The following is a 71,586-nucleotide window of genomic DNA, read 5'->3' as shown; positions in this document are numbered from 1 at the left end:
GAAGCGACGTAGCTGTCGGATGTTCCAAGCATTGCTGTAGACCTCGCCTTGACTGTTGGCCAGCTTGTACGTCCCGGGCTTCAGAACCTTGGCGATAACCAACGACCCTTCCTAGGGAGGCGTGAGCTTGTGCCGCCCTCGGGCGTCTTGTCGTAGTCGAAGCACCAAGTCGCCCACCTGGAGGTCTCGGGACCGAACCCCTCGGGCGTGGTAGCGTCGCAGGGACTGCAGATACCGCGCCGAGTGTAGTAAGGCCATGTCCCGAGCCTCTTCCAGCTGGTCCAGTGAGTCTTCTCGGTTGGTCTGGTTGCGTCGGTCGTCGTAGGCCCTCGTCCTTAGGGAACCGTATTCTAAGTCTGTGGGCAAGATGGCCTCGGCCCCATAGACTAGAAAGAACGGTGTGAAGCCCGTGGCTCGGCTCGGCATTGTCCTCAGACTCCAGACCACCAAGGGGAGTTCCTTCATCCATCGCTTGCCGAACTTGTTGAGGTCATTGTAGATCCATGGCTTGAGTCCTTGCAGAATCATGCCGTTAGCACACTCTACTTGCCCATTCGTCATGGGGTGAGCCATGGCGGCCCAGTCCACCCGGATGTGGTGATCCTCACGGAAGTCCAGGAACTTTCTGCCGGTGAACTGGGTGCCGATGTCGGTGATGATGGAGTTCGGGACCCCGAAGAGATGGATGATGTTGGTGAAGAACGCCACCGCCTGTTCGGACCTGATGCTGTTTAGGGGTCGGACCTCGATCCACTTGGAGAATTTGTCGATGGCGACCAGCAGGTGCGTGTAGCCCCCGGGTGCCTTCTGCAAGGGACCGACGAGGTCCAGACCCCACACAGCAAACGGTTAGGTGATGGGTATTGTTTGGCAGGTGCGGACAATTCTAGTGGCGTCGGCCACCGCGGTCGGCCAGTAGAAACCTTGTCGGAAAGCGTTTCCAACAAGGGTTCGAGGCGCTGCATGATGACCGCAAGCCCCAGAGTGTATTTCTTGTAAGAGCTCCTGGCCTTCGGCGATGGATATGCATCGCTGGAGGATGCCTGAGGGGCTACGGTGGTAGAGCTCCTTCCCGTCACCCAGCAAGACGAATGACTTGGCGCGCCACGCCAGTCGCCGAGCTTCGGCTCTGTCGAGGGGTAGCTCTCCTCGGTGGAGATATTGCAGGTACGGGGTCTGCCAGTTTCGATTAGGCGTGACCCCATTCCGCTCTTCCTCGATGCGCAGAGCCTCACCCTCAGGGGCTGAGGGTGCCTCGGGCTGGGCCGAGGGCACCTCGGGAAGGGCCGAGACCTTCTTGGGCTCAGGCGTGTCGTCGGTCTTTACTGAGGGTTGATGTAGGTCTCGGGAGAAGACATCCGGGGGAACTGTTGTCCGCCCCGAGGCTATCTTAGCCAGCTCGTCCACAGTCTCGTTGTACCGCCGGGCGACGTGGTTGACCTCGAGCCCGTAGAACTTGTCTTCCAGGCGTCGAACCTCGTCGTAGTAGGCTTCCATCTTCGGGTCGCGGCAGTGGGAGTTCTTCATGACTTGGTCGATGACAAGCTACGAGTCACCGCGAGCGTCGAGGCGTCGGACCCCTAGCTCGATGGCGATGCGCAACCCGTTGACTAGAGCCTCATACTCAGCCACGTTGTTGGACGCCGGGAAATGGAGGCGCAGCACGTAGCGAAGGTGCTTCCCGAGGGGCGAGATGAAGAGCAGGCCCGCGCCTGCCACTGTTTTCATCAGCGACCCATCGAAAAACATGGTCCAGAGTTCCGGTTGGATTGGAGCTGCCGGGAGCTGGGTGTCGACCCATTCAGCCACAAAGTCCGCCAAGACTTGGGACTTGATGGCCTTCCGAGGGGCGAACGAGATTGTCTCGCCCATGATTTCCACCGCCCACTTCGCAATCCTACCCGAGGCCTCTCGACACTGGATGATCTCCCCCAGAGGGTAGGATGACACCACAGTCACCAGATGAGACTTGAAGTAGTGTCGCAACTTCCGTCGTGTCAGAATCACCGCGTACAGCAGCTTCTGAATTTGTGGGTAGCGGATCTTGGTCTCAGTCAGTACCTCACTGATGAAGTAGACCAGTGTAGTCTACACACATCCGCCATTTCCCTCCTTTCTTTTTCACAAGCACAGGGTTGGCAAGCCATTCGGGATGGAATACCTCTTTGATGAACCCTGCGGCCATCAGCTTGTGGATCTCCTCGCCTATGGCTCTGCGCTTTTCTTCGTCGAATCGGCGCAGAGGCTGCTTCACGGGTCGGGCTCCAGCCCGGATATCCAGCGAGTGCTCGGCGACATCCCTCGGTATGCCAGGCATGTCCGAGGGACACCAAGCAAAGACTTCGGCGTTCGCGCGGAGAAAGTCGACGAGCACTGCTTCCTATTTGGGGTCGAGCTCGGAGCCGATCCGTACCTGCTTGGAGGCATCGTTGTTGGGGTCGAGAGGGACGGATTTGACCGTCTCAGCTGGCTCGAAGTTGCCGGCGTGGCGCTTCGCATCTGGCGCCTCCTTGGAGAGGCTCTCCAGGTCAGCGATAAGGGCCTCAGATTCGGCGAGGGCCTCGGCGTACTCCACGCACTCCACGTCGCATTCGTACGCGTGTCGGTACGTGGGGCCGACGGTGATGACCCCGTTGGGGCCCGACATTTTGAGCTTGAGGTAGGTGTAGTTGGGGACGACCATGAACTTGGTGTAGCATAGCCTCCCCAGTACTGCGTGGTAGGTTCCTCGGAACCCGACCACCTCGAACGTGAGGGTTTCCCTTCGGAAGTTGGAGGGAGTCCCGAAGCAGACGGGCAGATCGAGTTGTTCGAGGGGTTGGACGCGTTTCGGGATGATCCCGTGAAAAGGCGTCGCGCCTGTCCGGATCGAGGACAGATTGATCTGCAGGAGCCCGAGGGTCTCGGCGTAGATGATGTTGAGGCTGCTGCCTCCGTCCATGAGGACCTTGGTGAGCCTGACGTTGCCGATGACGGGGTCGACAATGAGCGGATATTTCCCCGGGCTCGGCACGCGGTCGGGGTGGTCGCCCTGGTCGAAGGTGATGGGCTTGTCGGACCAGTCTACGTAGACTGGCGCCGCCACCTTTACCGAGCAGACCTCCCGACGCTCTTGCTTGCGGTGCCGAGCCGAGGCGTTCGCCGTTGGCCCACCGTAGATCATGAAGCAATCGTGGACCTCAGGGAACTCCTCTGCCTTGTCATCCTCCTTCTTGTCGTTGTTGTGGGCCCTGCCACCCTCCGCAGGTGGCCCAGCCTTGTGAAAGTGGCGCCGAAGCATGACGCACTCCTCAAGGGTGTGCTTGACGGGCCCTTGATGATAGGGGCACTGCTCCTTGAGCATCTTATCGAAGAGATTGGCACCTCCGGGAAGTTTCCGAGGGTTCTTGTACTCAGCAGCAGCGAGCGACAAGGTCCGCGTCGATGGCGTCGCGTTTCGCTTGCGACTTCTTCTTGTTCTTCTTCTTGGTGCCGCGCTGAGTGGACGCCTCGGGGACGTCTTCCGGCTGGCGGCCTTGGGGCTGCTTGTCCTTCCGGAAGATGGCCTCAACCGCCTCCTGGCCAGAGGCGAACTTGGTGGCGATGTCCATCAGCTCGCTCGTCTTGGTGGGGGTCTTGCGACCCAGCTTGCTCACCAGGTCGCGGCAGATGGTGCTGGCGAGGAACGCGCCGATGACGTCCGAGTCGGTGACGTTGGGCAGCTCGGTGCGCTGCTTCGAGAATTGTAACACCCCTGGTGTTTATATTCCGCTCGACAACGAGTATGGATTTAAGCATGTAATATCAGTGGATAAAACAGATGCTAAATTTTAATCATCTTCGTCTATCGCGATTTTAATATCACATCTGTTTCTGTCTATTTAGACTCCTAAAATTTTCGCTATTTCGGAACGTAATTGTTCTGAAAGCTTGCGAGCCTGTGCCCAATTAAAATCGCATATATTTCGTCTGTCGCGAGGTTGACATCATTTTTTTATATATTCGGGCTCTTCCTAAATTTTCGTGATGCTCGGAACATAGTTGTCCCGAAAATCGGTGCGTCCGGTGATTATTTAGAATTCATCGCTCACGCGAATACGAATTCGGAAGCCCGACCCACTCGGATGATTTTATCCCGAACAGATTAAGAAGAACTCGACGACTAAATTTTTAGTGCAAAATAATTTAATCCCCTTTTTGTTATCTGTAACATCGCGTCTACGGATTTCAATTGAATTGTTCTCTAGTCGAGTGTTCGAGTAGCGAACGAAATTCGTCTAAATTCAACTAAATCGAACGTCGACTAAAATATCGGATCTAAATCTCCAAATATAAATAACGGATGCAAATTCATCTGATTCCAAAATTCGTAGTTATCTTTATACTATTAAAAAAGAAATAAATAGAAGAATAAATTAAAAAAAGGAAAAACATCTTTTTTGGTCTTATCCCCACCGCATCCTAATCTCTACCTCTGCATTCCTGCGTTGATTTTTTTTCCAAATCCCGTCGCTTGATATTTCTGAGACCGGAACGCGCAGAGGCCTGTCTTCTACCTTCGTCGCTATCCTCTGCGCCGCTCATCGGAGATTTTTTCTGCTCGCGCTGGCCAGGATATTTCCTGAAGTCACGACCTTATCTTCCCCAGCCAAGCTTCTTTCTCCTCTCACTGCCGCGCAGCTTCTCCTGCGCCGCTCGGCCCTGCCATCTCCATGGCTGCGTCCTATTCGGTCGCCCTGTTTGCAGCTCGCCGGCGCCCAAGCCCTCTGCTCGCTCTCCATCGCGACCTTCCCAGCCTCCTCTGCCGAGCCCAGCTGAAGCTCCCTACGCGCGGTCTTCTCCAATCGAGCTGCGTCCCGTCCGCTCGGTCCTGCTCTTCTCCAACCGCGCCCCTGATCTGGAGTCTAGCCGAGCTCTCCACTGCCCAGCTCCATCTCACGGCGCTCTGTCCTGCTCGCTCATGGCCGAAGCCACCTGGTCCCAGGTCCGGTCGGCCGGCTCAGTTTTTCCCAGTGCCGCGCGTCGCGCTTCCCCTTCCAGCCGACCGAAGCTCCCAGCTCCAGGCATGGCGCGTCCGCTCCCTAGAGCTTGCTGCAGCAGCTTCTCTCTCTCCTGGAGTTTCTCTGCGTTCAGCCCAGCCGCGCCCCTGTCCATCTCGTCGCGGCTGCTGTTTTAGTGTTTTTCCTGCGTGCCGTGCTCTCTTCCATGGATGCCGCGGCTGCTGCTCTGGAGTTCTCCCTGCACGCGCTCAGCTTCAATTCAGTTGCCGTGCCCACCGTCGGTTTGTGTGTGCTCGCGCTGAACACGGTAAAACGTTGCGTGAGCTTGTGTCCGAGCCCGCCCGACCGTGACCTTGCTTTGCTTCTCGCGTCGCTACTCGCCAAGTCCTTCTCCAATCCGCGCCATAAAATTCACTCGGACACGATCTCGTCGTCGTTCCGCGCGTCAGCATAAAATCCTAAGAATCGAATGAAGACGAAGCTAGCAGCGCGATATTCCCTAAGCGCTCGACAAATTGCCTGTATCGAAAATCGCTACCGATCTCGCGGATTCGAGTTAGCTGTTGAAACGGTAAGCTGATGAATAGTTTAGAATAATTCGAAAGTTAAATAAATTAATGTGTTAGTGGGATGCTCATTAGGTGCTCGATAATTTGCGTGAGTCGCGAAACTCTCGTCGACTTCGCAGTTCTTGCGATTATCGAGCCAGATTCAGCTATGGCGAATTATTTCGCTATTCCGGTCACTTAGCTGAACTAGTGGACCGAGTAGAATTTTGGTAGGCATGTGTGATGATAAAATATTTTAATCACTTATAAAGATGCAGTATAATTTATAAGGCAAGAGATTAGTTCAGAATTTAATTAATTAACTGATAAGTTGTGATTAGGCTAATTGTATTTCTTGTGTATAGTTTGTTGTTCGTGATGTTTGCGTTAGGTTCGAGAAGCGTAATTATTGCGCTCAGTCGTACGTTAATAACTAGTGTTTTCGGATAAAATAGTGCAACGTCTCGCCGCTAGGTGTTTAATTCGCTATCGCGTAGTACTATTTAGGTTTGAAATATTCCGGTCTATATGCATTCATGTGCATAATGCATTTCATTCAGGTACGTGAATTAACCACGAGTGTAACACCCTAATCCGTCAATTAAAAATAACTTAGTTTATATTATTACTTTCTAGTAGAAACGGAAAAAAATTTATGTTTTCAAATAATGAAATAATGATTTTCCTGATTAGATAAAATTTTGTTAAGTGTTTGATGCATTCATGTCGACGCACACATTTTGTTTGACTGATTTGTAGAACCAATCTTTAGGTTCAAATTTTGTGATACAAAAACTCCATTTTGTGAAATAATGATTTGTTAGAAATAATATTGAAAAATATGTATTTTGATATGATTAATAAATTTAATTTGTAGGTATTTGCAAATTTCTTTTGATTTGATTTCATTCCCTTATATAAAGTTTTTTAAATAATAGAAATTGCCTAAAGATTATTTAATATGAACTTTATTTATTGTAATAATATTATTATATTTATTATACTTTTGGAATATTTAAGACATAAAAGTTGTTTAAGCTATTCTAAGTAAATAAAAGAAAATGAATTTCGAAATTAAGAAAAAGAAAACAAATCAACTCAAGGCACTCACGCACACACCTAAGCCTATCAGACGCTCGCTCCATGGCAGCTTCATGCTCTCTCTTTTCCCATCTCCACCCCTTTCTCTATGTCATGTGGGGCCCACCCGTCAAACATTTCTCTTCCCCAGCCAATGTATCCTTCTCTGTTCGCTGGACGCAAGCGGTCTACGCCGTGCGTTTCGCAGCTGCTGCCGGCTCGGCTCCAGACGCCCTCTCGTCTCCATACCCGTTCGCCTGCATGTGGAGAACGTCGATGCTGCGACTTGTCCCCTTCCTATTTCCTCTCCATTAATCACACCAGTTCCTTCTCCTTGCGTTTATGGCTGTCGTTTCTCGCGTCACATCGTAACTACTCATCAATGGCGCTCATCTGAGCTTCAATGGCATTTTAGCGTGACACTAACTCCCGCTCTGTCCACAGTGCACCACCACCAGTCCGCCTGCGCTGCTTGCTCTCGTTGGCTACCGCACCAAATGCCCCCTCGCCTTCCAGAATTGATGGAACGCCCACCCGTGCGCTTGAGCCTGCTCGTTTCCCCTTCCCTGGTGGAGGACCATCACGTCGTTTTTTTTCTCCCCTTGCAGCAGCCGTTACTTCGCCGCCATTAATGGTGCCACCGTTCTTTGCTCCTGGCACCGTCCCATATTCCCCTGCTCGCCTATAAATAGTGCCAGCAAACTCTCCTCTGTCCTTCCATTGGTTGCTCGCCCTGCGCACTTCTCCTTGCTCTGCTGCTTGCGTGCTTAGCTCCCTGCGGCCGACGTCGTTGGCACACAGCGCACGGAGTTTCTTCCCCTCGTCGAGTCTCTGCACTGACACTCGCCACGCACCATCTTCGATTCGTCCCCGGAGTCCCCTTCCCTCGTGCCCTCGACCAATGTCAGCACCAGCACCGTGACGACCACGCCATCGAAACTCGTTTGCCCCGCGTTCTTCTACGCTCTGGCGTGCTCTGCTCCTCGATTGTCAGCGAACTCAAGGTTGAAGACAACCCAAACCCGTTAATTTATTGTCTTAATCATGTTTTCAATTTGTCTTAATCATGTTTTAAATTAATTTATAGATTTTGTGAATTATTGTTGTAATATTGAGACGATGCGATTCACGTGTATGATTTTAGAGATTCGATGTATACGTGTAGCCAAAATTGAACCCCGCGATAATATTTTAAAAATGTGTATGATTTTATAATTCTACAAATGAACACAGTCACTATTCACTAACTCAGTGATTTTCATACTAGAAATGTTTATAATTAATTTCGCTTTAGTGTGTGGAGCGATAATTGGTTAGTATTGATATAAGTATAACTTTAGTGATATAAGAAATTGAAATAGGAATTAAGCCACGTATTTCCGGTTGAATGAAAATATAGATTTTTACTATTCATAATAAATATATTCATAAGTATAGCACTTAATTACTTAGAATAGTAAAATACTCATTTATGTCATAATAACCATGAATAGGTTATTAAAAGTCCTATTTAGTAATTTACAATTAATTCTAGTATATTAATGTTAGAAAAAATTATAAATAAACAATTTTTAGATATACGTATAAATTTTATTTAGAAAAGAAAGGAGAATCGAAAGAGTAGAATTTATAATAATGTTAAAATGACTTAACTAGGCGCTTATACTTTTCTAATAAAGAAATTGATAGTTATGTTGTTAAACATAGGTTTCTTACTAATGAGATAGATAATTTGTTTCTAATTTAAAAATGACCTTTTTAATAGATATCATATTTAACAAGGTTTGTTATAGATATTTAAGAATAGCCGTGTTAAATAGAAACTTAAAAGAATATGTAGACCATATGTTTCTTATTAAAAATAGAAGATACATGTATGTCCAATTAATAGATTATTTATATTTTCTTAATAACAAGGGTCATTACTTTTATAAACTAAAATGATAGTTTATACATAACTTCCTTCTAATGAATTAGATCATTTATTCCTACAATAGAAGTAAAGATAATTAATAGGTTAATTATCCTTTATCATAATTTATTAATCAAACCGATAGTCAATTTGGTCTTAACTAGATTTATGGCATGATTAATGATTTCATAGAATTTACTGCACATTATATATGAATCACGTAGCTTTTTCTAAAGGATAAAATAAAGTAATAAGAGTTTAAGATCTTTTATAACTTAAAATGTTACTTTATATATTGACTTCGAATATAATAATATAGGCTATGGGTTTTCTAATAAAATAAAAGATAGTTATTTGTTTATTATCTTTTGCATGAAAATCCACTTAAGGCCCATAACCTAACTCGTCTTAAATAAGTGATTAATAATATGATCTTTTCACATAAAACCTATTTAGACTTATATCTTAATTTATCATAAGTGAAGGTTTAACAATGAATTATAATATGTTCCACAATGTTTACAAATAAATAACGTGTTTCGTAGCGCATTAACCTTAGATATAGAACATATATCTTTTATAAATGGTTAAAAAGGTTTAATAATGTTATAATGTGTTTTATCTTATGAACTCTTAATCTTAGACATATCACGTATGACGTTTTATAAAAGATTAATTTGGTGAACCTAATACTTGTATATTTTAATTAAGATATTTTTAAGCTCATGCTTTGTTTTATAAAGTATAGATCACACATTTTTGAAAAGAATACCTTTTTTATTATAACCCTTGCGTGTAATGTTTTTGAAAAGCGAACGCTCTTTTCGTTAGGCTTTCTTTTAGCTTTACGTATGGTGAATGTTGTATGTTATTGAATGGTGTTTGTTCTTCTTGTTTGTTTGTGTGATATTCAGTGGTTGATCCAGTAGTTAAGAATCAAGATCTATTCCTATTCGTGGAAGAACCTCAAGTTTTCAATAAGCAAGGCAAGTGGACTTCTCCCTCTGCATACTCTGTTTGATCCCAAATAATACATTTAATAAAGTTTATTCTTTTGGATATATATGCATAATTTGACGGGTTACCTATTTAGATAACCTTTCCAACCTTATTCCTTGATCAAACCTGGGAATTATAATTTAATCAAGTAGCTATGCTATTGCTACAACTTAACTTTATGCAGTCACTCCCGCTTATGATATTAATGTTCCAAATGGTAAGTTTACTCTATTGTTGTTAACCCGATGGTTAAACAAGATTATTGCATATTAATTGGAACATGGAGTGACCACCCGGGAAAACAGTGCTACCATGAGAACTATCATGGCTCTGGTCTTGGCTAAATAACTAGGGAAGTCTTATGTTGGGTGCTAGTCGTGGTCGACAGGAACGGGGGCATCTGGCAAGCTCTTATAGTTCCGGCTCAGGCAGATTGGATACGGGCATAGTTCCCAAAGCTTTACCATGTAGTCTGGACTATGAGTTGGTTACGGTAGGTGTGCCTTATGCAGTTTGACCATTTCCAGCATTTGCGTAATGAGGACTCTAGGGAGAAGCCTCGTAGTGAGACCCTGGCCATTCACCTCGGAAGTGAATACGGGTCTAGCTAACCCGGGCAAGAAGGGAATCACGACTCATGGGTAAAGATGCGCCACCTCTGCAGAGTGTAAAACTGATATATCAGCCGTGCTCACGGTTATGAGCAGCCTGGACTCCTCACATGATAATTGAACTTGAAGATGGAAACAAATCGAGATCCGATGATCTGCCAATGGTTTGCTTAAGTGGTTTCACTTAAGTGTTTTTGAAATACTCTTGTACCTTTGCTTAGTGGGAATACTTGGGATTCACACTTATTAGTAAGACATATGTTGTTAATAAAATGTTGACCAACTAAAATGCTTACTGCTCAACCTCAGCCTCACCTTGTTAGACTTGCATTAGTTTTTCCCCCACTTGCTGAGCCCCGACCATAAGTGAGCTCACCCTTGCTTAATTTTGATCAGAAGTTTGCAGATGAAGTTATGATGCTGAGCTCCATGGATGCTAGTCTAGTGATACCCCCGGTCATCTTCCTGTGGATGGATGTCCTTGCTCGCTGTACTTTGATGAATAAAGGTTAAGACATTATGTCTATTCGAAGTATAATATGTTAATATAATCGTTATTTATGCTTTTATGCATTGTTCTTTTGATATATTACACTTGTGACGTCAACATATGTGTGGAAATAGATCCTGGCACACATATGCTATGCACCCGGCTCTGCCCTTGGGAAACGGGTGTGACAGAAGTGGTATCAGAACAATGTGACCGTAGGTCGTTAGATTAGTTAGAAATGGAAAGCCCAGTCAGTCTTTCAAAGCTTGATATATTTTCCTCCATAAAAACTTACTTTATATCAAAACTCGTCTCTTTTATCTTCAACCCTTCTTGTCTGATTTTTGGTCTATCAAAAGGTTCTAATGAGAAGCACTACAAGATGATCAAGTCAAGATTGCGGAACTTGAAGCAAAGTTTGCCAGAAGAAACCTTTTCGAAGCTATCAATGATGCCCTATTCTCTGTCTTATCCCCACTCCGCAAGAAGTTTTGTTATGGATCCCCTGGATCTATTATTTGACTTCTTTGCTAGGTTGATAGGATAGTTCTTTAGTATTAAGATTTTCGACTAGATCGGTAATGGCGATATTATATTATAAGTGGTTTTCTAATCCCTAATATTGCTATATAACCCTTGACTTCTTATACTTTTGTTTTCTTGCCATTGTATTGTCATCCTTGGACAATATCTACCTTGATATAATAAACTTTTGCCTCTCTACTTTTCTCCTTGATAATGCTTTCTCCCTATTGAATTCTTATACTTTTGTTTTCTTGTCATTGTATTGTCATCCTTGGACAATATCTACCTCGAGATATTGAACCCTTTGTCTCTCTACTTGATAATGCCCTTGTATTTTGTATCCTTAAAAAAAGGAAAAAAAACTTTCTCATATCCTTGGTTGTATAATTTATCCTCGCTTCACCAGTTAGTGGTTATCTTATTTCATTATTGGTCATTAACAATAATGTTTTGGTCTTGTCTAACTCCTTAATAATTCTTACCTGACTCTTTGACTTTATAATATCTTTCTTATTCCAAACCTTGTCTCACCTTTTGTTTTGGTTGAATGAGTAGAATTGGATTGTGTTGTGCTGGTATGCTTGAATTCATTGTCCTTTGTGTTCATGTTTGATTTGATTCTTTAAAATGATTGTTGGTGTATTGTGTGACTTTTGTCCACAATGGCATCAGTTAGCTAGGTAAAACCATAGATAGATGGGTTTTCTCTGCTCTCTATAATCTGTCTTTGCTCAACCCTCTCGTCCCTTCCATTCTTTCATACCCATACAGATGTCAGACCTTGGAATGTCAACTACAAGTAATGTTACTAAATGCAAAGAATGCAGTGTGTTGGCAAGTCAAAACAACACTATAAATAAAACAGCTGATGAACAGACAATCAAGACCCAAAATGATGCACAACCAAACCACCAGACAAGTAACCTTGGAACATGTTGTTGCTGTGAGTACTATGGAATTCCTTGTCGCCAGATAAGTACAAACGAAAGTGAAACTACAAAACAGAAGAACCAGATTTTATTTTCTGGCATAAACAGACAAATGTCTCTCCAAGAACAACTAATAGCAGATTTTCTCATACCTAATGCACTGTCAGTTGATGAATTGCAAAGTATTCCAAAAAGGAAACATCACAAGGATGCCCAGCCCCAAGAAGAAACACAGGAGTGTTACATTGATGGATGGACTATTACTTGCACACAGTTTCAGCCTTGTGGTCGCATCAGATCCAAGAAACAAAAAGGGAAACATGGAAAAAAGTCAAGAAATAACTTCAAGAAAAGCTTGCTATCAATGTGGACGTGAAGATCATTACCTTCGTAATTGTCCTGAGAAGAGTTCACTACCGAACACCCTTGGGATAAAGCTATCTCAGTCTTGAAATATGAACAAAATTGCACAGAAACTTCTATCAACATCGTGAAGAACAACAAAAATAAGAAAATGTTTAGATACATGATTAGCCCACCTCAACCACAAACAAAAGTCCCAAAACACATGGATACCCAAACAGAAGAATCAAGCCAGACTCAGCTATATGAGATATAGACACGCAATCATCCCTCATCACCTGTTGGTCAAGCAAAGTTGACTCGCAAAGAATTCAAAGCAAGAGGTGCTTGTTTCTACTGCAAGAATGAAGAACATATTATTCGCGAATGCCCCAAGAACGTCTAGACCGACTAGAGAAGAAAGCTGCCAAGCATGACCTAAGCAATAATCCAGAAGACCCACCATTTTATAAGTATGACGATGAAGATCGCTTGATTGGTAGTCATTGCGGAGTGAAGAAACAATAAGTTCTTTACAATTAGAAGAGTTAAAGTGTGAATGAAGAACCTACGAATAACCATATATCACCTTTGTTTTCTTGCTAGCCTTCCCTAATCTCGATGACGAGATTCTTTTTAAGAGGGGTAGATTTTGTAACACCATAATCCGTCAATTGAAAATAACTTAGTTTATATTATTAATTTCTAGTAGAAATGGAAAAAATTTAAGTTTTCAAATAATGAAATGATGATTTTCCTGATTAGATAAAATTTTGTTAAGTGTTTGATGCATTCATGTCGACGCACACATTTTGTTTGACTGATTTGTAGAACCAATCTTTAGGTTCAAATTTTGTGATACAAAAACTCCATTTTGTGAAATAATGATTTGTTAGAAATAATATTGAAAAATATGTATTTTGATATGATTAATAAATTTAATTTGTAGGTATTTGCAAATTTCTTTTGATTTGATTTCATTCCCTTATATAAAGTTTTTTTAAAATAATAGAAATTGCCTAAAGATTATTTAATATGAACTTTATTTATTATAATAATATTATTATATTTATTATACTTTTGGAATATTTAAGACATAAAAGTTGTTTAAGCTATTCTAAGTAAATAAAAGAAAATGAATTTCGAAATTAAGAAAAAGAAAACAAATCAACTCAAGGCACTCACGCACACACCTAAGCCTATCAGACGCTCGCTCCATGGCAGCTTCATGCTCTCTCTTTTCCCATCTCCACCCCTTTCTCTATGTCATGTGGGGCCCACCCGTCAAACATTTCTCTTCCCCAGCCAATGTATCCTTCTCTGTTCGCTGGACGCAAGCGGTCTACGCCGTGCGTTTCGCAGCTGCTGCCGGCTCGGCTCCAGACGCCCTCTCGTCTCCATACCCGTTCGCCTGCATGTGGAGAACGTCGATGCTGCGACTTGTCCCCTTCCTATTTCCTCTCCATTAATCACACCAGTTCCTTCTCCTTGCGTTTATGGCTGTCGTTTCTCGCGTCACATCGTAACTACTCATCAATGGCGCTCATCTGAGCTTCAATGGCATTTTAGCGTGACACTAACTCCCGCTCTGTCCACAGTGCACCACCACCAGTCCGCCTGCGCTGCTTGCTCTCGTTGGCTACCGCACCAAATGCCCCCTCGCCTTCCAGAATTGATGGAACGCCCACCCGTGCGCTTGAGCCTGCTCGTTTCCCCTTCCCTGGTGGAGGACCATCACGTCGTTTTTTTTCTCCCCTTGCAGCAGCCGTTACTTCGCCGCCATTAATGGTGCCACCGTTCTTTGCTCCTGGCACCGTCCCATATTCCCCTGCTCGCCTATAAATAGTGCCAGCAAACTCTCCTCTGTCCTTCCATTGGTTGCTCGCCCTGCGCACTTCTCCTTGCTCTGCTGCTTGCGTGCTTAGCTCCCTGCGGCCGACGTCGTTGGCACACAGCGCACGGAGTTTCTTCCCCTCGTCGAGTCTCTGCACTGACACTCGCCACGCACCATCTTCGATTCGTCCCCGGAGTCCCCTTCCCTCGTGCCCTCGACCAATGTCAGCACCAGCACCGTGACGACCACGCCATCGAAACTCGTTTGCCCCGCGTTCTTCTACGCTCTGGCGTGCTCTGCTCCTCGATTGTCAGCGAACCCAAGGTTGAAGACAACCCAAACCCGTTAATTTATTGTCTTAATCATGTTTTCAATTTGTCTTAATCATGTTTTAAATTAATTTATAGATTTTGTGAATTATTGTTGTAATATTGAGACGATGCGATTCACGTGTATGATTTTAGAGATTCGATGTATACGTGTAGCCAAAATTGAACCCCGCGATAATATTTTAAAAATGTGTATGATTTTATAATTCTACAAATGAACACAGTCACTATTCACTAACTCAGTGATTTTCATACTAGAAATGTTTATAATTAATTTCGCTTTAGTGTGTGGAGCGATAATTGGTTAGTATTGATATAAGTATAACTTTAGTGATATAAGAAATTGAAATAGGAATTAAGCCACGTATTTCCGGTTGAATGAAAATATAGATTTTTACTATTCATAATAAATATATTCATAAGTATAGCACTTAATTACTTAGAATAGTAAAATACTCATTTATGTCATAATAACCATGAATAGGTTATTAAAAGTCCTATTTAGTAATTTACAATTAATTCTAGTATATTAATGTTAGAAAAAATTATAAATAAACAATTTTTAGATATACGTATAAATTTTATTTAGAAAAGAAAGGAGAATCGAAAGAGTAGAATTTATAATAATGTTAAAATGACTTAACTAGGCGCTTATACTTTTCTAATAAAGAAATTGATAGTTATGTTGTTAAACATAGGTTTCTTACTAATGAGATAGATAATTTGTTTCTAATTTAAAAATGACCTTTTTAATAGATATCATATTTAACAAGGTTTGTTATAGATATTTAAGAATAGCCGTGTTAAATAGAAACTTAAAAGAATATGTAGACCATATGTTTCTTATTAAAAATAGAAGATACATGTATGTCCAATTAATAGATTATTTATATTTTCTTAATAACAAGGGTCATTACTTTTATAAACTAAAATGATAGTTTATACATAACTTCCTTCTAATGAATTAGATCATTTATTCCTACAATAGAAGTAAAGATAATTAATAGGTTAATTATCCTTTATCATAATTTATTAATCAAACCGATAGTCAATTTGGTCTTAACTAGATTTATGGCATGATTAATGATTTCATAGAATTTACTGCACATTATATATGAATCACGTAGCTTTTTCTAAAGGATAAAATAAAGTAATAAGAGTTTAAGATCTTTTATAACTTAAAATGTTACTTTATATATTGACTTCGAATATAATAATATAGGCTATGGGTTTTCTAATAAAATAAAAGATAGTTATTTGTTTATTATCTTTTGCATGAAAATCCACTTAAGGCCCATAACCTAACTCGTCTTAAATAAGTGATTAATAATATGATCTTTTCACATAAAACCTATTTAGACTTATATCTTAATTTATCATAAGTGAAGGTTTAACAATGAATTATAATATGTTCCACAATGTTTACAAATAAATAACGTGTTTCGTAGCGCATTAACCTTAGATATAGAACATATATCTTTTATAAATGGTTAAAAAGGTTTAATAATGTTATAATGTGTTTTATCTTATGAACTCTTAATCTTAGACATATCACGTATGACGTTTTATAAAAGATTAATTTGGTGAACCTAATACTTGTATATTTTAATTAAGATATTTTTAAGCTCATGCTTTGTTTTATAAAGTATAGATCACACATTTTTGAAAAGAATACCTTTTTTATTATAACCCTTGCGTGTAATGTTTTTGAAAAGCGAACGCTCTTTTCGTTAGGCTTTCTTTTAGCTTTACGTATGGTGAATGTTGTATGTTATTGAATGGTGTTTGTTCTTCTTGTTTGTTTGTGTGATATTCAGTGGTTGATCCAGTAGTTAAGAATCAAGATCTATTCCTATTCGTGGAAGAACCTCAAGTTTTCAATAAGCAAGGCAAGTGGACTTCTCCCTCTGCATACTCTGTTTGATCCCAAATAATACATTTAATAAAGTTTATTCTTTTGGATATATATGCATAATTTGACGGGTTACCTATTTAGATAACCTTTCCAACCTTATTCCTTGATCAAACCTGGGAATTATAATTTAATCAAGTAGCTATGCTATTGCTACAACTTAACTTTATGCAGTCACTCCCGCTTATGATATTAATGTTCCAAATGGTAAGTTTACTCTATTGTTGTTAACCCGATGGTTAAACAAGATTATTGCATATTAATTGGAACATGGAGTGACCACCCGGGAAAACAGTGCTACCATGAGAACTATCATGGCTCTGGTCTTGGCTAAATAACTAGGGAAGTCTTATGTTGGGTGCTAGTCGTGGTCGACAGGAACGGGGGCATCTGGCAAGCTCTTATAGTTCCGGCTCAGGCAGATTGGATACGGGCATAGTTCCCAAAGCTTTACCATGTAGTCTGGACTATGAGTTGGTTACGGTAGGTGTGCCTTATGCAGTTTGACCATTTCCAGCATTTGCGTAATGAGGACTCTAGGGAGAAGCCTCGTAGTGAGACCCTGGCCATTCACCTCGGAAGTGAATACGGGTCTAGCTAACCCGGGCAAGAAGGGAATCACGACTCATGGGTAAAGATGTGCCACCTCTGCAGAGTGTAAAACTGATATATCAGCCGTGCTCACGGTTATGAGCAGCCTGGACTCCTCACATGATAATTGAACTTGAAGATGGAAATAAATCGAGATCCGATGATCTGCCAATGGTTTGCTTAAGTGGTTTCACTTAAATGTTTTTGAAATACTCTTGTACCTTTGCTTAGTGGGAATACTTGGGATTCACACTTATTAGTAAGACATATGTTGTTAATAAAATGTTGACCAACTAAAATGCTTACTGCTCAACCTCAGCCTCACCTTGTTAGACTTGCATTAGTTTTTCCCCCACTTGCTGAGCCCCGACCATAAGTGAGCTCACCCTTGCTTAATTTTGATCAGAAGTTTGCAGATGAAGTTATGATGCTGAGCTCCATGGATGCTAGTCTAGTGATACCCCCGGTCATCTTCCTGTGGATGGATGTCCTTGCTCGCTGTACTTTGATGAATAAAGGTTAAGACATTATGTCTGTTCGAAGTATAATATGTTAATATAATCGTTATTTATGCTTTTATGCATTGTTCTTTTGATATATTACACTTGTGACATCAACATATGTGTGGAAATAGATCCTGGCACACATATGTTATGCACCCGGCTCTGCCCTTGGGAAACGGGTGTGACAACGATATGCGAAGAACTTGAGTCAAGTCGACCCCAAGCATGGACTACTCCGCATGGTGAGGCTGATGGACCAACCTGAAGATGGTTAAATCAAGCGAATGTTCGGTCGAGGGATACTCGTCAAGTGGACAACGTCTAACAACACTAACCTAGTGTTATTCTAGGCAAGCCCCGGTGCATGCAACCCCTTCCTTGTGTTTTTAAATAATTTTTGCACACTTTAAGTCTAGTGAAATGTGCATTAAGTTTATAGGAGTTGCTTGGAAACCCTTTGATGCATTGCCTTCCTTGAAATCCATACCTTTATAGATACTTCTGGTGAAGTATCAAAATATGATTTACAAAAATGCTTAACCCTGCTCAGATCTTGTGGATAGAGGTTGTCGTTTGCGTTAAGGCCTTGCTCAGGGGTTATCCTGAGGAAAGATGGCTTCTACCTGCAAGAATATTTTCATTGAGAGCGTGGTGGGATCTTACTGCAAAGTTCCCTGTGATGCTCTTTTCATCCTAAGGAATACAAACAATCCTAAGGATGGAAGTACTTAAATCGGAACTTGGGCTAGGAACAGGTGATGTTCTACCCAGGTTGATTAAGGATTGGATGCGTATGTAGGCTTGATGATCGAGGACCCTTTAACTAGTCACATGCCTCGTCATGGGTAAGCTTTGCCTCGGGCAGACTAAGGCCAGAATAAGATAACACGGAATGGGCGTGGAGCGGTGGCGAGAGTAGCGTGTACCCTCCATGGCAAGAGGCTGGACGGTGGTGTATCTGTGCTCTCGGTTCGCGTGAACCTGATCTGGTCTTAAGAACCCCGGTGGCGGGTTGACATATGCAAGGGTTAAGTGCTACATATGTCGTGTGATTGGAGATCCTCAGCTGAGTATAATCGATTCAGATCGCCGTACCTTCGCGGTTATGAAGACTTGGTCACTGACCTACAACCTAAGTCAGGATGTGAACATGATGAATAAAAATGATGTTGTATTGATGAGATAGAGAAATTAGACCAGATGCACACAGAGTCTATTAATATTTAATCTGGCGTTAAAATATTGAAAGTAAGGACTCACTTTAGTAAGCTATTTCTGCAAAGGTATCTAAGTTGATTCTTGCTAAAGCCTCTCCTTGATTCCCAAATCCAGCATATCCTTGAGAGTCTTTTCTTTAGTCGGGTAAGTCTTGCTGAGTAATTCCATACTCAGGGTTTTATTCCCTGTTGTTTTTCAGGTTTTAGTTTTGTGCTACTGATGATGGTGTTAAGTACCGGTGGGCTCGGCCTTCTTATAAGTCTAAGTAACCCTTCTATACTTCTTATTGAGGATGATCCCTTAAGCTAGCATATATTTCAAACTTATACTTTTGTAATCACTCCGATAAACTAATGTAAAATTTTTGTAACCTGTAAAATTTGGTCGTAAGATTTCCGCTGCAACAATATTGGTGTGTGTGATTTGTGTTACTTAATCCCGCGGTTCTGGTTGTAAGTGGTTTATCCGATGTCCTTGGGCAATCGGACGGATCCTGTTAAGTTATTTGGTGCACATGCATAGCTGTCTGAGGTCTTTGAGACAAGGACAGGTGCATGTGGGCCCAATAACTTGGGAGGTTCTGCCACAGCTGGTATCAGAGCAGGATTAAGTATATACGGTCACATACGTATTTTCAAAACAAAAGTTTTGGTTTTAGAAAACCTACTTTCAACTAAATACATTATTTGGTTTTGAAAAACTATAATGCTAGCGACATCCTCTATTAAGCCCTAAGTTAAGGACTATCAGGTGGCTTAGTTCAAAACCACTAACCCACAACCGGGGGTATTGCATACATGTGTATTGTTATTTTTGAGGCCATTCAGTTCTGAATGGATCGACGCTCAGGTAAGGTGAGATGTGAGAGCATGACCGAACAACCTTCAGTCTAGGGAAGTGCTTAATTGTAGCGCTTGATTATACACATGTTCCACATATGTATATATGAAGGCTGCGATGTGGAGTATTTACTTTTCTGGGAATTCAGTACCCCATGTGTGTGTATGGGTATACAGACATGGGAATACTGAGAAGTGTAATGTACTTGTAACGACGCACCTACGCTCAGGTAAGAAGGTAAGTTACCATAATGAGTTGCCCTATGGTTAAAGTGTGGCAACGACGCTTATGTGTGGCTCGACGCTTAATGATGAGCTGGCCTCCATATAGCAATATATAGAGTATAAATTGTGATAAACTGTCATGTGTGACTGCATCATGGGGAAAATGGGCTGTGATGAAATTTTCTGCAGGTACACTAACCTCGAAAACGTATGTGTAGTTGACGACTAGTAAAATACCGTGAGAGTCGTAAGTATGCCACCGAGATAGAACGCTATCGCCACATTATGTTGGCAAAATCAGTGAGGACGGATAAGACGAGCATGCATCCTGATTGTTGCATCATGTTTGTCACCTATGCACCCAAAATGCTTCTCTCATCTTTATTCCAGCAACCAGTGATTGCAGATAATGTGATGTCCTAGAGATACGGGTTTAGATGACTTCAAACTTTTCATAATTCGACCATTAGTGTGCTCTTGTGTCGATGTGTTGATAGAAGGTTAGTGACTTGTTTGCCTAAACCCAGAATTAGGCTATGTTCTTATTTAGTGAACCATGACCTAAGGTTGATTTTTCCGTTATCCCTCCCCGACCAAACTCACACAAATAAATGTTTAGATAATTTATTTGTTGGACATTAAATGTACCCAAGCTTAAAACAAGAATCTCGAGTCATGTCTCCATCCTAAACCATGTCCTTGTTCGGTTGGTGCAAGCTGATGTACCTTATCCAGTTTGCCTGTTTTTATGGACCGCCATGTTACTTTATCGACCTAACTTAGGAAAGATATGTCCGATCATTTTATTGAATTTGATGCCTTTGGTTTCCTTATACCTATCGAAGGCATACCAACTTAACCTTATGATTGTTTTCCCTCCGTATCTAATAGATACTAATCCTTGACCTTGTACTCTCTACGATGGGCATAGAGATGTGCTTGGGGCTGAAGTTACAGTATCCCATCGTACTCCCTCACCACCCAGTTTAGGTTATGGCCATGCCTTGTTCATTTCATCGGGCCATGATCTATTTGGCTCTCTACTTGTAACCATTCATACAGATGGAGTATCTCTTTGTATATTATCACCCTTGCCCAGTCTATTGTGTTGTGCGAGATTTCTTATTGGTTATGTCTGGTAATGTTGTTATGACTAAAACCGGTGGTGCCGTGATGAAACCGAGGGCCTTCTGTGTGTGCGCACACATGGTCGTGCTGCTCGGCACGCGCTGGTATCACTGTTAGTAGTTGTAATCCATTATGAGACTATGTCAATGCGTTATGTTGGCACAATCTATTTTTGTTGCGTGAGATTCATTATTGGTGCCAGTTTTGTAATGGTGTCATGGTTAGTGACTTATGGTGCCATAGCGAAACTGAGAGCCTCCTGTGAATGCGCACACAGGGTTGTGCTACTCGTCGGATGCTGGTATCAAGGTCTCTGGGCATGATCCATTGTGGAACTACACTAATGTGTTATCTTCTGTGGATCTCTTCCTTGAAACAATTTCTATGTTGTTTGTCAAGTGATCAAGCAACATTTATCATCTCTGTTGGATCAAAAGGGCATACCCCTTTAATGTGTGGTCTCTTGTCCCTTTACTTTGGTGGTGACTACACACATACAAGTTCCCTTTACGTCCTTTGTGTAAAGGTGAAGCCTTGGAGCTTTTTAGTGTCGAGAGACAACTGATTAGCTCTCAAAATGAAGATTGATTTTCCCTGCTGTTGAGATGCAGGAGTTTGTTCATTCGCTCTCTTATTTAATCCAAGTATTCCCTAACCAAGTGGATAATTCATCTCACATGAAGAAACGGATGTACAACCTGACCAAATGGATTTCTGCCCAAGTGCATGATCAACTGTTAGTATGAGTGAACTCTCAACCCTTGGCTTACCAATGGTACTGAGAGGATTTGCTTAATGTCAAAAGTAGTTCAACAAGTTGGTTTTGACTAACTTGTAAGTTGTAACTGCCCAATGAACGAAGGCTGAGTTTAGAGATCGTTTTATCGAGTTGTCTAAACTCACTTTGGTTCAACCCACCCAAAAGAAAGTACTTAACAAAATCAAATTAAGTCGACCAGTAACCATCTAATTATCGCTCTAGTCGCGCCTCGACCGCCTCACACGTGCTTTTTCCTGCGTGTGTGATCATGTCGATCCATGACTAGTGCTGGATAAAATGGACTGGTTGCAAAGTTCGCATCTATAGATCCCTCCGCGGGTGATTTTCTTGAATCTATATCACCTTTCGTGGACTTGGATTCCCTGGCTAACACGAGTTAACTGTGATGTTATTCGACATTTACACCCGTCTCGTGTGCTATGAACTAACCGTGACCACTTGTTGGTAAACCTCTTTCTATGAGTTTTACCCAAGAGGTTGCATCTGATTCTGTTTGGGTAAAATCGCATATTTGTCGCTCGCTCAACAGACTCAGATAGTGCAGTGTCATCAGAAAAAGCAAACTGCACACATGGAACCTTATGTGTTCTTCTGGCAGACATTGTCTCTACTAATGGACATCTCTAAATTAGCTTAAGGTGATACATGTTATGTCCACTAGAGAAACAACATTCTGAGACACTCGTCTTCGCTTGAGACTGCCTTATGATTACCGCTGATATGGACATTGGTTACATGCTTCTCTACTCTTAAAAGTTTTTCGCTCTGAATCTCGGGACGAGATTCTTTTAAGGGGGAGGGCTGTAACACCCCTGGTGTTTATATTCCGCTCGACAACGAGTATGGATTTAAGCACGTAATATCAGTGGATAAAACAGATGCTAAATTTTAATCATCTTCGTCTATCGCGATTTTAATATCACATCTGTTTTTGTCTATTTAGACTCCTAAAATTTTCGCGAATTTCAGAACGTAATTGTTCTGAAAGCTTGCGAGCCTGTGCCCAATTAAAATCGCATATGTTTTGTCTGTCGCGAGGTTGACATCATTTTTTTATATATTCGGGCTCTTCCTAAATTTTCGTGATGCTCGGAACATAGTTGTCCCGAAAATCGGTGCGTCCGGTGATTATTTAAAATTCATCGCTCGCGCGAATACGAATTCGGAAGCCCGACCCACTCGGATGATTTTATCCCGAACAGATTAAGAAGAACTCGGCGACTAAATTTTTAGTGCAAAATAATTTAATCCCTTTTTGTTATCTGTAACATCGCGTCTATGGATTTCAATTGAATTGTTCTCTAGTCGAGTGTTCGAGTAGCGAACGAAATTCGTCTAAATTCAACTAAATCGAACGTCGACTAAAATATCGGATCTAAATCTCCAAATATAAATAACGGATGCAAATTCATCTGATTCCAAAATTCGTAGTTATCTTTATACTATTAAAAAGGAAATAAATAGAAGAATAAATTAAAAAAAAGGAAAAACATCTTTCTTGGTCTTATCCCCACCGCATCCTAATCTCTACCTCTGCATTCCTGCGTTGATTTTTTTTTCCAAATCCCGTCGCTTGATATTTCTGAGACCGGAACGCGCAGAGGCCTGTCTTCTACCTTCGTCGCTATCCTCTGCGCCGCTCATCGGAGATTTTTTCTGCTCGCGCTGGCCAGGATATTGCCTGAAGTCACGACCTTATCTTCCCCAGCCAAGCTTCTTTCTCCTCTCACTGCCGCGCAGCTTCTCCTGCGCCGCTCGGCCCTGCCATCTCCATGGCTGCGTCCTGTTCGGTCGCCCTGTTTGCAGCTCGCCGGCGCCCAAGCCCTCTGCTCGCTCTCCATCGCGACCTTCCCAGCCTTCTCTGCCGAGCCCAGCTGAAGCTCCCTACGCGCGGTCTTCTCCAATCGAGCTGCGTCCCGTCCGCTCGGTCCTGCTCTTCTCCAACCGCGCCCCTGATCTGGAGTCTAGCCGAGCTCTCCACTGCCTAGCTCCATCTCACGGCGCTCTGTCCTGCTCGCTCATGGCCGAAGCCACCTGGTCCCAGGTCCGGTCGGCCGGCTCAGTTTTTCCCAGTGCCGCGCGTCGCGCTTCCCCTTCCAGCCGACCGAAGCTCCCAGCTCCAGGCATGGCGCGTCCGCTCCCTAGAGCTTGCTGCAGCAGCTTCTCTCTCTCCTCGAGTTTCTCTGCGTTCAGCCCAGCCGCGCCCCTGTCCATCTCGTCGCGGCTGCTGTTTTAGTGTTTTTCCTGCGTGCCGTGCTCTCTTCCATGGATGCCGCGGCTGCTGCTCTGGAGTTCTCCCTGCACGCGCTCAGCTTCAATTCAGTTGTTGTGCCCACCGTCGGTTTGTGTGTGCGCGCGCTGGACACGGTAAAACGTTGCGTGAGCTTGTGTCCGAGCCCGCCCGACCGTGACCTTGCTTTGCTTCTCGCGTCGCTACTCGTCAAGTCCTTCTCCAATCCGCGCCATAAAATTCACTCGGACACGATCTCGTCGTCGTTCCGCGCGTCAGCATAAAATCCTAAGAATCGAATGAAGACGAAGCTAGCAGCGCGATATTCCCTAAGCGCTCGACAAATTGCATGTATCGGAAAATCGCTACCGATCTCGCGGATTCGAGTCAGCTGTTGAAACGGTAAGCTGATGAATAGTTTAGAATAATTCGAAAGTTAAATAAATTAATGTGTTAGTGGGATGCTCATTAGGTGCTCGATAATTTGCGTGAGTCGCGAAACTCTCGTCGACTTCGCAGTTCTTGCGATTATCGAGCCAGATTCAGCTATGGCAAATTATTTCGCTATTCCGGTCACTTAGCTGAACTAGTGGACCGAGTAGAATTTTGGTAGGCATGTGTGATGATAAAATATTTTAATCACTTATAAAGATGCAGTATAATTTATAAGGCAAGAGATTAGTTCAGAATTTAATTAATTAACTGATAAGTTGTGATTAGGCTAATTGTATTTCTTGTGTATAGTTTGTTGTTCGTGATGTTTGCGTTAGGTTCGAGAAGCGTAATTATTGCGCTCAGTCGTACGTTAATAACTAGTGTTTTCGGATAAAATAGTGCAACGCCTCGCCGCTAGGTGTTTAATTCGCTATCGCGTAGTACTATTTAGGTTTGAAATATTCCGGTCTATATGCATTCATGTGCATAATGCATTTCATTCAGGTACGTGAATTAACCACGAGATGCGGAGAACTTGAGTCAAGTCGACCCCAAGCATGGACTACTCCGCATGGTGAGGCTGATGGACCAACCTGAAGATGGTTAAATCAAGCGAATGTTCGGTCGAGGGATACTCGTCAAGTGGACAACGTCTAACAACACTAACCTAGTGTTATTCCAGGCAAGCCCCGGTGCATGCAACCCCTTCCTTGTGTTTTTAAATAATTTTTGCACACTTTAAGTCTAGTGAAATGTGCATTATTAAGTTTATAGGAGTTGCTTGGAAACCCTTTGATGCATTGCCTTCCTTGAAATCCATACCTTTATAGATACTTCTGGTGAAGTATCAAAATATGATTTACAAAAATGCTTAACACTGCTCAGATCTTGTGGATAGAGGTTGTCGTTTGCGTTAAGGCCTTGCTCAGGGGTTATCCTGAGGAAAGATGGCTTCTACCTGCAAGAATATTTTCATTGAGAGCGTGGTGGGATCTTACTGCAAAGTTCCCTGTGATGCTCTTTTCATCCTAAGGAATACAAACAATCCTAAGGATGGAAGTACTTAAATCGGAACTTGGGCTAGGAACAGGTGATGTTCTACCCAGGTTGATTAAGGATTGGATGCGTATGTAGGCTTGATGATCGAGGACCCTTTAACTGGTCACATGCCTCGTCATGGGTAAGCTTTGCCTCGAGCAGACTAAGGCCAGAATAAGATAACACGGAATGGGCGTGGAGCGGTGGCGAGAGTAGCGTGTACCCTCCGTGGCAAGAGGCTGGACGGTGGTGTATCTGTGCTCTCGGTTCGCGTGAACCTGATCTGGTCTTAAGAACCCCGGTGGCGGGTTGACATATGCAAGGGTTAAGTGCTACATATGTCGTGTGATTGGAGATCCTCAGCTGAGTATAATCGATTCGGATCGCCGTACCTTCGCGGTTATGAAGACTTGGTCACTGACCTACAACCTAAGTCAGGATGTGAACATGATGAATAAAAATGATGTTGTATTGATGAGATAGAGAAATTAGACCAGATGCACACAGAGTCTATTAATATTTAATCTGGCGTTAAAATATTGAAAGTAAGGACTCACTTTAGTAAGCTATTTCTGCAAAGGTATCTAAGTTGATTCTTGAAAGGGAAATAGGCTTTAAACCTTTTCCTAAATGATTTTGGTGATTGAATGTCCAACACAAAAAAAATTGGACTAATTAGTTTGCTCTAGATTATATGTTCTACAGGTGCCAAAGATTCAACATAAAACCAATAAAAAGAACAAGACAAAAGTCAAAAGAAAGGAGCAAAGGGGCAACCGAAGGCACCCCTGATCTGGCGCACCGGACTGTCCGGTGTGCCACCGGACAGTGAACAGTACCTGTCCGGTGCACCAGGGAACTCAGACTCAAACTCGCCACCTTCGGGAAAGTCTGGGGCCGGCGCGCTATAATTCACCGGACTGTCCGGTGTACACCGGACAGTGTCCGGTGCTTCAACGGAACGCGGCCTCAGGAACTCGGCAGCCTCGGGATTTCACGAAGACTGCTCCGCTAAAATTCACCGGACTGTCCGGTGTGCACCGGACTGTCCGGTGTGCCAGCGGAGCAACCGTCATCTTCGCGCCAACGGTCGACTCTGACGGTATACAGTACAGAACAGTACACGCGGCAGAAGTCAGAGCAGAGGATCAGAGAGGCACCGGACTGTCCGGTGCCACATGAGGACAAAAGCCTCCAACGGTCGACCAGCTCCAACCCCAACGGATAGGATGACGTGGCAGATTTGTAATACTCAAAATTGTGTTCAAGGAATATATAGTGTTTTCCTTATTTGATGTGCCTCATTTGCATCATAGAGAGAACATACACAAAATTTGGAGTATAATTCAAACAAATGTTTTAAAAAAAATGCATCATGTTGGAGTTTATATGTTTATGCATTAAATAAAATAATAAATAGATTAATAAAAGTATATTCATATAGTCGTATTGAAGTTTTGACTGAACGTGTATTTAAAATTTGAAACTTGAATTCTAATTGAATTTGGAATTTAAAATGGAAAACATAAAAAAAAATATAGAAAAGAAAGCAGGGAAACGTCACTTGGGCTGAAATAATTGTTTCTGGCCCAACTCCTTTCTCCACGCTAGCCCAGCCCGTCTGCTTCCCTTCTGTTTCTCCCTTTAAGTGAATGACATGTGGGGACACCAACTCAGCATCTTCTTCTGTCTCTCTTCGTTCACAGCCGCCACTGCCCTGGTTGTTGGGATCGGCCGAGGTCCTCGCTAGTTGTTGCCGATGCTACCGCAGATCTCGCCCCTAGCTCAAGCCAAACAAACTCCTCCGCTCGGTGCATCCCCTCCGCTCGGGCAGCTCATTCCCCTACACAGAAATGCGATTCCTTCTCCACGACGCCGCACTTCCGCGCGCGATTATGGCGGGCGGATCTTAACAGACGCCGCGCGTGCAGGAGCCCCTGGCTGCGCGGGAGCACGTCTGCGCTCGGGCGAAATTCGCGGGCGCTTCCTTCTTCCTCGGATCCTTACAACGGACACCGATTGCCTCGCGCCATACCCGCCGCACATGAACCACGGACTTTGGTGACCCCGACTCCGCGCACGGACTTCTCTGGCCCCATAAAGCATGGGCGATAAATGGCTGTGTGCTGGGCTTCCTCCTGCCTTCTCTCCCACCCAGCCTTCTCTTCTTCCTCGTGCAATCCGCCTGGTGGTCGACCGCTCGGTCTCCATCTCCCCTGCTGTCGGACTCGACCACCGCCCAGCCGCGCATTGGACAGGCGTGACACTGGATGATGGTGATGATGTCGGAGTTCGGCGCCCGGCCGTGACCTGCGCTCCGAGGTCGTTCGGCCCTCCTCCATCGTCGGTGAGTACCTTGCCCTCTCCCAAGCCGCTAGTGCCGGTGTGCTGCCTCTTTGCACCAGCGTCGATACGTAGGTAGATGTGGGCAACGGCGTAAGGAAGAAGAAAGCTCCTGGTCGCTGAGATCTAGATGTAGGGCGCAGATTAAACCAGGGGGGCGGACCAGGCCAAGTTGGGTGTGCACCGTCGATCAGCCAAGCGACGGCTCGGGTTAAATCTGACGTACCAGTTAGCGTTGGATAGATCGTGACTGTTGGATCGCTTATGTGCGGTGCAGATCAGATCCTAATGTAACCCTTACGCGTAGGTGAGTGTGCGCCGTGGATCTTTGATCCTTCGGCGCAGATTGCATTTTTCTTCATTAAAACGCGACCGTCGATCCTCGATCTGATGGACAGCGTTCCGTACCGGTTCGATCCGAGGCCTGATCTAATCCACGCCACCGGTTGATGATCCAGCGGCCAGAATCCACTCATACCCTTTCGGTTGGCTGTCTTTCATAAGAGCCCCTCTGTTTATTTAAAAACAACCCGCAGTCCTCGGGTGCTGTTCTTTAAGTCTAGGAAACATTGCGCTGAGCCCCCTGCAGTCCTCTGGTTTTGTGCGCCCAGTCCAAGGAGTTAAGAAATCAGATAAAAGGAATTAGAAACTGATTTTTATGCAAAAATAAATGCTAGAATTTGTTTAATTCATAGAAAATGCATACTAAGTCCAAATTAATCCATTTCAGTTTCTATAATTTTGTAATAATGTTGTTTATCACCCTGTGTCTCTGTTTTAACATGAAAATGGTATTAAAATTTAATTAACCTCGTATCAAATACATAAAACCTTAGGAAATTCGTATCTCCTCCGTTTTAACTCCGATTTGATCCGTTCAAGTTCCGTTAGTCTCGTAGCAACACATAGATTATTATTATTTAGTTGTTCTTATGTTTGGTGTGATGTTAATTTTGCCTATACCATGTATGTTTGTATTACTACGACTAGCAGTGAGGTCACAAGAATCTGAAGATCATCCTGGTACCTGGAATCTCAAGTCTCAGGCAAGTTGTGCCCTTGATCACTTCTTTTTACCCAGCCATGTTCTGATTAATCATAATGATCTGCATAGGTTAATTTTGATGGGACCCAATAGGTTACCCTAGTTTGATTATCTTTATACCTTGTTACCACTGAACTTTTTGGGTAGTACTTGCTAGTGCTTTATGTGGTTTTGGGTATGAAGATACATTACTCATGATTATACTTTTGTTATCCGTTGTTATTTATCGTTCATGATAAGATCATTATGTTAATTGGAACATGGAGCGACCACCCGGGAAAACAGTGCTACCACAAGGGTTTAATGGGACGCCCTTGGCTGATTAATTAGGAAAGCTAGTGGAGGACTACCTTACCCGAAAGGGGCAAGGGCAGTAGGGGAGTGGTCAGTGTAGGGAGGCCCTCGGGAGGATTTTGCTGCGATGGCGGTCCTGCAAGGGATTCCTGCATTGGAGCTTCCTATAAACTGTAGCGGGTTTTCTGAAGCTAGTGGAACTTTGTAAAGGCCTCGTAGTGTTACCCTGCCTCGCCTCCTCGGTAGAGGTGTATGGGAAGTCGCGATCCCTTGGCAGATGGGTAACATGACTTGTGGGTAAAGATGCGCCACCTCTGCAGAGTGTAAAACTGGTATACTAGCCGTGCTCACGGTCATGAGCAGCTCGGACCCTCACATGATTAATTTATGGAACTTAAATTCAATTTGTCATATGCATTGCATCGCAGGTGATGTTGTTACTTCTGTTCTACTACTTAATTGGGTTGGTATTTACTTATACTTAGTAATTGCTAATAAAATTTTGACCAACTTTAAAAGCAATGCTCAGCTCTAACCATTCTCTTTGGTAAGCCTTACACCTCACGTGAGCTCCCGCCTTTGGCGAGTTCATGCACATTATTCCCCACAACTTGTTGAGCGATGAACGTATGTGAGCTCACTCTTGCTGTCTCACACCCCCCCCACAGGTCAAGAACAGGTACCGCAGGATGAGGCGCATGGAGGATGCTGCGATGAGTTCGTGAGAGAGATCTAGGCCGTCGTCTCCCAGTCAACTTTGGGTTGCTGGACCGTTGTCTCCATATAATGTAATTATTTATTTTTGTATAGAACTCCTGTTATGTAGTAAAGTTGTGACATTCGATCCTGTGCCATGATTCATCATATGTGTGAGACTTGGTCCCAGCACACCTGGTGATTATGTTTACGCCCGGGCTTTGGACCCCTAAAACCCGGGTGTTACAGAAGTGGTATCAGAGGAATGTTGACTGTAGGACGAAACCTAGATAGAACTGGACAACCATTCTTTACTTACCCTTGCTACTCTGATTCTTTTCTAAACTTATCTTAATCTTTTCTCATCTATTTCCGCTTTACTCTGATTATTCTTACCTTTTCATTCTAAAGACAAATGTGGATTTCACACTTTGAAATCCTGTGCCTAAAGTGACTTTAGGAATAGGAGACCTACTCTTAGAAACAAAAACAAAACTATTTTTATAGGTATTTGTATGCTTGAATGTTTGTTTTTATGATACTTGTTTGATTTGGATCTTTGATTGAGTGTGATTAGTTGTGGAGTAATGTCCACAATCACATCTGCATATACATATAGAAAAAAAAACGGTTATAAAAATATCTAAATGAACTAGGTTATCCCTCATCAAAGAATCTAGCCTAGCAAAATCCATCTTATCTTGAAAAAGTCTATCCTACACTCATAGATCCATCTTATCCTAAAAAAATAGATTCTCATCTTATCTTGAAAAGATTTATCTTATCCTAATAGATCTATATGACCTCAAAAGATTCTACCTTATCCTTATGGATTCATCTTACGCCAATAAGCATATTTATCCCACGCTAGTGTAACAACCATGATCTAGCCTAAAATAAATAAGATCTTATCTAGTCAAACTAGTCACACCAATCTAACCTAGGTCTGATCTAATCTAAAGTGACTTATCAAACATGTTAGATAATACTGATGAAATAGATTATACTCTACTCCTATAGAACGGGTCTTAACTTAGTTCACCCTGCACTAAATTAAGAATGACAGATCGACTTGGCCATATGCAACTACCTTAACCATCCAATAGTTGCATAACCCCACAATTTAAACCTAGCAAGAGATTCTAACCTACCTACACCATACAATCCATCCTACTCACATATGTCCTAGCCATATGTCCTTAACTCGGATGACAACTCCAAGAAATAAGGGCCAAAGAAGACCAACCATGTCAAAGAAGGATAAGCATCAACTCAAGACTTCAAAGATCAAGTTGAATCGCCAGCGGAATCAAGATCCATAGTTTAGGATGAAGTCTTTCCTTATTATACCCTTGCCACAACCTCTACTTGCCATAACCGTACCTGACCTAATGAATATCTAGACATACAATATTCATATCATCTACTAACTGTAAAAAAAAACTTGAACAAAACTTTGATTCCCAAAACCAAATGAGAAACTAAAATTCTAGACCAAACCTATTGTATCCCTTTTCTACAAATCTCGGGGACGAGATTATTTTTAAGGGGGGTAGGATTTGTAATACTCAAAATTGTGTTCAAGGAATATATAGTGTTTTCCTTATTTGATGTGCCTCATTTGCATCATAGAGAGAACATACACAAAATTTGGAGTATAATTCAAACAAATGTTTTAAAAAAAAATGCATCATGTTGGAGTTTATATGTTTATGCATTAAATAAAATAATAAATAGATTAATAAAAGTATATTCATATAGTCGTATTGAAGTTTTGACTGAACGTGTATTTAAAATTTGAAACTTGAATTCTAATTGAATTTGGAATTTAAAATGGAAAACATAAAAAAAATATAGAAAAGAAAGCAGGGAAACGTCACTTGGGCTGAAATAATTGTTTCTGGCCCAACTCCTTTCTCCACGCTAGCCCAGCCCGTCTGCTTCCCTTCTGTTTCTCCCTTTAAGTGAATGACATGTGGGGACACCAACTCAGCATCTTCTTCTGTCTCTCTTCGTTCACAGCCGCCACTGCCCTGGTTGTTGGGATCGGCCGAGGTCCTCGCTAGTTGTTGCCGATGCTACCGCAGATCTCGCCCCTAGCTCAAGCCAAACAAACTCCTCCGCTCGGTGCATCCCCTCCGCTCGGGCAGCTCATTCCCCTACACAGAAATGCGATTCCTTCTCCACGACGCCGCACTTCCGCGCGCGATTATGGCGGGCGGATCTTAACAGACGCCGCGCGTGCAGGAGCCCCTGGCTGCGCGGGAGCACGTCTGCGCTCGGGCGAAATTCGCGGGCGCTTCCTTCTTCCTCGGATCCTTACAACGGACACCGATTGCCTCGCGCCATACCCGCCGCACATGAACCACGGACTTTGGTGACCCCGACTCCGCGCACGGACTTCTCTGGCCCCATAAAGCATGGGCGATAAATGGCTGTGTGCTGGGCTTCCTCCTGCCTTCTCTCCCACCCAGCCTTCTCTTCTTCCTCGTGCAATCTGCCTGGTGGTCGACCGCTCGGTCTCCATCTCCCCTGCTGTCGGACTCGACCACCGCCCAGCCGCGCATTGGACAGGCGTGACACTAGATGATGGTGATGATGTCGGAGTTCGGCGCCCGGCCGTGACCTGCGCTCCGAGGTCGTTCGGCCCTCCTCCATCGTCGGTGAGTACCTTGCCCTCTCCCAAGCCGCTAGTGCCGGTGTGCTGCCTCTTTGCACCAGCGTCGATACGTAGGTAGATGTGGGCAACGGCGTAAGGAAGAAGAAAGCTCCTGGTCGCTGAGATCTAGATGTAGGGCGCAGATTAAACCAGGGGGGGCGGACCAGGCCAAGTTGGGTGTGCACCGTCGATCAGCCAAGCGACGGCTCGGGTTAAATCTGACGTACCAGTTAGCGTTGGATAGATCGTGACTGTTGGATCGCTTATGTGCGGTGCAGATCAGATCCTAATGTAACCCTTACGCGTAGGTGAGTGTGCGCCGTGGATCTTTGATCCTTCGGCGCAGATTGCATTTTTCTTCATTAAAACGCGACCGTCGATCCTCGATCTGATGGACAGCGTTCCGTACCGGTTCGATCCGAGGCCTGATCTAATCCACGCCACCGGTTGATGATCCAGCGGCCAGAATCCACTCATACCCTTTCGGTTGGCTGTCTTTCATAAGAGCCCCTCTGTTTATTTAAAAACAACCCGCAGTCCTCGGGTGCTGTTCTTTAAGTCTAGGAAACATTGCGCTGAGCCCCCTGCAGTCCTCTGGTTTTGTGCGCCCAGTCCAAGGAGTTAAGAAATCAGATAAAAGGAATTAGAAACTGATTTTTATGCAAAAATAAATGCTAGAATTTGTTTAATTCATAGAAAATGCATACTAAGTCCAAATTAATCCATTTCAGTTTCTATAATTTTGTAATAATGTTGTTTATCACCCTGTGTCTCTGTTTTAACATGAAAATGGTATTAAAATTTAATTAACCTCGTATCAAATACATAAAACCTTAGGAAATTCGTATCTCCTCCGTTTTAACTCCGATTTGATCCGTTCAAGTTCCGTTAGTCTCGTAGCAACACATAGATTATTATTATTTAGTTGTTCTTATGTTTGGTGTGATGTTAATTTTGCCTATACCATGTATGTTTGTATTACTACGACTAGCAGTGAGGTCACAAGAATCTGAAGATCATCCTGGTACCTGGAATCTCAAGTCTCAGGCAAGTTGTGCCCTTGATCACTTCTTTTTACCCAGCCATGTTCTGATTAATCATAATGATCTGCATAGGTTAATTTTGATGGGACCCAATAGGTTACCCTAGTTTGATTATCTTTATACCTTGTTACCACTGAACTTTTTGGGTAGTACTTGCTAGTGCTTTATGTGGTTTTGGGTATGAAGATACATTACTCATGATTATACTTTTGTTATCCGTTGTTATTTATCGTTCATGATAAGATCATTATGTTAATTGGAACATGGAGCGACCACCCGGGAAAACAGTGCTACCACAAGGGTTTAATGGGACGCCCTTGGCTGATTAATTAGGAAAGCTAGTGGAGGACTACCTTACCCGAAAGGGGCAAGGGCAGTAGGGGAGTGGTCAGTGTAGGGAGGCCCTCGGGAGGATTTTGCTGCGATGGCGGTCCTGCAAGGGATTCCTGCATTGGAGCTTCCTATAAACTGTAGCGGGTTTTCTGAAGCTAGTGGAACTTTGTAAAGGCCTCGTAGTGTTACCCTGCCTCGCCTCCTCGGTAGAGGTGTATGGGAAGTCGCGATCCCTTGGCAGATGGGTAACATGACTTGTGGGTAAAGATGCGCCACCTCTGCAGAGTGTAAAACTGGTATACTAGCCGTGCTCACGGTCATGAGCAGCTCGGACCCTCACATGATTAATTTATGGAACTTAAATTCAATTTGTCATATGCATTGCATCGCAGGTGATGTTGTTACTTCTGTTCTACTACTTAATTGGGTTGGTATTTACTTATACTTAGTAATTGCTAATAAAATTTTGACCAACTTTAAAAGCAATGCTCAGCTCTAACCATTCTCTTTGGTAAGCCTTACACCTCACGTGAGCTCCCGCCTTTGGCGAGTTCATGCACATTATTCCCCACAACTTGTTGAGCGATGAACGTATGTGAGCTCACTCTTGCTGTCTCACACCCCCCCCCACAGGTCAAGAACAGGTACCGCAGGATGAGGCGCATGGAGGATGCTGCGATGAGTTCGTGAGAGAGATCTAGGCCGTCGTCTCCCAGTCAACTTTGGGTTGCTGGACCGTTGTCTCCATATAATGTAATTATTTATTTTTGTATAGAACTCCTGTTATGTAGTAAAGTTGTGACATTCGATCCTGTGCCATGATTCATCATATGTGTGAGACTTGGTCCCAGCACACCTGGTGATTATGTTTACGCCCGGGCTTTGGACCCCTAAAACCCGGGTGTTACAGGGGCACCGGACATGTCCGGTGTGCACCGGACTGTCCGGTGCGCCCATCGACCAGCAGCTTCTCCAACGGCTACAATATTGGATGGTGGCTATAAATACCACTCCATCCGGCCACTTCAAAGGGTGGGAGTCCAAGCAACATTCCAAGTCATCTAGTTGACATACTCAAGCCCTCCCAACCACCTATATTCATTGATCCATCCTATACACAAGATTTAGTCCACTACAACCAACACAAGTGCCACAAAAGAGAGAGCAAGCAATTGAGAGCTACTCAATCGAGTTTAGCCCTAGCGCCTTGTGAGATTCATTGAGAGATAGTGTGTGCTACATCTTTGTGTTCATTTGCGCGTGGAGTTTTTGACTCCCATTCGAACTTCCTCCAAAGTGTTGGAGACTTGTAAAAGCTAGCAAGAGACACCAAAGATTGTGGTGGTCCTTGTGGGATCGAGAGTGATCCTTGAGAAGAAGAAGAGCTCGCCGATCCTTGTGTGATCGGGAGAGAGGGAAAGGGTTGAAAAAGACCCGTCCTTAAGTGGACTCCTCAACGGGGACTAGGCCTTCGAGGGCCGAACCTCGGTAAAACAAATCACCCGTGTTCATTGTGCTTTTACTTGTGATTTGTTTGCTTTCCCTTACTCTAAGTTCTCTTGCACTATTCTTTGCTCATATCATTTGGTGTTGCTTCAAGTTAAAATCTCATTTAAGTGAAGCAACACTCCGCAAGAAAAGAACTTGAGTTAGTGCTCTTTTTCATCTAAGCTTTCTTGCTTTGTTATCATAGAATTATTAGTTATATTGATTTATCACTTCCGCATTATTTGAAAGCTATACTCTTTACTAGCAAGAACTTAGTTTTTATACTCCGATAATTGTTCATCTTGTTCTAACCACTAATCAAAGGATCTAGTTGGGGGATAAAGTTTTAATTTTCAGGTTTCGCCTATCCACCCCCCCCTCTAGGCGACTTTCAATTGGTATCAGAGGAGGCACTTCATCTTGAGTCTAACAACTCGAAGTGATGGCTCGTAGAAGATCCCAAAAGAACAAGAAGACTCCTCCAACGAACGCAACTCAAAAGGAGGTAACTCTTGAGATATTATTTGATGATTGTTCTAATTATGATTCATGGTCTACTAGTGTGATAAATGCCTTTAGAACCATACATCCTCAATTAGAACAAATTATTGACAAGAGTATTTTTCCCTCTAGTTTTAATGGAAAAATTAATTCCGAGGAGGATCAAAGATGTTATCGCTTAAACTACCTAGCTTTTGACATCTTAAACAATTCTCTTAGCAAAGAAGATTATCATGCCTTCATATCAAACTATGACGAATCCGTCCATGATGCGCATGATATTTGGACTAGAATTAGAAGCAAATTTGATGAGTCCAAACATGATAGTTCATTTTGTGTCTCTACTTCCTTTGGTATTTGTGATACTAACCCTTGCAAGGAAGAAGAAGAGAATGAACGATGGAGACCAAACGATGAATCCACCTCTCCAAAAGGTTTGTCTTCCCATTTCGATTCCCACATGTGTTGTGTGGCTAATGAAAATGATAGCGGAAGCACAAATGAGGATGAGGAGGAAGAAAGAAGCTTTGTGCATCTCTACGCTCGCCTAAGCCAAGAAGATAAGGCGGTCATGCTCAAACTTCTAGAAAGAGCGAGAGAGCAAAGCGAAGCTCGTCAAAGGCTAGAGGATATTCTCTCCATAAAGATGCAACACTTTGACGAGTTGACTAAAGAACATGAGGAGCTAAAGTGCTCTCATGTTGATTTGGTCCAAAGGTATGAAACTATTTCAATTGAGCAAGATAACGCTTCACATTGTATCGCTCAATTAGTAAATAGGAATACCTTGCTCAAGGACCAAGTAGAAAAGCTAAAGGTTGAAAATCTAGCTTTTCAAGATAAATATGATATGCTTCTAAGCTCTCATGAAAATCTTAGAGATGATTATATCATATTAAACATTGCTCATGAGGTTGTGATAGAAAACTTAAAATCCCAGCAACCTCACTCTTGCACATGTGTTCAAATTGATACTATATTACCATGTGCTAATGCTTGTTGTTTGTCAACAAGCAAATCTTCCTTTGAGCTAGAATTTGTAGGAACAAATGATGATACATATCAAAAGCTCAAAGAAGAAAATGAGAGGCTAAAGATGAGCTTGACACAACTAAAAGGGAAATGCATTGCTCAACCTTCTCAAGATAACCGTAATCACATGGTGAAGAAGCTTGAGACGGGAAAAACCGCGGCATGCACTACATCCCTTGAAGAAAATGTCAAGGATTTGAGGATTGCCATGAGGAGGAAACAAAAGATGAAATTCAACACCTCCTCCAAAAGCCTCAACCACGCCTCCACAAAAGGTAACATCCAAGGTAATGATCAAGCCACACTTCACATTAAGAGGTCTAGTGAATGCTTTGAAGTGGGGCACTTGATTAGGTCATGTCCCTATATTAATGGCTTGATTATTAACAAGGATGATAGACTTTGTTTTAAATGCTCCAAGAAGGGACACTTACTTAGATCTTGTCCCCATTTAAAACAAAGAGGCATAGGGTTAGAAAAGAAAATTTTTACTAACCATGTAGCAAGCAACAAACAAGGAAAGAAGAAATCGCCAAATCTTGGAAAGCGCCTTTGCTACACATGCCGTAAGAAGGGACATCAATGCAAGGATTGTCCCATTGGTAACAATTCCACTCCTAGCTTGTCAATCAATTTTCATGTAACTAGGCAACCCAAGATTGCAACTTGTGCTAGAAAGGTGACAAGTTTACCAAGCGCTAGCACAAAGGACACTTGGGTTCCTAGATCTTTGTTTACTAACCTTAACGGACCCATCAAGCGATGGGTACCAAAATGTGCTTGACAAGCCTTATAGGAGAAGGAGATGGTATGAACCTTTGGGGTGCTTGAGGGAGTTAATTCAATTCTTATCAACCCAAGCTATCAATCTTCAAATGATCTACATATTCAAGATTGACCCAAGGTTACTTCAGTTTATTGTATTCAAAACTCATATCATCTCGGGAAGATATTAATGTTGTAGGAAATAAAGAATCATCATGTGCGGAATATCAAAACCTACAACATGGAGGAAAGTCAAGGGATGGTAACATTTATATTCTTAAGTGCAATTATCTTAATTTGTCATGCGTCTTGAGTAGTCACATAGAAATAGAAAGCACTTAAGGATGTTTTAAAATTATGTCATCATTCTTTGAAGAAATTCCTCTCATATGGTAGATTGTGTATTTATCAAACCCTATATTATGACAATCTACATGTTTTTAAATTGTTGCAAGTTCACATGGCATGTCCTTACTTTAATTATTCTATTATTGCCATGTTCTAGATATAGAGAGATATTTTATGTTCTTAAAAGAATAAGGTGTCATGTAAGAAATTCAAATACTTAGGACACTTATAAAAGGAAAAATTCTCTCTATAGCTAGAAAAGTGAGACTAATGTTTTTATCTAAGTAATTTAAGTAGTCTCACTTGTAGAGATAAATTTCTCTATGGAAATGCGTATCTCATCATGTCTAGGAAATTCTATCCAATAATTCATGTTGTATGTTTTATTGCTTAAATTGGATATGATTTTTCTACATTTATCGCACTCCATGTTATGAATTAGATTTATTCCCTTAAGTCTCAAGAATTTAACCATGCTTGTTTTATGAGTTAAAACTAGGCATACTTCATGGAATAATCTAGTTCATATTATAAAGTTTCCATGCCAATAGTAATTCATTTTTCATTCTTTATCAAAATGATTACCAAATGGAAACTAGTGCTTGTGTTGCTAACGTATCTCTTGAGCTTACTTATAAATATTCATAGAAGGGAAAGTACACAAGCCTCATGGGTTGATCTTCACCCAAAAGAAGAAAGGTAAAAGCAAAGGTATGGGAACTCATCCTCTTAATTAAGTTTAGTTCCCATCTCAATGGGTATTTAATCTAAATTATCACATTTTACCCTTGTGAGGAATAGATTCGCTATTGGACCGAAATTAACTAAGTGTGCATTCAAATATCATTTTCTTAATGCTCATGTCCATTAGAATCTATTTAATGCCTTTGCGATATTTATATGTATGTTATCATATTGATTTGCTTCCAAGTGATGATTAACTAACTTCAATATGATAAAGTAAAATCTCCAATGATTATGCTTAAAAGGTGCTCACTCATTTTTTCTCAAATGAAATGCACTAATGTTAAGGATTTTACTTCATGTCTGTGTGACTTGTGGATGATGAATTTTGTATGCTAATTATCTAAAGTAATCATCCTTCACCATATACTCCCTTGCGCTATTAACATGTCTCTTGAGTATCTTTCAATAAGTTTGGAAGGAAAAAAGGGAGGACACTCAAATGAAAAAGGAAGAACATCAAGGACAACAACATCTACCTGGACAATAAGGTCTTCACAATAATCCATGATGTGGTTGTAAGCATTCTAAATTCTTTTTCATTATGAGATTACAAGGCTTAAGTTGTTTATTGCTGAATTTATGAGCCCTGATCAGAATGTATAATGCTTCTCCCTTTATGTCCTTAAAAGTGAATGCATCGAAATCAATTCTTTCAATTACTTGATGCATATCTTTAGGGGGAGTCCATTATTATTTTTGATTATGTTGAGACTATTGCTTTATCTTAGTAATTTCATATAGTCTCTTGCATGAGAATAATGTTTCTCATATAGTGTGCTACTTCACATCAATCAAACTTGTTAAAGTAATATCGCTTTTGTCAAGGTTTGTTGCTTTCATTTCTAAAAGTAGCATGCTTATTGGATTCTCCCATTTTTAAGCTTGATTGAAAATTTAATGCCTTTGTTGTTTTCTTGATCACATATTGGTTGATCATTGAACAACTTCGATTATCACTTATGTTTCTTAGTGCCTCATGTAATTTCAATTTGATCTCAATTGGTAATTTTAATTGACATCTATCTTGATATGCACTAAGGAATTAAGGAGAATTCATGATTCATTTATGCAACTTGTGATCCATTTGATATATGCTAACAATAACTTGAAAAAGATCACTAGTTGTAGAACTCTCTCTTGTGCAAAGTATTTCCATATATTGTCATTGAGTATAGGTCTTAAGCAACTAAGACTAAGGACAAAGCACAATGAAGAGAGCGTCTCTATGAGAAGGTACAAAAGGGTAAAATCACTTCCTCTCATTTAAACTTGTTCCTAAATCTTCCTCTTATAAGCATTCTTTGCATATCTTATATATAAGGAAGAGAAAGCATGTCCTTTGCATTTATCCCTGCTTCATACCTAGTTTAACCTCTTAAAATTTCACTCATACATTATTGCATCTTTGCTAAAACTAGATGAAGTGATTCTATTGTCAAAGAGCTTAAAGCTTAACCTTGTAACGAGGATAAGCTACCTTTGTTCCAAAGGTGGATGGTCCTTAAGTCTCTTTGAAATCCTTAAAGGAAAATGCTTAAAATGTTTGCAACATGCTTTCATAAGTGCAATAAACTGTCTTGAGCATCACTCATATACTATGACACAATGCACTTCACTTTCTCTATATAGACTTGTTCTCATTAACCTAATTATGTGCACTTGGCATTTAAGGCCAAAATATGTATTCCTCTCAAGGCACATATTTAGGGGGAGAAATCTATATTATATAGAACTATGATCATGCTTAATTGACATATCTCTTGATCATATCTCTTTCATTTTGGTACAAATGCATATATCCTATTATTCCCGTACCATGACTACGACTAATATGTTTCCAAGTATATTACTATGCTAAGTCGTAGATTGAAAGGGAAATGGAGTCTTCGGCGAAAACAAAGGCTTCCACTCCGTATATCATACTTCGCCATCACTCCAAACAACTCTCTATTCTTTGGGGGAGAAATGAGCATCAAAGAAAAGGACTTCGTCTCTGGAAGAGAGTAAGAGCCCAAAGCTAAAAGACCGGACTTCGCCTTTGGTATAATCTTAACTCATTTACTTATGCCCAAAGGGGAAGATAACACTTCAACACTTCGAGGGCTCTAATGATTCTGTTTTTGGCGATTCATGCCAAAAAGGGGGAGAAATGAGCCCAAAGCAAAAGGACCGCACCACCACCAATTTCAAAAACTTAGTGCTTTCCAAAAGTATTTATCAATTGGTATCCTATTGTATTCAAAAGGGGGAGAAAGTAGTATTTCAAATGGTATATCAAAACCCTCTTGAACACTAAGAGGTGGATCTCTTTTAGGGGGAGTTTTGTTAAGTCAAAAGAAAAGCATTTGAAACAGGGGGAGAAAATTTAAAATCTTGAAAATGCTTTACAAACTCTTATTCATTTACCTTTGACTATTTGCAAAAGATCTTTGAAATAGATTTACAAAAAGAATTTGCAAAAACAAAACATATGGTGCAAGCGTGGTCCAAAATACTAAATAAAATAAAGAAAGAAAGCATCCATGCATATTTTTTGAAATGAATATTGGTTTAATTCCAAGTAATCTTTGCACCTATTCTATGCAAACTAGTTCAATTATTCTCTTATATATTTGCTTTGGTTTGTGTTGGCATCAATCACCAAAAAGGGGGAGATTGAAAGGGAAATAGGCTTTAAACCTTTTCCTAAATGATTTTGGTGATTGAATGTCCAACACAAAAAAAATTGGACTAATTAGTTTGCTCTAGATTATATGTTCTACAGGTGCCAAAGATTCAACATAAAACCAATAAAAAGAACAAGACAAAAGTCAAAAGAAAGGAGCAAAGGGGCAACCGAAGGCACCCCTGATCTGGCGCACCGGACTGTCCGGTGTGCCACCGGACAGTGAACAGTACCTGTCCGGTGCACCAGGGAACTCAGACTCAAACTCGCCACCTTCGGGAAAGTCTGGGGCCGGCGCGCTATAATTCACCGGACTGTCCGGTGTACACCGGACAGTGTCCGGTGCTTCAACGGAACACGGCCTCAGGAACTCGGCAGCCTCGGGATTTCACGAAGACTGCTCCGCTAAAATTCACCGGACTGTCCGGTGTGCACCGGACTGTCCGGTGTGCCAGCGGAGCAACCGTCATCTTCGCGCCAACGGTCGACTCTGACGGTATACAGTACAGAACAGTACACGCGGCAGAAGTCAGAGCAGAGGATCAGAGAGGCACCGGACTGTCCGGTGCCACATGAGGACAAAAGCCTCCAACGGTCGACCAGCTCCAACCCCAACGGATAGGATGACGTGGTAGGGGCACCGGACATGTCCGGTGTGCACCGGACTGTCCGGTGCGCCCATCGACCAGCAGCTTCTCCAACGGCTACAATATTGGATGGTGGCTATAAATACCACTCCATCCGGCCACTTCAAAGGGTGGGAGTCCAAGCAACATTCCAAGTCATCTAGTTGACATACTCAAGCCCTCCCAACCACCTATATTCATTGATCCATCCTATACACAAGATTTAGTCCACTACAACCAACACAAGTGCCACAAAAGAGAGAGCAAGCAATTGAGAGCTACTCAATCGAGTTTAGCCCTAGCGCCTTGTGAGATTCATTGAGAGATAGTGTGTGCTACATCTTTGTGTTCATTTGCGCGTGGAGTTTTTGACTCCCATTCGAACTTCCTCCAAAGTGTTGGAGACTTGTAAAAGCTAGCAAGAGACACCAAAGATTGTGGTGGTCCTTGTGGGATCGAGAGTGATCCTTGAGAAGAAGAAGAGCTCGCCGATCCTTGTGTGATCGGGAGAGAGGGAAAGGGTTGAAAAAGACCCGTCCTTAAGTGGACTCCTCAACGGGGACTAGGCCTTCGAGGGCCGAACCTCGGTAAAACAAATCACCCGTGTTCATTGTGCTTTTACTTGTGATTTGTTTGCTTTCCCTTACTCTAAGTTCTCTTGCACTATTCTTTGCTCATATCATTTGGTGTTGCTTCAAGTTAAAATCTCATTTAAGTGAAGCAACACTCCGCAAGAAAAGAACTTGAGTTAGTGCTCTTTTTCATCTAAGCTTTCTTGCTTTGTTATCATAGAATTATTAGTTATATTGATTTATCACTTCCGCATTATTTGAAAGCTATACTCTTTACTAGCAAGAACTTAGTTTTTATACTCCGATAATTGTTCATCTTGTTCTAACCACTAATCAAAGGATCTAGTTGGGGGATAAAGTTTTAATTTTCAGGTTTCGCCTATCCACCCCCCCCCTCTAGGCGACTTTCAATTCTTGCTAAAGCCTCTCCTTGATTCCCAAATCCAACATATCCTTGAGAGTCTTTTCTTTAGTCGGGTAAGTCTTGCTGAGTAATTCCATACTCAGGGTTTTATTCCCTGTTGTTTTTCAGGTTTTAGTTTTGTGCTACTGATGATGGTGTTAAGTACCGGTGGGCTCGGCCTTCTTATAAGTCTAAGTAACCCTTCTATACTTCTTATTGAGGATGATCCCTTAAGCTAGCATATATTTCAAACTTATACTTTTGTAATCACTCCGATAAACTAATGTAAAATTTTTGTAACCTGTAAAATTTGGTAGTAAGATTTCCGCTACAACAATATTGGTGTGTGTGATTTGTGTTACTTAATCCCGCAGTTCTGGTTGTAAGTGGTTTATCCAATGTCCTTGGGCAATCGGACGGATCCTGTTAAGTTATTTGGTGCACATGCATAGCTGTCTGAGGTCTTTGAGACAAGGACAGGTGCATGTGGGCCCAATAACTTGGGAGGTTCTGCCACAAGAATCGTCGGATGTAGTCCCGGAGAGACTCTCCCGGCTGCTGGCGGCAGCTTCGGAGATCCCAGGAGTTCCCAGGGCGCACGTACGTGCCCTGGAAGTTGCCGGCGAAGGCTTGGACTAGGTCGTCCCAGTTGGAGATCTGCCCCGGAGGCAGAGCTCCAGCCAGGCTCGAGCAGTGTCGGAGAGGAACAGGGGGAGGTTGCGGATGATGAGGTTGTCATCGTCCGTTCCACCCAGCTGGCAGGTCGGTCGGTAGTCCGCGAGCCACAGTTCCGGCCTCGTCTCTCCCGAGTACTTTGTGATGGTAGTCGGGGTTCGGAATCGGGTCGAGAACGGCGCCCGTCGTATGGCCCGGCTGAAAGCCTACAGACCGGGTGGTTCGGGCGAGGGGCTCCGATCCTCCCCGCTGTCGTAACGTCCCCCATGCCTGGGGTGGTAGCCTCGGTGCACCCTCTCGTCGAGGTGGGCTCGACGGTTGCGGTGGTGGTGCTCGTTGCCGAGGCGACCCGGGGCCACAGGCGCCGTGTTGCGCGTGCGCCCGGTGTGGACCGAGGCTTCCCGCATAAATCGGGAAGTCGCGGCGCGATGCTCCGAGGGGTACCCCTGCCTTCGGGAGGCAGAGCTTTCGGCCCGTCGGACCGCGGCATCCTCCAGGAGATTCTTGAGCTCTCCCTGGATACACCGCCCTTCGGTGGTCGATGGTTCCGGCATCGCGCGGAGTAGTATTGCTGCTGCAGCCAGGTTCTGGCCGACCCCACTGGAAAGCCGGTGGCGGCCTTGCCCTGACGTCGTCGGCAATGCGGTGCTGGATGCCCTAGGGTAGATGACGCGCTTCTCCGGCCGGAGCTTGGTCTGCCCATTCCTGCCCGATGTTCCGCCGGAACTGCTCAAGTGTTCCTGCTCCCTCGTCGAGCCTGGCCTACATCTCGCGGATTTGCTCGAGCTGTGCGTCCTGACCCCCCGCAGGGACTGGGACCACGACTAGCTCCCAAAGGATGTCAACGCGAGGCGCAGACCTAGGGGGATCGCCGTTTTCCGGCATACCAAGATGGTTGCCTTCGCCGGGACCCCCTAGATCGACGTGGAAACATTCACGACTTGGGCCACAGTCCTCATCGCCGAAGCTGCGGCTACCATCGGAACAATCGAAGAGGCAGTAGTCGCATGCGGTCATGAAGTCCCGCATGGCACTGGGGTTACCGAGCCCGGAGAAATCCCAACAAAAGTCGGGCTCGTCATCTTCCTTGGAACCCGAGGGTCCGTAGGTCGAGACGGTCGTCAATCTGTCTCAGGGCGACCGCATATGGTACCCCGGAGGGTTGGTACATGCCTCTATGAAGGCTTCCACCGAAGCGAGGTCGCTTGGTGGGTCGAAGCTGAATCCAAAAGGCACGAGATGGGAATCGGTCGGTACCTCTTGGTCGACGGGCGGTGTCGAAGTCGCGTCAGGGGCAGACTGCACCGTTGTCTCAGGTACGAGGGCGATGCCCAGCAAGTCCTTCGCGAGCGTGCTGGCGTCGTTCATCTGCTTGGGGTTGGCGTGTTGAGGGGAAACGACGCTCGTCTTCGTCTCAGACGCAAGGTCAAAACCCGACGTGTCCCCCGCTGGGGCGTCGGCGTCGTCGACTTGCTCGACAGTCGACGAGGTGCTGCCTCCTGCTTGGCCATGGTTGCCCCGCCTCCTCCTCCGTCGGCGGGGCAGGTGACGGGACAAACCCGGATGTTGTTCTTCCGCCACGTGGGGAAGACGTCGTTGATTCCGCCGCCGGCGGGCGGGCTGACGGCCGCCATTGTCGCTGTCGCGCGGCGGAGGAAGGAGTATCATGTTGTAGCTGCCATCGAGGGACATGAACTCAAGACTCCCGAAACGGTGCATCGTCCCGGGTTGGAAAGGTTGCTGGAGACTACCCATCTAGAGCTTGACGGGAAGCTGTTCGTCAACACGCAGCAGGCCCCTACCTGGCGCGCCAACTGTCGGCGTTTCGACCCTGGGGGGTCCTTGGACCGACGAGTAAATTGTCGTCGCGTGTCCCAGCCCAGATGGGTCGGCGCGAGACGGAGCACGAAGGGGGGAAGAAATAGGCAAAGGGGAAACCCGCGGCCTTCGTGTTGCCCTGCGCCCAGGTCGGGTGCGCTTGCAGTAGGGGGTTACAAGCGTTCGCGTGGGAGAGAGAGAGAGAGCGAGAGCCTTATGCGCCGGCCCGTTCTCCCGCGCGGCCAACCTTCTCGTACTAGAGCCCTGGACCTTCCTTTTATAGGCGTAAGGAGAGGGTCCAGGTGTACAATGGGGGGTGTAGCAGTGTGCTAACGTGTCTAGCAGAGAGGATCTAGAGCCCTAAGTACATGCCATCGCGGCAGTCGGAGAGGTTTTGGCACCCTGTTCATGTGATGTCGTGGCCGTCGGAGGAGAGCTGGAGCCCTGCGGAAGGACAGCTGTCGGGGCTGTCGAATCCTTGCTGACGTCTCCTTGCTTCCGTAAGGGGCTGAGAGCCGCCGTCGTCATGGAGCACGCGGGGCGCCATCATTATTTGTTTACCGGGGCGAGCCAGATGGGACGCCGGTCTTGTTCCCCGTAGCCTGAGCTAGCTAGGGGCAGGGCAATGATGGCCCCCCTGGTGACGTGGCCGGTCCGGACCCGAGTTTGGGCGAGGTGGCGATTCCTCCGAGGTCGAGGTTGAGTCTGAGCCTTGGGGTCGGACAAGGCGGAGCCCATCGTCTTCCGGAGCCGAGGCTGAGTCTGAGCCTTGGGGTCGGGCGAGGCGGAGTCCATCGTCTTCCAGAGCCGAGGCTGAGTCCGAGCCCTGGGGTCGGGCGAGGCGGAGTCCATCGTCTTCCGGAGCCGAGGCTGAGTCCGAGCCCTGGGGTCGGGCAAGGCGGAGTCCGTCGTCTTCCGGAGCCGAGGCTGGGTCCGAGCCCTAGGGTCGGGCGAGGCGGAGTCTGTCGTCCAGCGTCGAGGTTGAGCCCGAGCCCTGGGGTCGGGCGAGGCGGAGACCGTCTTCCGAGGCTGAGGCTGTGTCCGACCCCTGCGGTCGGGCGAGGCGGAGTCCGTCTTCCGAGGTCGAGGTTGAGTCTGAGCCCTGGGTCGGGCGAGGCGGAGACCGTCTTCCGAGGCCGAGGCGGTGTCCGAGCCCTGGGGTCGGGCGAGGCGGAGTTCGTCGTCCAGCGTCGAGGTTGAGCCCGAGCCCTGGGGTCGGGCGAGGCGGAGCTTCCTATAGCGCCCGAGGCTGGACTTAGCTGCTGTCAGACTCACTCTGTCGAGTGGCACAACAGTCGGAGCGACGCAAGCGGCGCTGTTTTCTTGTCAGGTCGGTCAGTGGAGCGGCGAAGTGACTGCGGTCACTTCGGCTCTGTCGACTGAAGAGCGCGCGTCAGGATAAGGTGTCAGGCGATCCTTGCATTAAATGCTCCTGCGATACGGTCGGTTGGCGTGGCGGTCTTGCCAAGGTTGCTTCTCTGCGAAGACTAGGCCTCGGGCGAGCCGAAGGTGTGTCCGTTGCTTGAGAGGGCCCTCTGGCGAGACGTGAATCCTCCGGGGTCGGCTGCCTTTGCCCGAGGCTGGGCTCGAGCGAGACGAGATCGTGTCCCTTGAGTGGACTGAGCCTTGACCTTAATCGCGCCTATCAGGCCTTTGTAGCTTTGTGCTGATGGGGGTCACCAGCTGAGATTAGGAGTCTTGGGGGTACCCCTAATTATGGTCCCCGACAAAGCCGAAGGTACATTTGTAATTTGATATCATTTCTATTTTTCCATAATAATTAAATAGTAATAATTTGATAGTAATACATAACTATTTATGTTATCTCTCATACTTCATATGATTCCTTCTTCAATGTTATATGTTGTGCTTATGAAGGTATGTCCTTCATAATCTTCGTCCGAAAATCATTATATCCCAAGGGAAATAATGCTTCGAAGGACGAAGGACTTTAACATTTAACATTTTTTGTGTTGCCTTGTTCTTAACTCAGCATTTGAGAACAAGTCCCCAACAACATAATTATGTGGTGATCCTTGCGGGTCTTAGTGACCCGTGTGATTTAGAAGAATCACTCAACCGGTCTAAGTGACCGATTGAGAAAGGGAAAGGGGTGGAATAGACCCGGCCTTTGTGGCCTCCTCAATGGGGAGTAGGTTCTTTGGAACCAAACCTCGAGAAACAAATCGTTGTGTTCATTTGTGTTAATCTTCATCACTCGATTTGTTTCTTCCATCTCCTCTCTCTCTAAAGTTCCCTTGCTCTTATTGTTTTGAGTTTGCTCCCAAAAGTTATTCGCATTGATTGAGCAACTCATAGCAAGAGGGACTATCTTTCGCACTCTGAATTCGCATTTATTTATTTGTAACCCTAACCCCAGGGCAAGCGCGTGTTCAAAGTTTATAATTTTCAGGTTTTGCCTATTCACCCCCTCTAGGCGACTTTCAATTGGTATCGGAGCCCGGTGATTCATTAGAGTTTAACAACTCGAATTGATGTCGGGAGAACATACCAAGAGAGAGATGGTCACCGGCGAAAAGCCCGAAGCTTCGGGAAAGAAGAACGAAGAACGGACTCCGTCGAAGGAGGCCAGTGACAAACACAAGAAGCAGAAGGAGGAATCCGCCGGCTCCATCAAGTCACATAGGAAGGGTGACAAAAAGAAAATGAAAATGAAGGAGGTGGTCTACTATGAGACCGACTCTTCGTCACCTTCCACATCCGGCGCCGAGTCTACATCTTCGAAGTGCCAAGAGCGTAAGATGTGTTGTTCACTTGTTCTCAAATGCTATTAATCAAAAACAAGGCAACACAATTGTTAATGGTTAAAGACCTTCGTCCTTCGAAACATTATTTCCTCTCGGATATAATGATCTTCAGACGAAGGTCATGAAGGACACACCTTCATCATTTTACAATATAATCATGGATATAAGTAATGAAATGAAAGAGTACAGAGGAATGAAGATAATATTTGTTTTACATTTATGATTCATTTATCTTCATTAAACATTAATAAGCATTAACAACATTCATATTACAATGGTACCTTCGGCTTGCCGGAAGGTGAGAGAGCAAGAATGACTCGATAGCTATTACAATCCAGCGTGAACAGTACGGGGGTACTATTCATCTATTTATAGGCACGGGACGTAGCCCGGGTAAAATTACATCCATGCCTTTGAAGATTTGTTTACAAGCAACTAAAACTAATAAGGTCCATTTAGTCCTTTTTCCTTCTCTGCTTGGTCTGGGCCGAAGCTATTGAGCTTCGACATTCTGCATTGTCGCCTCTACGTAGAGTCTTCGTCTTGAGGGGCTAAACCGAGGCTGAAGGTAGCTTTGACGAGCCTTTGTATTATTGTTCCGAAGGTGTTTTTTCTTGAGGACCTTCGGCGGAGAAGAAGACCCCAATAGTAGCCCTCCGCGGTGCTAGATCGTTTTTCCGTAACGAGCTCGATCCACGAAAAACATGAAGGCTTCAGAATGCCGAAGGTCCGAAAACATCTTCACTAAGCTCGTTGCCAAGAAACGATTATAATATTCCGGGCGTCGGACGGTCCACCGCTCAGCCAGTGTAGACGTTATGGCGGTTCGTCTTCTCCCTCTGCAGCACTATATAAACATGTTTCACTTGCCATACATAATTGTGAATTTATAGTCTATTGGACTAATCTACTCTTTTTTATAAATTATATTTTAAAAGTAGTTAAATCAGTAAATTTAGCTAATATTTTCACCTCTAGCGTTTTCTAATAGATTAGCCAAATTTACCGATTTAGGACCCGCTTGGATCCCATGTGCTAAACTTTAGCACCTCTTGTGCTAATGGGTGCTAAAGTTTATCACTTCATTTCTAGTACCTTTTAGCGTTCATGTTTGGATCTCTAAGAGCTATAGTTTACTAAAAGTGTAGTTACACTTTATCACAATGGATCCAAACATGCTCTTAACCACCCTCTAAAAATAGATTTAGAAAAAAAGGAGTAAACTATTCAGACACACTCTGTAAATCTAGAAATCTGTATAGCGAGTAAAGTAAAGGGGGTTTGGCTCCTCTGACTAAATTTTAGTTTATGTCATCTCAAATGTTTGGACATTAATTATTAAATATAGACTTGATTAAGTTTAATAAATTTGTCTTATATTTTAGTCTTTATCTGTGTAATTAGTTTATATTTAGACTATATTAATATCCGTAATAGTTATTCGAACATTCGATGTGACAGTGATTAAACTTTAGTTAGGTGGAACTAAACACCCCTTAGAGCAACTCCAACAGGCTCTTTATATCCATTCTAATCTATATAAATAGAGATTTTTTTTTGTAAAAAAACTTCTAAAAGCTTATCTAAATAGTTATCAAATATAGTCATTTTCTATTTCGGATTTCTCGCTAGTCAAATATAGAAAATATGAATGATTCTCTAGAGTGTAAACAAGATATAGAAAGACTGTAGGAGATTGAAAATATATAGAAAGTGGTTTTTATGTAAATGACTCAGCAAATGATAATTTAGAGAGTGAAATTTTGAAAGACTCTTAGAGATGCTTTAAATTATCTAAAATTAGAGAGCGAAGGGCGAATAAAAAAACTACTAAGACCATATTTGATTTGTTTAGTCATCTAACTAAATGTGAGTGACTAAAGTTTAATTATTAAAGGGCGTGTTCGGCTGGCTACAAGCCGACACTGTTGCAGCTGTTTGGATTGCTGCAGCTACAATCCATAGAGAGAAAAATACTGTAGAAGCCGCAGCCGCAGCCGGATTGCAGCCGCAGCAAGCCGCAGCGAACAAGCTGAAAGTATCATGTTTGGTTTTAGTAACGCTATATGGTTTTTTAGTGACTAAAAGTCACTGAATTTTAGTCACTCTAAACCAAACAAGACCTAAATTTCAAAATCCATTTATAAAGTTGTTGTAATGAGATTGTAAAAATTAGAGTGAACCAAACAGACTATAGACTATTTTTAAAATAAAATATATTTTCGTTCTTTAAACTTGTCGCTTGTGTTATCTCTGTCCAAACTTTTAAAGCGTGTCGGTCCGTTTTAATCCTGGTTCGTGTCAATCATGATATGTTTAGACCTGACACACTTCAAAAGTTTGTAGATCGGCAGTCTGAGTTAGTCCGAGTTTAAGGATAGAAAATGTATTTTGTCCTCTTTGGGTTAGAACCAGCAAGAGGAGTCGTGAATCCGTGACAACCGGCGGCGGCGAGGGAAGAATCGAAGATCGCCGCAGCCGCAAGGAAGGAAACCGAGAACAACTCAATCCGCTGGCTATGGCGTTGCTGATGGAGCCCGGCGCTGAGCCCCTGACTGAGAGCGAGCAGGCCGACCTGGCCGGCATCGCCGCCATCAAGGAGTCGGCGGCGCGCGAATACAAGGAGCAGGGGAACCAGTTCGTCCGGATGGGCCGGAGGCACTACGCCGCGGCGGTCTCCTGCTACACGAAGGCCATCGCTCAGATGGAGCCCCTCTCCTCCCTCGACGCATCAGCCGCTGCTGACGCCTCCGTTCTCTTCGCCAACCGAGCACATGTCAACATCCTCCTCGGTAACCACCGACGGGCCCTCGACGACGCCGAGCAGGCCATCCGCCTCTCTCCCTCCAGCGTCAAGGTAACCGCTCCTTCTTGTTTAGTACGTTTTCGATCTGTCGGAAGAGCTGGCGCGTGACGTGAGATGTTCTTGTAGCTAGGCGTACTACCGAGCAGTGAAGGCGGCGCTTGCGCTGGACTTGTTAACGGACGCGGCGTCCTTCTGCAGGAAGGGGCTCGAACAGGACCCCCCTAACGAGGAATTCAAGAAACTGTTGTCGGAAGTGGATTCAAAACTGAGAGAGCAAGATCGTCAGAGAGCGAAGGTTGCACAAGCAATCGCCAAAGCCAAGGTCTCCTTTTGCCTAACAATTGACGCTGCTGTACCTAATATTGGACTTCAAATATGTGGGGTTGACCAGGGCTATTGAGTGTATGTAGGATCTTGCTGCTGCTATGGGAAAGAGAGGGGTGAAACTTGGGAAGGCAGCCTATCAAGAGCTGACAGGGGTAAAGAAGCCAGTGCTGGATGAGCAGGGCGTGCTCCACTGGCCTGTTCTTCTGCTCTACCCAGAGGTCATGTCGAGTGACTTCATTGAGGATTTTCCAGATACAGATACTTTCTCGCCCCACCTTGATGTCATATCCTCCTGAATTACATGATGCTTCCTTTTGGTTGAGTTAAAATGTGTAGATGTATAAGTAGCTTTACTGAATTTATTGCAATGGTATCCTTAACTATCAAACATGTTCTCAGAAACTTCTCCACCATTGCCATGGGATGATAACCATGTTTACACAAGGGACTCAATCGAATTATATTATCAGGTTTGTTTGGATGAATTTAATTTTGCTCGAGTAAACCCCTACTTTCTGCTAAGCATTATGATTACAGTTTTTTTTTTCAGAAAGCAAAGCATTATGTGATGTAGCCTCTTCATTGAACATTATAAAAAAAATCTTCATTTTGTGTACGCGCAATTGTTGATCTTTTGTTCTTTTTGATGTTGGAAAATCCCATTTTGATTAGGTGAACCATATGTAACTCTGGCAGGGCAGTCATCAGATAACAACAACATTATTGTACTGAACTCGCAACACCTGCACATTTAAGCTGTCCTGTAATTAAGAAACAGGCAAATGACATAGATTAAGGGCTGACATAATTTAACTCCATGATTATTATGATATAATTGAAGTATTAGTATATACTCAAACTATTATCATTAGTTGTATTTCATTGCTGGCCTATTGGTGACGCCCTGAAAAATGAAAACCATGACATCACATTTTCCTTTATTGCTTTGAATTTAAAGCATCTGATGAGAAATGAAGAGACATTGGCAACTTGAGATTTCAAACCTATCACAGAGATTGCTGTTATAACCGTCTAGTCCAATTTGTCTAATTCAGTACCTTATGAGTTTAACCTCACTCATTACTGTAAGGTTCGGTTTGCCATCCTACTGTGGATGTTATTATAGGTTGATTTCAGTTTCAAGAAATAGAAGGTCAATTTTTACTCTTTTTCTGGCTATATTCACCTTTATTTATGCATTAGGGTGGTTTTGGCAAACCTTTGTCCCGAAGTGAGGTATTAAGATATCTTCTAGAAGGCAATGTAGATTCGAAGGCGCTTCCAGATAGCCTTCTTGACGGGGAAGACGAAGAACATGACAGTACCAAATGTACCACTGTTACATCAAGTATGTAAACTAGCTTATGCTCTTTACTGTTGTTCCTTTTTGTTATTACTATTAGGAAGGTGCTTTCGTGTTCTTCTATATAGTCCTATTAGCCAAAATACATCACTGCAAGAAACTCTCAGTATTGTCACTCGTCAACTTGTCATGTTTGCACTAACCGGTCTTCTATACAACTCCTTGCATTCTGGTTTTGATTTGCAGCTGATAGCTCCAGTAAGTGGATCAAGGTAAAAGAAGGAAAAACACTTCAGGAGGTGCTGCAGGATAAAGGCTATATTGTTCCTGCAATTCCTGGTCTGTTCCTTCAACCCTTACATACCCTACATATATAGTTCATGCAGCATTTTTAGTATCCGATGGAGGATAATACCATCACTTTGCGTGCAGTGTTCTTCGTTGTTTCAAGGAAGTCCACATTCTATAAAGACTTCAAGGCTGGAAACTGGTCTTTGCCATGAAACAGAACCGGACACTAAGGTTCAGCTTAAATCGATCTCTGAGACGGGCAGCGGATATGGCAAGAAAGCAGAAGATGCCCTCTTGTGATCATGGTCATTTGGTTTAAAAGGAGTGTGCTTTTTTCAGTGTCTGCAGACTGACAGCCTTTTGTTACCGAGATAGACAGAAAAGACGAGGCAATGTAATATGAATTTTTATGTGAACCGATTCAGCGTTTAGCATGGTCGTAGTATGTTAAGTCTCGGTTGAAACGTTGGTGTTTCTAACGGATGGTCTTGACAGTAGTGTCTGAGCAGTGCGACTTGGGTGACTCTTCTCCGATCGAGCAACAAACTTGGAATATATGCTTGCCGCTGGGAGCCGGTGGCCTGTACACGCGCTATGTACGAGGCAAGAGTTTCCGCCTGGGGTCAGGATTAGTGCTGGGAATCTGGGCTGGGTTTTTCGGGCCAGCACGAGCACGGCCCGAAAATAAGAGTCCAAAGCACGGTCCGACACGAAATAATATGGGCCGGGCTAACACGGCCCGAAGTCGGGCCTGGGCCGGGCCTAAAATTTCGACCCGTTGGGCCCCCAGTATGGCACGCATAGATGAGCCGGGCTTGGGCCGACACGGCCCAATTGAGCCCAATCTATTTAATTTCTTTAATTTAATAAGATATCGACTGTATATTGTTGTTATATTTGGAGTTTATGTGGTTAAATGATGTTACAATTGTTTAATATCTTTAATTTAGTAAGTTATGAATTTTATATGATTATAATATTTTGATTTTATGTGGTCAAATATACGGGCCGGACTTGGGCCGGCACGGTCTAACGAAAGCACGACATGGTTTAGGGCCGGGCTGGGCCACTGTTTTTACACTTCGGGCTGGCACGGCACGACCTAAAAAATATTTGGGCTTTTCTGACCCGAACCTGTTTGATACGAAGCATGATGGGCTTGGGTCGGGCTGGCCCGGCCCGGCCCAATTCCCACCACTAGTCAGGATCGATGTCGATTCCCTGGCCAAGCGCTAGGATACAGACAAGGCCCCCCTGCACACTGCAGTTGTGGCGTGCGAACCAAAACCAGGTGTCACCTTGGGTGCGTGCATGGAAGACAAGAGGGCAAACACAAGCTGAGATACGGCGGAAGGCAACAAGAACGGCCGCCTTCGCCTCCGTTCATCTCTATCCCGTGCTGCCCGTCCCCCAGCCACACAGGGACACATGACAAAACAGGAAGCACTGCCTGCTCATTTTCTTCCTGTGCGCGTACAGAGATACTACTAGCGAGCACGCCATGGAGCAAACCGAGGCGGCGGTGAGCGGCGCGCTTGGAGCGGGAGTGGAAGGTGGCGACAAGACGGCGAGGAAGGCGCTGAAGGTGGTGGCGGCCGTGGACGCGAGCGAGGAGAGCCTGCACGCGCTGTCGTGGGCGCTGGACAACGTCGTGCGGTGCCACCCGGACGCGACGCTCGTCGTCGTTCACGCCCAGCACGCCGCCGACCACTTCGCCTACCCCGTCGCCGCGCACGGTATCGGTACCGGTACCACCGGACCCCGACCACCCTTCTTGCTCCTAGCAGCCTATCGGTCCGAGATCTGACACCTGAACGGTTCGTGCCACGTACGCTGATGATCCAAGAAGGCATCGTGTACGCCCCGTCCTCGGCGGTGGAGTCCGTGCGGGCGGCGCAGGAGGAGAGCTCCCGCAGGGTCGTGGCGCGCGCGCTGGACATCTGCAAGGAGAGGCAGGTGGACGCCACGGGGGCCGTCGTGGAGGGCGACGCCAAGGAGGCCATCCGCCAGGCCGTGGAGCGTATGCAGGCCGGGCTTCTCGTCCTCGGCAGCCGGGGCCTCGGCGCGATCAAAAGGTAGAGTAGAGACACCGCCATTTGACTTGTTGCGACCGAAAAAAAACCCAACCCTGTCGATCTACTCATGTGTGTTCTGTTTGTCACGACGATGCAGGGCGTTCCTGGGCAGCGTGAGCGACTACCTCATCCATCACGCCTGCTGCCCGGTGCTGGTCGTCAGGCCCAGGCCGACCAAGTGAACTCGCCTATCGTTCTCGAGCAGTACTCCAGTCATGTACGCAGTGCCCTGTGCCGCTGCGCGGTCAGTAATACCAGTATATGTATGCTCATAGAAAAAAAATGTAGAAAACTGAATAAAGAACCTATGCATGGTTGTATCTGCACAAATTATCAACGCGCCTCCTTGCCTGCACTTCCGAACTTTGCCGTTATCACCAAAGAATTAAGACAGGACTGCAATACGATCATTTTTGTTGGCACGTTGTATGAACTTGGATTAGTGTTAAAAGCTCTTGTGTTGTTTCACAAAATTCTAGCTCCGATGCAGCTAGCCTTCCGTAGTAGTGTCGTTTAGATGCCTTACACAAATGTCCAATGTGACTGAGCGCCCGCCGCCTACAGCATGATTGTTGTCACCTTTATTGTAACTTTTATGTTTGGTGTACAAGTCCACTAGGTAACATGGATCACAAAACATACTTGATCCTTGTATTGACCAAGGGACAGTGACACCACCGGGATAGTATTCAATGTGTCTCCACCGGGGCGTTGTGAAGACTTTTCGAGGCATTTTTGTGAGGTATGAAATTCATGCCGCTATCCTCTATTGCAGTATTGATTGACATGATTTTTTAGGGGTGGAAACGGATCGAATACGCACGGACACGAATTCGAATGTTATATTTTACCATATTTTAGTTCGGATACGAATTCAAATATCTTCGAATACAAATATAAAACGGATAGTCGAATCTGAATTCTTATTCGGATATTTTCTCAATTCAACTCAAACAATCCTAAAATTTAACATATGTATATATAGATTTTTATTTAATTACAAATTTATAGATAGTCAATAGACAGTCAAAACAAACTTAAATTATAGATTTCTCGTGATCCTCTATATCCAAGTCAACAAAACTATATAAATAATATTTTTAAACTATCGAAGCATGTAACAAAAGGTAAACAATAACACGTGATATTTAATAAGTGACATCTGTACAAATAAAAGTAATTTAAAATTGATATAAAATAGTAAATATACCAAGAAAAACAAATTTTCCGTTCTAAAATGAATGAATGTTCTATATAAATGTGTGTACCAAATCTTAAATGAAAACATGAAGAAATTTATCTATATATTGTAAAGTGGAGAGTTATAGTTGAATGTTTATGGAACTTCGTTGAGATGTGTTCACTATATAGATAAAGTGGGGAGTTATAATTGAATGTTTATGAAAACTATTGAATTTTATTATTGAATATCACTAGAAATATAAGGTTGATATATTTATTTATTTATCATATAAATATTTTTTAATATTTTCAATGATATATATCATTTTCTAGTATATTATTAAACTTAAAATTATTTTTAATTAGTAATTAGCGATAAATTTAAGTTTTAAATGGTTTCATGAAACATATTTTTTTTACGGATACGGATAGTATCGGATGTTTCATTGTTTTTTCGAATACGAATATGAAATCGGATAGAGAAAAGTACTATAAATCGAATTCGAATACATTTATTTGACATTCACAATAAAATCGAATACAGATACGGATATCTATATTAACAGTTTTAGCGAATACGAATACAAATAATTCGAATCTCAAGACATCCATTTCTAGCCCTATGTTTTTTTGCGTAAAAAGATCGAGTCCGAAAACTGCCGACGGTCTAGTGGGCCGGTCCCTTGCACGACTGATTCCGACTAATGGACCAAAATCTCAGTTCACAGTGGCCCAGTCTTATGCGTGCCAGGTAGGTCCACCGGCCACCACGAAACGCGAATGATTCGGCCCGAGAAAATTCCGACCGTTGCGCCGCTCATGTGCGCGAACCCGCTTGCTTTCGGCTGTTTTTTTTCCCCCAAACCTTTTTAAGCCCACGCGCCTCCCCCGACCGTTGCATTTGTACCCCAAAGAAACTCCCTTCCCTCCATCGGTCCATCCATCCTAACAGAAACAGGACCCGCACGAGACGAAACCGCCGCCACCCATGGCCGACTCCGGCGCCCTCGTCGTGACGGAGGCGCGGCAGCAGCACCCGCTGAGCCAGATCGCGGCCAGCGGGACGCACCGGCTGCTGCTCAAGCAGTGGGTCAAGGAGGAGGACCTGCTGGCGCGCCGCGTGGCGCTGCGGGAGGCCCGCCTCGACGGCGCCCGCAAGGAGATCGCCTTCCTCTACTGCGCCTTCTTCGCCTTCCACGCCGCTTCCGTGCTGCTCCTCTTCCTCTCCTCCTCCTCCTCCGTCGCCGCCTCGGCGGCCGCGACAACAGCGTGCAGACGGTCGTGGATCCCCTGCCTCGTCTCGCTGCTCTCCTCGCTCGCCATGCTCTGGGCGCTGCGGTACAAGTCCGACACGGAGGCCGTCCTGGAGCGCGTCCTCGCGCGGGAGCGCGAGGACGCGCTGCTCCTGGCCAGGTGCGTCACCGAGCTCAAGCGCAAGGGCCTCCGCTTCGACCTGCTCAAGGAGGTGGACGCGCTGCGCAGGGCCAAGAACCTCCGCGCCGAGGCCAAGGGCGCAGCAGACAGGCCCAGGAGGTGGCAGGCCAGGGACCTGGCCGTCTTCGCGCTCTTCGCCGCCGCCTGCGGGGTGCTCGTGCTCACCAGGTTCCTGCTCTGCAATTAGCCAGGTCGGGTGGGGAGCGATCAGCACGTGCTGCTTGCCTTGCCTTCTTGGCCTCTTCTCCTCCTTGTTCGTTCTGGGCAGAACTGTTTGTTCTGCGAATTTTGGTGCTGGTTTTGTCTGTTTGTAAAATAATAAGGAAATGATCTGATGTGTCAGGTTTAGTTTCTTCTGATTGTAACATAGAATAAATGCTCTCGGTATTATGAAATTGCATTTGTAAGTAAGGGCTCGTTCGGTGGTTTTTGCGTTTCTTCTGAGAGAAACTGCTGCTGGAAACACGATTGTGGTTTCCAAGCCATCCAGAACTTTTTTTGACACGATTGCGTTTCTTCAGACGTTTCCCCAACTTCAGACGACATCTGACAGCACAACATCCACACACACACACACATCATCTTTAGACACAAGCACAATTTCAGAAATTTTTTGCTTGATTACAGAAGATATAAAGTGTGATTGCAATCGTATCACAACATCCACACACACCATCTTTAGACACAAGCACAGATTTGACTCTCAATCTACACTCTCAAGACAGCCAGGGCGAAATTAAAGAAGAAAGAACTAAGAATATAAATCCAACATCACCACCAAGACATATATGTAGTAGTAGTAGAATGGATGGATGGAGAGACGTCTGAATCTCAGTCACACAGCCTCGGACCATTGTTTCTTGCTGTGGAACGGCTCAGGCGGCGGCGAGGAGGCTCCGACGACGCCGGGCGGCGGCAGCGGCGTGCCGTAGATCTGCACGCCGATGCCGGTCCGCATCTCCTCCCGGCCCCTGTGCTTGCCGAGGAAGTAGCAGCCGAAGCCGAGGAGGATGGAGAAGAAGATGAAGGGCAGAGAGACCACCAGCACGAACCCCATTGCACGTCTGTGCCTCCTGTCCTGCCTCAAGTCGCAGAGGAGGGGGGTGGAGCGAGAGGACCAGATATGGTGACTAATGATTGCTTTTTTGGGTCGCTCGTCGTTGCCGCTCGCTAAAATCCTAGCAGAGATGCTTTGAAGCTTTGCTTTGCTTTGGGGCATGAGAGACGAAGCGGGGGTGGGTGGGTTAAATAGCCGGGGAGACAATGGAAGCTGCAAAAGAATCCTAGGGAAGGAGGCCGGCCGGGCTGCAGCTGGAGCCTGCAAGAGAAGAGAAGAAGCTTGTGGAGTGTGCTGGCTACTGTCTGACAGCGTAGCGGCAAGTGACCGTTGCCGTTGGCGCTGGTGGCCTGGAGGGAGGGGAGCTGCATGGCCTGGCTGGAGTCTGGACTCCAACGGTCGAGTGACGAATGCCCTGCCCCGTGCTGCACTTCTGACCTCTTCATCCGTGGTAGCATGTTCCACCATCTGGTTGAGATTACGGTTGAGCAAAGAACTCGCACATTTGCCCTCTTTCGCTCAGTCATTTCGAAAGCGACTGCAAATGCACAATTTACACGCGTAATAACGAGCTAGTAATCCTGATTCCTTCATGACTCGTCTTCTAGACTTCTACACCCTTCATCTTTGCCATATAAAACCATTCATTATTTGCTGCATCCAAAGTGACGGTATCCGCTGGCCAAAGCAGTTTTTTTGTGCTTAAACACAGCTCATACAAATACTCCTATACGATTCTACTACCAGTACCAGTACCAGGACAGCAGAGGTTTGCCAGACTAGTTCCCTACTTTATGTGCAGCTCTTTTTTGTTAGTATAGTGTCATGTAGTCCACATGTCCACCACCTGATCCAAAATACTAGCGCCTGTTTCCAAACAATTGGTCGCTTTGGGATTTATACTCTGACAAACAATATTGTTTAGATATTTACAGTTAATCAACGCGAGATCTATTGTTGCATTTGTTGTCAAAAGTACTGCAAACGTGTCTTTCTGACTATTTGTTCAGATAAGAGGTGACACCTTGGCTATTAATTTCTATAAAAACGCATTATCTCATCAATAAAAGATATAGACGTTGGAGACTATTTTTCATGATGAGTCTAATGTCATCAACCAACCAACTTCTGGTGATTAGTATGAGCTTTCTTCTTGGTGATCAAAGCTATAAAAGTTTGGAAGGTGTGTTAAATGATTTATATCCTAGAGGAAAGAGCATGTTCAACACTCCTGTGTATGACTTAATTTGACATTCTCTTTTGGGTAGCGGGGCCGATCAATGATGTCAAGGTGCACAACCAATTGTCGTTGTTCTGACGTGCTAGGGGAGAAACACTAAATTGAACTTCACAATAAATGGACATGAACGTACAACCTTGTCAACCTTGTCGATGGCATCTACTCCCAGTGATTGGTGTTCATGAAAACTGCTAGTTCTCTCTCACAGACTCTAAAACGGTAGATATTTGTTGTATTTCAAAAGAGCTATAGAGAAAGCATTTGGGGTCCTCAAGGCTAGCATCTATATTCCCGCTAGCCTAAGTCGTTCTTTTTCCCATTGAATATTCAGTGTGACCATATGTTCATATATTATTCAACACAACATAACCATTCAGTATGAGTATATAAGATCATATGATATGGATGACTATGTGTTATTCAAGTCCTCTATTGCATTATCAATCATCACTCTGAAGCATGCATGAACTATGCAACCATCATTTAACATGAAGCCATAATCCATACTGATCTTGTCCATGATCAGCTTCAAACCTATTAAATAAAGCATATATACAATCTACACAATTAGGTTTTATTTATAAACAATATAACCTTTTATTTTACTGAATTATAACATTTTTATTTATGTTTTACAAATTATGTAATGTTATTTGTTTAAATATGTAATCAAATATACTTTGTTTTAATAAAATAACTTATTTTTATGCTACCTAAAGTTTGTTAAAAAAACTAACGTAACATTGAGATAACTAAACTATGCAATACAACGCTAGTGTGTAAAGACTAACCAGAGTCATAGCTTATATAACAATAGATACAGATCCATATAGTTGGAAAATGTGAGAACCTAAAGTTCCCCCAACACGACAACAACGGACAAAGTTTCCTCCAAACCAGGCTCCAGCGCCACAATAGCATTCGTTTGATTAAACACCAGTCTATCCAACAGATTCGGTGAGCCCACAATATGACAATAATCCAAGTTCACATACCAGACCAACAGAGGCATTCCCAGCAACCCACAGCCAGTAATCCAGTACCATCAATACCACAATATAACAAGTTCGCAAACCTTGCTTCGTTTACAGGCTCGACAATCAAAGCTCATACAGATACAGCTTTGATAACGCTTCACCAGCTAGAGTCACACGTCACGCCTAAACGACATGCTTACATAAACTTAATAACAAATACCAAGGCGGGAGCTTTCATCATTTGTAATAGGATTTGCATCTAACCAAAAGGTTCATGGCCCTCCATTGGTCCCTTCTTCAAAGGCGAACCAGCTTCAGTGAGCCCGCTCCCGCAGAACCTCAATGTCCACCTCGCCACCTCGGATGGGTCGGTCGCCTGGATCTCATAGTGGAACCCGTCGAGCTCATACTTGATGCGGTCCTTCGAGGTGGAGTAAAGCATCTTGGCACGGATGCGGGATGTCAACGGGGACCTGGGGTAACGGTAGATTAGGTAAAAGGTTTGGTGAACTGAAACCAGCGGGAAGGCCAAAGCGTATGCATTGAGCATGAATGAATATGAGGCACCACAAGGGTACATATACAACCTCAGAATCTACATAATAGATTAACAATTATTTACAAGAATATTCCTAACTGTTGCACCACATGCATTGTTATTCCTTTTGGTCTGAGGTACTAAAATGCTAAGTAGTATGGGTTCCCACTTCCCAGCAAAAGTAGAGGTGGCGACTGCTATGATAGCAAGATCACATCACAAGATCCAATCCAACTTTACAGTTCAATGCTGAATTAACAACACTTTACAAGATTAAGTACTTAAAAACTAGCATGTTAAGTTTACTGTGATTAGTGCATTTTAAGCTTTTTTTCAGATCCTCAAATGACTAACTCATCAACAGTTCACATCTTCAGCTATTTCTATGGATCTAGTCTAGTTCCATTGGCATTGGCATTGCAGCTTAATGGAACTGTTGTTGGGGGCCTTCGTCTTCCGAAGGTCCTCAAAAACCTGATTTAACAATGTTTCCCAAGTATAATATATATACAGGAACCTTCGGACTCGAAATAAAGTTGTACACAATATGAAAAACATGGTCGGGACGAAGGTTGAACCAGCTCCGAAGCTACGCGCAAGGAAGCTTCGGCTCAGCGGCAGAAAAAGGAACCGACTTAAAGGGGAAAAGGCTATCTAGTCCTCATTGATTGTCTTTAAGTCAATAGTAAACATAAAGGGCATAAATGTAATTTTACACAGGCTGCGCCCTATGCCTATAAATAGATGAACAATACCCCCGTACTATTCACGCTGACTTGTATTCACTCGTGCGTCACGCTTGGACTTTTGCCTTCAGTCAAGCCGAAGGTACTAATGTAATTCAATATTGCTCTTGTTCATTCATGATGATATAATAAAGATATACTGATAATGTCATATGATTATTCATCTTGTCTCTCATATCTCGTATCCTTCTTCTTTCATTAACATATACTATGATGATGAAGGTACTTCCTTCATGACCTTCGTCTGAAGATCATTATATCCTAAGGGAGATAATGCTTCGAAGGATGAAGGGTATTAACCTTTAACATTCTGTGTTGCCTTGTTCTTAACTCATAGCATTTGAGAACAAGTCCCCAACAACCGCTAAACATGAATGAAGCAAAATAAAGACACATGTATATATGGTTCTGAATCTCACCAGGCAATGAAGAAAATCTTGCTTTTCTGCACAATCTCCCCAGTGACAAAATCAAAATCATACAACGCATATCGACAGTCATTCTCTGGAGAGAGGCCAGAAAATCATCATAGCTTTAAGTAGTGGCCCCCGTCTTCTCCACAACTACCTGCTTTTGCTTTTCTTCGATTTTGAAGATAACATATCGGAATGCCTTCTTCATTTGGAGCTCGACAAACGTCTCCCTAATGTTAGGAGCAACTCCCATGCCAGAAGATGCATTTGACTGCATATAATTGTGCATTGTTATTAAAACTACGTTTAAACGTCAAAACTCAAAACTCTAATTAGAGGTTGAAACTGCGTTTTGGCGTTCTAGGCTGTAAAACGCAGTGTTTCATGCGTTTTAGACCATTAGCTACTTTTGGGCCTAGTCTATTAGTTACTTTTGAGGTCCAATCGGGCTCATAGGTAAAATTTTGGTAAGCCACTAACTTCTCTTTTTTGGTATTTAACTTCATGTTATTGTCTGGAATTATGATATATTGGTACTTTTCCTATGTTATTTAAAACTACGTTTAAAAGTCAAAATTTCACCCATGAGCGTTTCAATATTTTATCGTTTTAATAACCTTGGAATTGTGGAGACGATAAAAGAAAACCAAGGCTAGAAAACTAAAATACAAGATGAATTGTTCGATTTTGAACGAGCGGATATATAGAGGGGTTATAGGTAGTAAAAAGAATATTAACAACTTTCTGATCATCCAATGTATGAACTGCATCTACGTAGGCATGATTACATAAAAGTTACTCCAACCTTCCACATACAGGAAACCGTACAAAATTTTAATCCACCAGTCTAGGGTGACACTGCTGCAGCAAGCTTGCTTAATAAAAAATTATACAGATATACAGAAAATCCCTCAAGATACTGCCTATTCCAGGATAAAAAAAATTAGAAGCATGGTTCATAACATGTAAAATCACTTGGGCAAAGCAAAAGTTCAGTGATTGCACAATAATGGACAGGATTAGGCACAACACAAAACAGAAGCTCAACCATCCATGCTAATTTTAATTCAATCAATTGCATCACCAACTGTGTGAGAAGCAGTTCACCGTCCCTACACTAACCTAAAAGGCAGTAGGCAGCGGGCAGCTAGTATAGCAATCGGGTGTAAGAGGCATACTCCAAATATTTGCACTTAGTGGAAGCATCGAAGCAGGAATAATACTATACCACCATGGCCATCCCTCAGCGGATCAAAAGTCTATGCAAGCAAGAATATTCGTTCAGGGGTGAACTGAACGTTATTGTATTTGCAGAAATGAGCTAATAACAACACCAAACCATAATAACTAAAAAAATTAGTCTTCATTTCCACCTCTACAGCTCAACTCCAATTTCGCCCATGCCCCCAGTTTCACAGCTAAGGCCTTGTTCGTTTACGTCGGATTGCACCCGGAATCGTTACAGCTAATTAAAGTTTATATAAATTAGAGAAGCAATTCGGCTAGGAATCGTTCCGACCCACCAATCCGACAGAAACGAACAAGGCCTAAAACAACTTTCCCGCACCGGTTGCCAACTGGGGTTCTGAATATATACTAGCGACTCAATACATATACAGTTGGTTTTACGAATAGACATGTACATATAGGCTATGAACCCATACGTATTTGCAGTCAGCCGGACGAACCATCGGTAGAGTCAGATCAAACCCTCCCAAGGAGATCTAACCCGGGCAACACTCGACGAAGTACCGCACCCGGATCGCGCGCGAACCGACCCAGTTCCCACACGGATCTACACCACAGAGCATGATCGGATCAACGAGAGGAAGGAGCGGGGTACTCACGAGGGAGCGCATGAAGGCCATCAGATCGGCTTGGTGCGAGCGCCCGCGCCTCTGCGTCGATCGCACGCACGCATACGAGACCGGGAAGACGCGAGCAAGGAGAACTGGAGAAGGGAGCCCCTACTGTCCTGTTGGCTGCGGGGTTTCTTTTCTTTCTTTCTTTTTTATATATCCGGGCTGCCTCCGCGGGGCTGCTGCGGGTTTTCGTTTTCGTGTGGTGGGGCGAAATTCTCCATAGACGTGGACGCGTCGCCGCTTCGTGTGGGTGTGCGTGGGTGGGGGGCTATGTGGCGTACACGCCTCGTGGGTGATAGTGGGGTCGGGGTGTCGGTCAGTCCATCGGTCTCGGCTAGGTGTGTGGGGCCAGTGGACGGCGGGCCTGGGCCAGAGGAGGGGAGGTGGGGTGGGTGGTGCTCGGCGGCGGTGCATTGGACGGCCGCGATGCGTCCAGCCCGCTGGATCTGACTGGGCTAGTGGGCCCTCCAGTGGTGTCGTGTCGGGATGTGGCTCTTTTTGATTTGAGAAGAGGAAGCAAATCCGACTGTGACAGTATGACACAGACAGAGGCAGAGGCAGCAATGCAACATCTCACATTCTCACGCGTGGACGAAATGGCTGAGTCTGTGACTATCCTCGCGTTTCTTGAACTGATAGTATTGGGGAAGAGCGAGACATGACATACCAACTTATATCACTCCAATTATTATTAGGGGCAATTATGATTATACTTTTCTCTTATCTAGGCCATGTTTAGTTCCTTTAGTCACTAGACTAAACTTTACTGACTAACGTTTAGTCGTTGAATTACCCTGTTTGTTCCCGTGATTGAACCGAACTAAAAAACATTAATTGCTATGAATAATGACTGTATTACCTCTATTAATTAGTGGATACTTGCTGCAAAAAGAAAGTGGAGAGTGTAAATAAAGTAAAAAAATCATATTTTAGTCCCTTTTAGTCACCCATTGGTGACTAAAGAACTAAAGTTTAGTCACCCCACTTTAATCATCGTGTTTGTTTCTTTAGTGACTATACTTTAGTCACTGAACTTTAGTCACACCAAACCAAATGGGCCCCTACAATGGTGACTCCTCGTTTTTCAACTTTATAATTATATCCATATGTTTTGAAAACGAATCTGTCGTTTGTCTATTTCCTTTAACACCGTTAAGAGCCTGTTTGGTTCCTTTAGTCATTGTCGTTAAAATACCCAGTTTGGTTCCAGTGGCTAAACCACACTAAAGAACATTAATTGTTATGAACAATGATTGTATTACCCCTATTAATTAGTTGATGTTTGCTGCAAGAAGAAAGTGGAGGGGGCAAATAAGGTAAAAATCTTACTTTAGTCCCTTTTAGTCACCCCTTGTGACTAAAAAATTAAAGTTTAGTCACCCCACTTTAATCATCATGTTTGCTTCTTTAGAGACTAAAAATGACTAAACTTAGTCACCCAAACCAAACGGGGCCTAATTCAGAGTTAATTGTGATTATACCCTTGTGTCACCTTATAATTGAGATTTTACTCCTTATTTTTTTCAATGGTAACATAAACGGTAGATGAACGATGATGTTCTGTTTAGTGTTTAGGCGTGTTGAAATGGAATTAAAGGGTCTAAACGGTTTTCTACTATATCAACATTTCAGCAAGATTAAATAGCTTTTTCACTAACCTTTTTAAAAGTAAACACAAAGCTTTTGGTGTCCTCTCCATCTAAACCATGTACCTACAAAAGAATGGTTAATGTATAGTATGTAGTATGTAAATTTTAGTAGGAGTAAATGAGCAAATTCATAAATATATTTGGTTAACGATACAAAATTGTGATAAACGGACAACGACGCTGACATAACATATTACATACCTATATAACCAAAATGACCAATACAAGACAACTAAAGTCACCTCTAGTTTAGCTAATTATAGAACAACAATTAAAACATGTTAGAAGATGACAAGTTCATGTATAGAAATTGTTAAAAACCAAAGGAAAGAAGGCAAGCTCGAATAGAGAAGGTGATGGAACTCTACCAGTAACCGACAATTGCAGCTGAGCCCACCATATTTTGCCCCTATCAAGTAAACAACCCAATAAATATGCTAAACAATGTTTAAAGCCATTCCGTCTAGACTATTTAGACTAAGTGTTGACCGTTTTAACGTGTCAACCGTTTAGAGGACCGCATAGGTCCTAAACTGTACGGTGTTCCTCCGTTTACCGTTTAGGCTTGTTTAAACGGTCGTCTAAAACCGTTTAGGATAACATCGTTTTTTTTGTTTTTAATCACTAGTTCTTATTTTCACTAACGGTGTTAAGAGAGAGGGGCAAACAACAGCTTCATTTTCAAAACAGAGGAAAATGAGTGGTAAAATCGCAATTGCAATGTCGAAGAAATGTATAATCACAATTACTACGTGTACCATACTGGTTAGTGCTAGAAACATGCCCTAGAGATAATCATAGAGATGAGCATATTTCTTTGTATCCATCATATATATAGTTTAATTGAATATCCATGAAAGGCACCTTGTATTGATTAACAAGTATGTGAATTGTTTGTGAGATTCTTTACTTGTATGGTTATTCTAAATGATGTCCCTAGTCAGAGTCGATGACTAGCATATATATTAATTGATGACTATATTTCACAAGTCATGGACATGGAGATGTTAAACTAATAATGTGGGTGCATGTATGACATGAGACTAGACCGACCCAATGTGAGATATTGTAATATAGTTTTCTTTTTTGCAACATGTATATTGTATCCTTAGACCTGAGATTGTCGTATGTTCTCAAGATGTGAATTGACTTACTTAGGGACTACCAAACGCTACTCCGTAATTGGGTAGTTATAAAGGTAGTTTTTGGTTTGTTAGAAAGCATGTTGTGAGGCATGGCCAGTCAAGATGGAATTTGTCCCTCTCTTCTTGATAGAGATATCTCTAGGCCCTCGAGTGATTGGATCAAGAAATGCATGGGTGTGCTAGGGTTAAGTGTTAACCAATGGAAAGATTCAAATTCACAGTATTGAGAAAGAGAGGTCAACTTAGAGCCAGATCAAATATCGTGAGACAAAGGGAACAACAAGTATGTAATGTTGCAATGGTTCGTTTGATATGATCTTTACGTGCGCATAGGAGTTGACATGTTTTGCTAGAGGTCGCTATCAATTATTATTGGGCCAAGTGAGAGTACTTGGGCTATGTCTATATGTACGTGAACCTATAGGGTCACACACTTAAGAGGAAGGAAGCCTAACTCGGATGATGGGCCTCAAAATTAGAAGCCCACCAGAACACCTATATAATAAGGGGCAGGGGCTCGTTCATCTCTCTGTGTCCGACCCTCTCCTTTTATAAGTCAAGGTGGGAGTCGGTTACTGGTAGCTTCTCAAGGAAGGAGCTACTGCGTCGTGGTGAAACGAGGCATTTTACTTTGATAAAGTCATGCTTGTCGGCATGTGCTTCAGTCATCTGGGCTTCCCTGACCGTGCTCGTCCCCGTGCCATGCCGACCACTACCCCCGTAGCCTAGGCCTCGACTCTCGTGTTGTGGGTCCTCTAGACGGCTAGTGCACTCAGTCCTAGGTCCGTTTGATAGGACATGAGTGGGTCGTAGGCCTAGGGGACGATAGGTCATGAGTGGAAGGAGAACAAACTCCCCTGCTCATGGGCGGAGCTAGGAATAAAATATAAGGGGTGCCAAACAACCTCTACTTATCTAATTTCCAAGTTTGTGCTAGTCGACGACAAAGATCAGCAATGGTTGACAAATTTAGAAAAAATAGAATATGTAGGCACGTGCAACAATGTCTTGGTCTATTTGGCTTTGTCGATCATAACCTACACGAGATCTAATGTAGTATGTATATAAGTTATTCATATTTAGACCTAATTTTTGTAGATGCGGATGTCACTATTTCAACATGTGGTTCTGGTGACCGGCATCGCTAGCACTCGGTTTGGTGCTTCGCGTGGTCGCCTTCTCTGGACTTTGGTTGTGGGCCTGTGGCAGAGGCCAAGTCAAGTGATCATTGGCAACGGGTAGCTACAAAGTCAGACAACAAGACGAAATCACGAAACACAAAGGGACGAGGTTCAAAGATCAATCATCTTCCGGTGAATATATTATGGATCATATATTACCAATCACTATATTAATTTTTTTATTAATTAAGCTACATAGAGTTTATATGCATAAAGTTTAGAGTATATATATTTAGACTACACAAAATTTAAAGTTTGTATATATATGTTGCAGCCTTGGGAGGGGCCATGGCCCCTGCTGGGCCCCTTGGCTTCGCCACTGCCACCGCTGTGGTTCAGTGCCAAGCGCGGTTAATATGGTTGGTCACTTATGGCAGGTCAATCCTGGGTTATGTGTGAAATGCACTAGAGTGGCTTTCTCTCGATTCACCTGACCCTGTTGTGCCTCCGCCTCGTCTGATCCCGGGCTCAGTGCCTTGAGACTATCCTGGGGTGGGTCCTTCCACAATGGATCTTTCCCTCGTCCTTCTGTTGACTAGTGGGCCATAGGGGGACTTAGGATCTTTTCTCTGACAGTTTTGTGAGAGAGACATGTGGGATCCTACATTAATAGTGAAGAGCTAACTGCTATACATGCGAATTAATTGGTAGGCTGCAAGAATCCCTACAATGAGGCTCTAAAAAGAGAGATATGGATGTGACATAAAGACCACTTTTTTTGCTAGGGCCTATTTGTTTCAGCTTTGTTTTGACGACCTTTTCGGAGTATCTAGCTATGAGAAGAATCTAGCGGGGAGAATCTGATTATCCTGAGGATTACGCGTGGAGAAACATGAAAGAGTCTATAAGGTTTAGAGTCTAGAATGTGATTGATTCCTACTATCACGACGCCTTTGCCGATTCAATGTTTACTTTAATTTTAGATGATTTTTAATTAAATGATTATAAAAAAGACAACAAAACTAAGTGTTTAGTAATTCACAACAACTTGAATGGTCAGAAGTTAGGAAAAAGCCGAAATAAAGACCCCGTATTTGAACTACGCTCGAGTCGGGAGGTACCGTCTAGTTGCCTCTGTCGTCCTGGGTTGCCAGCCCAGCTCACAATCCGGCTAGCCACTGGGACAATAGGGCCCACTTGCCATCGAACTATTATGCGCCTTGCTACCTGCCAAACAAAGAGCAAATGCAAATCCCTATCCAGCAAGACCAACACGAACACAAGCAGCGCATTCCACGCTCTCTTCACGCCTCCCTTAGGCTGTCTCCAGCAACGTTCTCTATATCCATCCTCTATATCCGTCCTTTACAGTCTCCTCTAAAAGATTCCATCCTTTATATCTCCTTCCTCTACAACAACGTCCTCTAAATCACGTCCTCTATACTCAAATATCTGTATTGGAGACATTTTTTATTTTTATTTTTTATACATACGTATTTATCATACTCTTAAATGTATTGTACATATTTTTGTTTTGCTAAACCGGTTATTTAAAGTATTCAAATGGATAGAGGACCATTTAGAGAAACTCTATATATAGAGAATCCAGCAGCGTCCTCTAAATTTAGAGGACCGTTTAGAGGACGCTGCTGGAGAGCGTAGAGGACGACAAACTGCTGGCGATTGGTGTCCTTATCGCCAATCATAGTCAGGGCTATGGAGGAAAAGACAGCGAAGAAGACAGCGCCAGACAAATCAGAAGTCCATCCCTTGAACGTGATCAAGATCACGATGGAGGACCTTACAGAGGCGGACCAGAAGGAGATTGAAGAAGAAATCGCATGAGAGATGGAGGAGAAACGAAACGAGAGATTGGCTTGCTTTCGAAAAACCAAGAATGGTGTGATCAAACAGATAGGTGGGGCAAGCACGTCCAGCAAGAAGGTAAGTTCATCTGTCACTTGTGAAGAACTCGCTCACATGATTGATACCGCTGTAGCTAGCAAATATGGGACTGATGTCACAGAAATAACACACATGATTTCTGAGGGAGTGCGCAATTCTTTTGACATGTTTATATCTGAGTTTAAGCAAGATATGAATAATAATATGCCTAGATAGATCTGATCTATAGTTCAACAGGTTCAAGGAGAATTGCAGGGTAAGCGTGTAGAAAATCTTTCATATGCGCCTAGATATAGCAGAGCAGCTGCGCATAATGATGTAAACCAAACTGTTAATGAGAGGAGTGGGGATTCTGTAATGAACTTTAACCTACAGCAGCCATATTATCAGAGTATGGCATATGGGCCATCTATTCCACCTATAGGGAATATGATCCCACAAGGATTTGTTCCAAATGATTACAGGATTGGGGAGCAGAAATCACTGTTATCAGCATCGGGAGTCACACATACAGCATGTGAGGGTGAGAGATCTGAGGGTGTTAGAGAACAATTGGCAAGGACTCTCAAGGAATTTGGTTTTGAGCCCAAAGGGCATACTAGGTCATATAGGAAGCCCTATCCTGAATTTTTTGACACTGCCATATCCTCGAGGTTTTAGAATCCCGGACTTTGTGAAATTTTCTGGGGATAATTCAAAAACTTCCTACGAGCATGTAGGACAATACCTAGCGCAAGTAAGTGAAATTGGTATAACAGATGCCCACAAGGTGAAATTGTTTCCTTTATCATTATCTAGTACCGCTTTCAATTGGTTTACATCTTTAGCACCAAATTCAGTTACTACGTGGGCATGTTTAGAGCAGAAATTTCATGATTATTTTTATTGTGGTGATACTGAACTCAGGCTATCACATCTTACCATGGTTAGGCAGAAATATAATGAAACTGTTTCTGAATACATTAGAAGGTTTAGAGAAACAAGAAACAAATGTTATAGCTTAACTTTAGGGGAAAAAGATCTGTCCGATTTAGCTTTCGCAGGGTTATCATCCTATCTGAGGGAGAAACTAGAGGGGCAAGTGTCGGCGTTTCGACCCCGGGGGGTCCCTGGACCGATGAGTAAATTGTCGCCGCGTGCCCCAGCCCAGATGGGTCGGCGCGAGACGGAGCGCGAAGGGGGGAAATGGAGCCGGAGGGAGACATGCGTAAAAGGG

At 43.8% G+C, this 71,586-nt stretch overlaps 4 protein-coding genes and 1 pseudogene across 5 annotated transcripts; 3 read left to right on the top strand and 2 right to left on the bottom strand.

The window, feature by feature from the left end:
• Nucleotides 1-50,625: 50,625 nt before the first annotated feature.
• LOC100274436 (uncharacterized) lies at nucleotides 50,626-53,531 on the top strand. The gene is made up of 7 exons (XM_020548418.3): nucleotides 50,626-51,156; nucleotides 51,236-51,427; nucleotides 51,516-51,716; nucleotides 51,822-51,902; nucleotides 52,636-52,780; nucleotides 52,982-53,074; nucleotides 53,168-53,531. Exons 1-7 carry the CDS (start codon nucleotides 50,818-50,820, stop codon nucleotides 53,236-53,238), a joined length of 1,122 nt encoding a protein of 373 aa, XP_020404007.1. The 5' UTR covers nucleotides 50,626-50,817; the 3' UTR covers nucleotides 53,239-53,531.
• Nucleotides 53,532-54,295: 764 nt separating this feature from the next.
• Nucleotides 54,296-55,503, top strand: LOC100285281 (ethylene-responsive protein). Its single transcript, NM_001158174.2, has 4 exons — nucleotides 54,296-54,422; nucleotides 54,506-54,762; nucleotides 54,876-55,101; nucleotides 55,199-55,503. The coding sequence occupies exons 2-4, from the start codon at nucleotides 54,528-54,530 to the stop codon at nucleotides 55,281-55,283; spliced, it is 546 nt and encodes a 181-aa protein (NP_001151646.2). The 5' UTR covers nucleotides 54,296-54,422; nucleotides 54,506-54,527; the 3' UTR covers nucleotides 55,284-55,503.
• A 1,697-nt stretch (nucleotides 55,504-57,200) lies between these two features.
• Nucleotides 57,201-58,065, top strand: LOC100275906 (uncharacterized). 2 transcript variants are annotated; one of them, NM_001149851.2, is made up of 2 exons: nucleotides 57,201-57,696; nucleotides 57,766-58,065. In NM_001149851.2, the coding sequence occupies exons 1-2, from the start codon at nucleotides 57,272-57,274 to the stop codon at nucleotides 57,902-57,904; spliced, it is 564 nt and encodes a 187-aa protein (NP_001143323.1). In that variant the 5' UTR covers nucleotides 57,201-57,271; the 3' UTR covers nucleotides 57,905-58,065. The 2 variants fall into 2 exon arrangements, with proteins under 2 accessions (NP_001143323.1, NP_001347523.1); NM_001360594.1 differs by having other exon boundaries at nucleotides 57,201-58,065.
• A 252-nt stretch (nucleotides 58,066-58,317) lies between these two features.
• On the bottom strand, nucleotides 58,318-58,924 carry LOC100275336 (uncharacterized). The gene has a single exon (NM_001149433.3). It carries the CDS (start codon nucleotides 58,772-58,774, stop codon nucleotides 58,553-58,555), a length of 222 nt encoding a protein of 73 aa, NP_001142905.2. The 5' UTR covers nucleotides 58,775-58,924; the 3' UTR covers nucleotides 58,318-58,552.
• A 2,122-nt stretch (nucleotides 58,925-61,046) lies between these two features.
• On the bottom strand, nucleotides 61,047-64,556 carry LOC103645612 (actin-depolymerizing factor 2-like; annotated as a pseudogene).
• Nucleotides 64,557-71,586: the final 7,030 nt, after the last annotated feature.

This window comes from Zea mays, chromosome 1 (genome assembly GCF_902167145.1).
Source record: "Zea mays cultivar B73 chromosome 1, Zm-B73-REFERENCE-NAM-5.0, whole genome shotgun sequence".
Taxonomy (NCBI): domain Eukaryota; kingdom Viridiplantae; phylum Streptophyta; class Magnoliopsida; order Poales; family Poaceae; genus Zea; species Zea mays.
This window is presented reverse-complemented; position numbering and strand designations above follow the sequence as displayed.

Coding starts and splice junctions, on each gene's coding strand:
- LOC100274436 (XM_020548418.3), top strand. CDS start 50,818: ATGGCGTTGCTGATGGAGCCCGGCGCTGAGCCCCTGACTGAGAGCGAG. Junction 51,157..51,235: donor TCTCTCCCTCCAGCGTCAAG/GTAACCGCTCCT, acceptor TCTTGTAGCTAG/GCGTACTACCGAGCAGTGAA. Junction 53,075..53,167: donor TATTGTTCCTGCAATTCCTG/GTCTGTTCCTTC, acceptor CTTTGCGTGCAG/TGTTCTTCGTTGTTTCAAGG.
- LOC100285281 (NM_001158174.2), top strand. CDS start 54,528: ATGGAGCAAACCGAGGCGGCGGTGAGCGGCGCGCTTGGAGCGGGAGTG. Junction 54,763..54,875: donor CTACCCCGTCGCCGCGCACG/GTATCGGTACCG, acceptor TGATCCAAGAAG/GCATCGTGTACGCCCCGTCC. Junction 55,102..55,198: donor GGCCTCGGCGCGATCAAAAG/GTAGAGTAGAGA, acceptor ACGACGATGCAG/GGCGTTCCTGGGCAGCGTGA.
- LOC100275906 (NM_001360594.1), top strand. CDS start 57,272: ATGGCCGACTCCGGCGCCCTCGTCGTGACGGAGGCGCGGCAGCAGCAC.
- LOC100275336 (NM_001149433.3), bottom strand. CDS start 58,774: ATGGGGTTCGTGCTGGTGGTCTCTCTGCCCTTCATCTTCTTCTCCATC.